The sequence below is a fragment of the Crinia signifera genome, chromosome 19 (genome assembly GCF_055691185.1).
Source record: "Crinia signifera chromosome 19, ASM5569118v1, whole genome shotgun sequence".
NCBI lineage: Eukaryota > Metazoa > Chordata > Amphibia > Anura > Myobatrachidae > Crinia > Crinia signifera.
In genome coordinates, this window is record NC_139226.1 from 17,405,931 (window position 1) to 17,466,878 (window position 60,948).

Below are 60,948 nucleotides of genomic sequence, written 5' to 3' on the forward strand. Positions count from 1 at the left end.
GTCACCAACATATTCAAACTCCCCTCCAAAATAACATTCCCCCCGCGGTTAGCTAACGCCAACGCGCGTTTCGCTGCCCGCTTTTTCAAGGCTGAACCAGACTGTCAGCCCAACCATCGTATTTATCCTCTGAAAATCATCCATTAGCATAATAGCGGGCGTGGACAGTTAATCATGCGGACCAATGTCGTCTGGTAACGTGTATATGGGCGGGTATACGGCATATTTAGCCAATCACTCGCCGCCACGTCACCGGGGGCGGACCGGAAGGAATGTGTCGTGGTAACGTATATGCGCGTGACAGTCTACCGTGTTTCCCCTCCAATCCTCTCACAACACGGATAGAGTGGGCGTGTACAAAGGCTGAGTTTGGCTGTGGGTACGTACTGGTACCGCCCATCTCCAGGTCAAATCTGTGTTGCCTGCGATCCCGTGGGCGTATACGTATACGGAGGCGGATCCTACTACGGAGGCTGTCAGCGCTGTCATAACAAACAGTGCTATGTAAACATCAGTGTGATGCCTGAGGCCATCAGTGCTTGTCATGACTGGTTTTACACTGCATTATTCAACTGATCGTCATAAGGGACGATGTTTTTACACGTTAGTGTCTACTTGCAACGGCATTGTATCGCAGATTTAAAATAAATGTAGGCATCAGTTCATGACAACGGAGATTGCATGGTATGAATATTTCGCCCTAGACTAGTAATGTCCACACATTGTATACTGACAATACAACTCTTAAGTGATGACGTTAATGGCGAAATTGAATGATATCACAGAATCTGACTTATATTCCTACACTAACGGGACAAAGGTTGAAATGATTACAATGAATCTATCTCTGCCATGACGCTGGAATTGCACAGGGGTCATGACTGTGGTTTGTTACGTCTCACTACCTGCTAGTGGGTACTGAAATGATATGGATATCTGTGGTGTTATATTATTATCTCAAAAAAGAAAAGTGTTAGTGTAAGGGGTAGGGAAAGAGAGAGAGTGTATTCCACTGTTGTTGAGAAGGATAAAATGGTCGTGACGTGCAATTCCATGGGAAACTTCATGTAAGTGTGTCTCTTAGATCGAGCTGAAAAAAGATGAGGCCGATTGGTGCTGATATAGTGATATGAACGTGCCACTGAAAAAGACAAAAATATTTCTGACAAAGGGAAAATTGAAAACTAGGTGAAGTGCTGTGAATAGGAGGGCCCCCCTCCTAGTATCATAGAATGTGAAGTGTGTATTGTGTCATCCAAGGATCTGTGGGCACCACTAGAGTGCCAATCGTTGTGATACAGTGGAAAAGATAAATTCTGACGTGTGGAGTGAGTAACATAGCTAACAGTTCAGTGAAACCACAGTACCTGATTATCTAGTGTAAATCATTAATGGACTAAATTGTCCCCATCATCGAAATGTCAGTTAGGCCATCTATATATGGCGACCCCTAATCAAGCAATGCTTTATAGATATACACTGTAATTATTTTCTTCGTTGAGTCCTGATGGTGTCATAGTGCCCATAAGGAAAATCAGTCGTGATTCTTGTTTGAGGAGTTCTCGGTCGAGATCCCCTTTTCTGTCATCAAGTACCACTTTGAGCATGCCGAAGGCCTGAAGTCCCTTGGGATTCCCCTGGTGGCACCTCAAAAAATGTCTAGCCACAGGGGTAAGGGTCTTCATACGTTCTTTATCCCTCTGTGCATTCAGAATGCTATACACATGTTCCGCTATCCTTTTCTTGAGGGGTCGTAAGGTCTTCCCTACGTACCCCTTTCCACATGGGCATATAAGATAGTAAACCACTGCCTCCGTACCACATGTGATGTAGTCAGGGATGTGCCATGTTTTGCCAAATTTGTCACAGTAGCTCAGAGTTTTGGCCATATATGTACAATTTCGGCAGGTGCCGCATTTATATGACCCCTTCTTGTGTGCCCTCGGTCTTTTACCACTACTTAGATTAGTATGGACTAGTAGGTCCTTCAAGTTTCTACTCCTCCTCCAGCTCATGTCAATACTGTCTCCCAGTATGCCGTTGAGATCTCTATCAGTTTTTAAGATACCCAGATGTCTATTGATAATGTCTTTGACCTCTCTCCATTGGTTACAGTAGGTACCTATGAATCGGACTTTTTCTTGCCCCGCTGAACGTTTATCCTTCGGTACCAATAGGGTTTCCCGTTCAGCCCTTTCCGCATGCTGTCTTGCTTTTTTGATGGCCCTATTGCTGTACCCTCTGTCTCTGAGTCTCTGACTTAGTTCATCTGCCCTCACTCTAAAGGTAACGGGTTCTGAGCAATTCCTTCGGGTACGAAGGAATTCTCCTTTAGGTAACCCCTTCTTAACCGGGGGAAAATGGGCACTCTCGTGATGTAAAAGGGCATTGGTGGCCGTTTTTTTCCGGAATAGGTCTGTGGAGACTCTACCATCCGGTTCCACATGCAGGCGGAGGTCTAGGTATTCCACCTCTGTCTTGCTCATCTGGTAAGTGAGCCTGAGGTTGTTCTTATTGGTGTTAAGGATGGAGATGAATTCCTTAAAGAGTTCCTCCTCCCCTTCCCAGATGATGAGGAGGTCGTCGATGTATCGTAACCACAAAATGACATGGTCAGTATATTTTTCCATGCCTTCAGTGAACACGACCTCCCGTTCCCACCACCCCAGGTACAGGTTGGCATATGTGGGGGCACAAGGGCTCCCCATTGCCGTCCCCCGTACCTGGAGGTAGTAGTGCCCATCCACCACAAAATAATTTTTGGTGAGAATAAACTCCAAAAGTCTAATGATGAAATCACCATTGGGTACAGGATGGTTCATGCGGAGGAAGTACTCTGTCGCCTGTATACCAGCCTGATGGATTATGCTGGTATACAGGCTCTCGACATCACATGTGACGAGCCACGTGCCATCTCCAATGTTAATCCCCTGGATTTTGTTGAGGACATCCATCGTATCTCTCACATACGATGGTAGTCCCTCAACATATCCTCTCAGACAGGTGTCTACATACTGGCTGGCTCTTTCTGTCAGGCCTCCAATGCCCGAGACAATTGGCCTCCCCGGAGGATTGGTCTCACATTTGTGTATCTTTGGGAGCAGATACAGAGTTGGTATCCTGACATTTTTGACCATCAAAAATTCATACTGAGTCTTTGTAATGGAGCCTTCCTGAAAGGCTTGAGAGATCAAATTGTTATATAACCTCAAGAAATTCTCAGTAGGATTGAATATGAGTTTTTGGTAACACGTCTTGTCTCTGAGCTGTTTGTGTAGTTCGGTCAAGTATTTTTCCTTAGACCATAAGACTATGTTACCCCCCTTATCTGAGGGTTTAATAATCGTGTCATTCCATTCCCTGAGTTCCTGGAGGGCCTTTCTTTCTTCCCTATTCAAGTTGTCATGTTTAGGTCGCCATTGTTTGGCTCTCTCTAATTGGTCAAGGTCCCGATTGACCATCTCCACAAAGACCCTGACCTGTGGGCAAATGTTGACCCATACTGGTCCTGTAGCGCTTAATATAGTTTTAAGGTGGTCTATTCAGTTCACTGGGAGATTGTGGATAAGTGGGAAATTCTATCCCTTAATTTGACCACAGTCCTCTGATATAGTGAATTTATACCGCCCAAGTAACTATTTCTGGGGAAGTGAATGCCTATACCCAGTGGAATTGAGTCTCAGTGTGCTGGGGCTGGACTGGTTGCCTTGATATAGCATAACGACTCATAAAGATAATACAGGTTTCACCTTTCACCTCAATACATGACCTATTTACACACCAGGTTGTGTGATTAAGTAGTACAGTGAAGCACATAGTTGACACAACACTGATACTGAATCTCCCCCCCCCCGTGGAGGAATTAGGATACTCTGTATCCTTGATAGGTGTGAAGGAAAAGACAACGTTATCCTCTACCTATTTTTGATTCCACATCTACATGTTTATGTATGTCTTCAAAATATTCGCTGCATCTATTTTAATAAAAATTGAATAAAAGTTATGTTTTAAATTAAATATATTTTTCCATCCTCACTGAGTGCACCGCCACCCCAGCAGTCTTTTCTGTTTTCTCCATGTTTAATCACTGCATGGGCGGTAGCACACCCCAATATTTATGAGCAATTAATTTACTAAATATTTAATAAAGGGGTTTTGGTAATAATTTACTATTATTGTCCTGTGCGGTAGCCCTATCCCTATCTCTGTATCCATTTGTATGTGAGTGTTACTCACGTTCTTAGGGGCAACCAGCACGGTATACCAATTTCTGATCCATCAGTGATATATAATCTTATCTGATACAATACCAGGAGTTCACCTCAACTATCGTTCACTATGAGTAATCCTGTATCTTTGTTTGCCAATTTAGGCCCAGATTCTCATCCTCCTCCCTCTCAGTCATTTGACCTCATCCAAGAGCTAAAAGACAGACAAGCTACCCTACAGAAGAGTCTTGATAGCATAATTACATCAGATCTGTCCAATCTGAGTATCACACAGGAAGATTGGCAAAGTGATCTTTACTCCCTCAAATCTTTACTGTTAAAACAGACCAAGACACAGTGGAACAAAACTGCATTCGAGGCATATATCAAACAACAGATCACCCCAAGGGGACTCAGACCACGAATATTCCCCTCGTTTGAACTTGCCAATCAGACCCTTAAGGTTGAATGGGAAAAAGTATTAACGGCATGTTCCCTCAACCTTATACAGATTCTCATTAAACATGACGAACTGGTATTACACCAACTCAACCAGGACGTCGCAAGACTGGGTGATAAACTAAAGCCATTTCAAACCCTAGAAAAGTTCCAGAAAGTCTTCAATAAGATTAAATCAGAAGTAGAGGAGGTTGAGAAAGACATTATCAATCGAAAGAAGCATAAACTCAGCAGAGACCTTCAAGATTTCCAGTCTAATAAGGCCTACAAGTGGAATGTCCGCAATAAGGAAAGGAATAGTGATAATAGAGGGTATACCACTTCTGAGGCTGAATCGACAGATAGCGAATCAGCGATCACGACCCCATACACTAATTCCTCCCAGCGCCATCATTTTTTAGGGACTGGTCCCAGGGACGCCAGAGACACCTGGCGAGACCCAGGAGAATCAGGAGGTCCAAGAAGAGGAAAGAGAGGCCCAAGAGAGTGGCGAGAGGAACGCAGAGATACCCGCAAATACAGGAAGTAATCAATGCGGACCAACTTAGAATTATTAACCTCACGGCTCATGTCCTTACCGATCCCCAGTTGTCACTGCTCAATAAGGGTCTATCATTTTCACCCTCTGCAGATTTAAATAGATTTGAATATGAGAAAGACACCCAGCTATTTGCTAGGAAACTACTGTTGAAGAAATTCTTTGCGAAGAGAGCAGGATCCGAGCCAACATCATTAGAAATGGAGGAGGGCTCTGGTCCTAATATCTTTGACACACAGGATAGGTCCATGTTGAGGATGTTAGCAGAACTGGAGGATGACACCGCAAATCAGCCCACCCCGGCTGTTCAACTACGAAAGAAATCTACTTTCTGCCCAGACTTCAACATTTGCCCACAGGTCAGGGTCTTTGTGGAGATGGTCAATCGGGACCTTGACCAATTAGAGAGAGCCAAACAATGGCGACCTAAACATGACAACTTGAATAGGGAAGAAAGAAAGGCCCTCCAGGAACTCAGGGAATGGAATGACACGATTATTAAACCCTCAGATAAGGGGGGTAACATAGTCTTATGGTCTAAGGAAAAATACTTGACCGAACTACACAAACAGCTCAGAGACAAGACGTGTTACCAAAAACTCATATTCAATCCTACTGAGAATTTCTTGAGGTTATATAACAATTTGATCTCTCAAGCCTTTCAGGAAGGCTCCATTACAAAGACTCAGTATGAATTTTTGATGGTCAAAAATGTCAGGATACCAACTCTGTATCTGCTCCCAAAGATACACAAATGTGAGACCAATCCTCCGGGGAGGCCAATTGTCTCGGGCATTGGAGGCCTGACAGAAAGAGCCAGCCAGTATGTAGACACCTGTCTGAGAGGATATGTTGAGGGACTACCATCGTATGTGAGAGATACGATGGATGTCCTCAACAAAATCCAGGGGGATTAACATTGGAGATGGCACGTGGCTCGTCACATGTGATGTCGAGAGCCTGTATACCAGCATAATCCATCAGGCTGGTATACAGGCGACAGAGTACTTCCTCCGCATGAACCATCCTGTACCCAATGGTGATTTCATCATTAGACTTTTGGAGTTTATTCTCACCAAAAATTATTTTGTGGTGGATGGGCACTACTACCTCCAGGTACGGGGGACGGCAATGGGGAGCCCTTGTGCCCCCACATATGCCAACCTGTACCTGGGGTGGTGGGAACGGGAGGTCGTGTTCACTGAAGGCATGGAAAAATATACTGACCATGTCATTTTGTGGTTACGATACATCGACGACCTCCTCATCATCTGGGAAGGGGAGGAGGAACTCTTTAAGGAATTCATCTCCATCCTTAACACCAATAAGAACAACCTCAGGCTCACTTACCAGATGAGCAAGACAGAGGTGGAATACCTAGACCTCCGCCTGCATGTGGAACCGGATGGTAGAGTCTCCACAGACCTATTCCGGAAAAAAACGGCCACCAATGCCCTTTTACATCACGAGAGTGCCCATTTTCCCCCGGTTAAGAAGGGGTTACCTAAAGGAGAATTCCTTCGTACCCGAAGGAATTGCTCAGAACCCGTTACCTTTAGAGTGAGGGCAGATGAACTAAGTCAGAGACTCAGAGACAGAGGGTACAGCAATAGGGCCATCAAAAAAGCAAGACAGCATGCGGAAAGGGCTGAACGGGAAACCCTATTGGTACCGAAGGATAAACGTTCAGCGGGGCAAGAAAAAGTCCGATTCATAGGTACCTACTGTAACCAATGGAGAGAGGTCAAAGACATTATCAATAGACATCTGGGTATCTTAAAAACTGATAGAGATCTCAACGGCATACTGGGAGACAGTATTGACATGAGCTGGAGGAGGAGTAGAAACTTGAAGGACCTACTAGTCCATACTAATCTAAGTAGTGGTAAAAGACCGAGGGCACACAAGAAGGGGTCATATAAATGCGGCACCTGCCGAAATTGTACATATATGGCCAAAACTCTGAGCTACTGTGACAAATTTGGCAAAACATGGCACATCCCTGACTACATCACATGTGGTACGGAGGCAGTGGTTTACTATCTTATATGCCCATGTGGAAAGGGGTACGTAGGGAAGACCTTACGACCCCTCAAGAAAAGGATAGCGGAACATGTGTATAGCATTCTGAATGCACAGAGGGATAAAGAACGTATGAAGACCCTTACCCCTGTGGCTAGACATTTTTTGAGGTGCCACCAGGGGAATCCCAAGGGACTTCAGGCCTTCGGCATGCTCAAAGTGGTACTTGATGACAGAAAAGGGGATCTCGACCGAGAACTCCTCAAACAAGAATCACGACTGATTTTCCTTATGGGCACTATGACACCATCAGGACTCAACGAAGAAAATAATTACAGTGTATATCTATAAAGCATTGCTTGATTAGGGGTCGCCATATATAGATGGCCTAACTGACATTTCGATGATGGGGACAATTTAGTCCATTAATGATTTACACTAGATAATCAGGTACTGTGGTTTCACTGAACTGTTAGCTATGTTACTCACTCCACACGTCAGAATTTATCTTTTCCACTGTATCACAACGATTGGCACTCTAGTGGTGCCCACAGATCCTTGGATGACACAATACACACTTCACATTCTATGATACTAGGAGGGGGGCCCTCCTATTCACAGCACTTCACCTAGTTTTCAATTTTCCCTTTGTCAGAAATATTTTTGTCTTTTTCAGTGGCACGTTCATATCACTATATCAGCACCAATCGGCCTCATCTTTTTTCAGCTCGATCTAAGAGACACACTTACATGAAGTTTCCCATGGAATTGCACGTCACGACCATTTTATCCTTCTCAACAACAGTGGAATACACTCTCTCTCTTTCCCTACCCCTTACACTAACACTTTTCTTTTTTGAGATAATAATATAACACCACAGATATCCATATCATTTCAGTACCCACTAGCAGGTAGTGAGACGTAACAAACCACAGTCATGACCCCTGTGCAATTCCAGCGTCATGGCAGAGATAGATTCATTGTAATCATTTCAACCTTTGTCCCGTTAGTGTAGGAATATAAGTCAGATTCTGTGATATCATTCAATTTCGCCATTAACGTCATCACTTAAGAGTTGTATTGTCAGTATACAATGTGTGGACATTACTAGTCTAGGGCGAAATATTCATACCATGCAATCTCCGTTGTCATGAACTGATGCCTACATTTATTTTAAATCTGCGATACAATGCCGTTGCAAGTAGACACTAACGTGTAAAAACATCGTCCCTTATGACGATCAGTTGAATAATGCAGTGTAAAACCAGTCATGACAAGCACTGATGGCCTCAGGCATCACACTGATGTTTACATAGCACTGTTTGTTATGACAGCGCTGACAGCCTCCGTAGTAGGATCCGCCTCCGTATACGTATACGCCCACGGGATCGCAGGCAACACAGATTTGACCTGGAGATGGGCGGTACCAGTACGTACCCACAGCCAAACTCAGCCTTTGTACACGCCCACTCTATCCGTGTTGTGAGAGGATTGGAGGGGAAACACGGTAGACTGTCACGCGCATATACGTTACCACGACACATTCCTTCCGGTCCGCCCCCGGTGACGTGGCGGCGAGTGATTGGCTAAATATGCCGTATACCCGCCCATATACACGTTACCAGACGACATTGGTCCGCATGATTAACTGTCCACGCCCGCTATTATGCTAATGGATGATTTTCAGAGGATAAATACGATGGTTGGGCTGACAGTCTGGTTCAGCCTTGAAAAAGCGGGCAGCGAAACGCGCGTTGGCGTTAGCTAACCGCGGGGGAATGTTATTTTGGAGGGAGTTTGAATATGTTGGTGACCTGTTATTAACTATATGCGCTACAGGACAGGGAGAGCCAGTATATTGTGTATGATTGGACCCTATGCTGAGTGTGGAGTCATTACATATGGCAGTCAGTACTAGAACTATTGACTCAGTTATTACAGCTCTATTACGATGCTGGGATTAATCGACAGCTGTCATTGAAGATTATTTGTAAAATGTTATTCAAACACTAATCCTCAGCACGTAGTGACTCCCATGCACGAGATTAATCTCTCTTATACTGTCAGTAACCCATACTGGTCCTGTAGCGCTTAATATAGTTTTAAGGTGGTCTATTCAGTTCACTGGGAGATTGTGGATAAGTGGGAAATTCTATCCCTTAATTTGACCACAGTCCTCTGATATAGTGAATTTATACCGCCCAAGTAACTATTTCTGGGGAAGTGAATGCCTATACCCAGTGGAATTGAGTCTCAGTGTGCTGGGGCTGGACTGGTTGCCTTGATATAGCATAACGACTCATAAAGATAATACAGGTTTCACCTTTCACCTCAATACATGACCTATTTACACACCAGGTTGTGTGATTAAGTAGTACAGTGAAGCACATAGTTGACACAACACTGATACTGAATCTCCCCCCCCCCGTGGAGGAATTAGGATACTCTGTATCCTTGATAGGTGTGAAGGAAAAGACAACGTTATCCTCTACCTATTTTTGATTCCACATTCTACATGTTTATGTATGTCTTCAAAATATTCGCTGCATCTATTTTAATAAAAATTGAATAAAAGTTATGTTTTAAATTAAATATATTTTTCCATCCTCACTGAGTGCACCGCCACCCCAGCAGTCTTTTCTGTTTTCTCCATGTTTAATCACTGCATGGGCGGTAGCACACCCCAATATTTATGAGCAATTAATTTACTAAATATTTAATAAAGGGGTTTTGGTAATAATTTACTATTATTGTCCTGTGCGGTAGCCCTATCCCTATCTCTGTATGGCAGTATTAGGCAGTGAGCCCCAGACCACCCAGGTATGGCAGTATTAGGCAGTGAGCCCCAGACCAGACGGTATGTACGGCAGTATTAGGCAGTGAGCCCAGACCAAATGGTAGATACGGCAGTATTAGGCAGTGAGCCCCAAAACAGACAGTAGATACAGCAGTATTAGGCAGTACCTGAGCCCCAGACCACACAGGTACAGCAGTATTAGGCAGTGAGCCCCAGACCAGACAGGTAGATATGGCAGTATTAGGCAGTGAGCCCCAGACTACACAGGTATGGCAGTATTAGGCAGTGAGCCCCAGACCAGACGGTATATACGGCAGTATTAGGCAGTGAGCCCCAGACCAGACGGTAGATATGGCAGTATTAGGCAGTGAGCCCCAAAACAGACGGTAGATACGGCAGTACTAGGCACCAGACAGGTAGATAAGACAGTACTAGGCACAAGACAGGTAGATACGTCAGCAATACTAGTATGTGCACCAGCAGAATTTATAATAATTAATTTTATTATTAGGTACTGCTTGGCAGTGGCACTCAGTGGCACACGTCAGTGCACAAGCAGCATGGAATTATTTTTTACAGTCCCACACAGCACAAGTATTATATATATATATATATTTTTTTTTTTTATTAAGTTAGATATAGCAGCCTAGTATGTACTTGTACTACTAGGTAGGTACACTTAGGCAGTAACACTGCCAGTGGCAACAGTGGACTGAGTAAATAATACTGGCAACCTCTATTCACAGTATTCAGTGCAGGCAGGCAGCACCAGTGGACTATATATAATTCAATGAATTATTAATAATTTAGCAGCCTAGTAGGTAGAGAAAATAAACTACTAGGTACTAGGTAGGTGGGCAGGCAGGCAGTTGCACTGCCAGTGGTCACCACAAAAGGTAGTTATTATATTACACACCACCAGTAGCTTTATGCAGTGCACCAGCAGAATTTATATAATAATTAATTTTATTATTAGGTACTGCTTGGCAGTGGCACTCAGTGGCACACGTCAGTGCACCAGCAGCATGGAATTATTTTTTACAGTCCCACACAGCACAAGTATGATTTTTTAATTAAATTAGATATAGCAGCCTAGTATGTACTAGGTAGGTACACTAGGTAGGCAGTAGCACTGCCAGTGGCAACAGTGGACTGAGTAACTAAATAATACTGGCAGATTCAGTGCAGGCAGCACCAGTGGACTATATATATAATATAATTAATTATTAATATATAATATAATATTACAGGCACAGCACAGCACCAGAGGTAGGCCCCAGCACAGAGGAGATAGTAGTACTACAGGTACACAGTTAGACTGTTCTCCTAAGCAGAGAGGAGAACAGAGTACACAGCAGCACTGAGGGAGACAGCCCCAGCGAATAAAATAATTAATTACAGCACAGCACACCAGAGGTAGACCGCACAGAGGAGACAGTAGTACTACAAGTACACAGTTAGACTACACAGCAGCACTGAGAGACAGCCCCAGCGATTAAAAAATATTGCGTTAAAGCTCAAGGTCAAGCTCAAGTTTAAGCCCCAGCAGCAGCACCAACACACCCTCTCCCAACCCACTACTAGACTGGAGTGAAGATGGCGGGCGCAGCAACCGCTTTTAAAGCCTCGCGAAATCCGGCGCCGGGAGATGACGTTCTGACCACGCGGACGGACCCGAGTCAGGCGGGAATCTCTGAGCGCTGCTCGGAACCGGGCTCGGAATGATGACATCCGTGGGGGCTCGGATCCCTGGAATCCGAGTCTGCACATCTCTAATATATATATATATATATATATATATATATATATATATATCCGGCACTTCTGAAAAATGCCAAAAGGACTAATGGCCTGATAGATTGGTCCGGAATAACTGATTGGCTGAGCAGATCTGCTCCAATCCAAGCAGAAAGCCGGTGGTTAGTGAGCCTCTTTGCGCTCTGCTTGACTCTCAGAGACAAGGTCTGGCTGAGCAGCTCCGCCTCCTCTGTTTAACCGGCAAATATATACAAATATAGGGGCATGCCTCTGGGCTATGTGTCCACAAGCAATGGCCATGCCCCGTATCGTGCATGCACATTACAATTCTGGGACGTTTTCAAACACCCCATTCAAACCCTGGCTGGAATTGCTATGGTTGCTATGAACCACATCTCCACTTGGGGCCTGATTCAGGTGGAACCTTTTCACACCCTCCCTCTGCTTCTGTGGTATGAGAGTTGAGCACTTTATCAGAGTGAGTACGAGTTTGGGAACCACACTGTAATCTACTGACCCTGGAAAGTAATGGCCTAATTCTATAAATTCAACATTTTCCAACACTTTGAGCTCTCATCTACTATTTCCTATGTCATGGACGATGCAACAAGGACGTTTCTAGACAATATTGCTCCCAGTGCGAACAGCCAAAATGCAGTTCCTAAACCAGTTCTTTTTCATTCTTTCCCAGAACACAAAATATGTGTAATTTACTAAGATTTGCATTCTACGTCACATGTGATGTTGCTATGGGCAACCAATCAGATCCTGTATACTATCTTCTAGAGGGTGCTAAATAAATAAAAAGTAGATTCTGATTGGTTGCCCACAGCAACGTCACATGTAAAGTAGAATACACATCTTAGTAAATTTCTCCCTGGATGTGTAATTTAGACCAAATATAGATATTACTAGGTGATTCATCGCGCCCTACGGGCGCTCTTCACACTGTCGTAAGGGGCTGCGCCCCCTTAATTTGTGAACGTTTGTATATGAGAAATATGGTTAGAATTGTATGAAAGATGCCCTGTATTGCAACTTAGGTGTCCGCGAATCGCGGGAGGGGGGGTCGCGGAGGGTGCCGCGAATTGCAGGAGTGGGGGTCGCGGGGGGTGCCGCGAATTGCAGGAGGGGGGGTTGTGGGGGGGTGGATGCTGCGAATCGCGGGAGGGGAGGGATTGCAGAGAATCGCGGGAGGGGGGTTACGGGGGCGGGGGTTGCGGCGAATCATGGTAGGGGGGGTCGCGGGGGTGTGCCGTGAATCACGGGAGGGGGGGTCACGGGGTGGGGTGCCGAGAATCGCGGGGGGGTGTGTGTGTGCCGTGAATCGCGGGAGTGGGGGTTCCGGGGGTGTGTGACGTGAATCGCCACAAGAAAAAATCAACACAGAAAGGTCAACACATGTAAATGTTGACAAAGTGTGGCACTTCATTGGTATCCATGTCAACACATGAGAATGATTCTGAAAATATTCAAAAAATGAAAAAAAAAATTCAAAAACTCATGTCAACCTTTTTCATTGTCGACCATAGCCATGTCAGTGTTTTCCATGTGCAATTTAATTCTGGAGCTGCCGCGAATCGCGGGGGGGGGGGTGCCGCGAATTGCGGGAGGGGGGGTCGCGGGGGTGGGTGCCGCGAATCGCGGGAGGGGGGGTTACGGGGCGGGGGTTGCGGCGAATCATGGGAGGGGGGGTCGCGGGGGTGTGCCGTGAATCACGGGAGGGGGGGTCACGGGGTGGGGTGCCGAGAATCGCGGGGGAGGTGTGTGTGTGTGTGCCGTGAATCGCGGGAGTGGGGGTTGTGGGGGGGGGGGGGGGTGGGGGGGGTGTGACGCAAATCGCCACAAGAAAAAAATCAACATAGAAAGGTCAACACATGTAAATGTTGACATAAGTGTGGCACTTCATTGGTATCCATGTCGACACATGAGAATGAATATGAAAATATTCAAAAAATGAAAAAAAAACTTCAAAAACTCATGTCAACCTTTTTCATTGTTGACCATAGCCATGTCAGTGTTTTCCATGTGCAATTTAATTCTGGAGCTGCCGCGAATCACGGGGGGGTGCCGCGAATTGCGGGAGGGGGGGGTCGTGGGGGTGGGTGCCGCGAATCGCGGGAGGGCGGGGTTCACAGGGGTTCCGGTGGGGGGTTGCCGCGAATTGCGGGAGGTGTGTGGTCACGGGGGTTGCCGCGAATCGCGGGAGGGGGGGTTGCGGGGGGGTGTGACGCGAATCGCCACAAGAAAAAATCAACACAGAAAGGTCAACACATGTAAATGTTGACATAAGTGTGCCACTTCATTGGTGTCCATGTCGACACATGACAATGAATATGAAAAAATTTAAAAAATTAATAATAAATCTTCAAAAACTCATGTCAACCTTTTTCATTGTCGACCATAGCCATGTCAGTGTTTTGCATGTGCCATTTAATCCTGGGGCTGCTGCGAATTGCGGGGGGGGGGGGGGGTGCCGCGAATCGCGGGAGGGGGGTCGCAGGGGGGGTGCCGCCCCGAATTGCGGGAGGGGTCGTGGGGGATTCTTTTTGCAGGGAATCGCGGGAGGGGGGGGGGGCGCGCGGGGGGGGGAGGTTTTGCCGCAAATCGCAGGAGGGGGGCGCTCACCTGGTGGCTGTGGAGTAGCAGTGCTGGGCAACATGGGAAGGCAGTGGGTGTCTGGCACTGTCTGTGGGCTCACTGGGCTGGTTCTCTGTCACATACCTCCCAACATGACCCTCTCCAGGAGGGACACAATGCTCTGTTTCTAGACTTCCCCTTAATGTATGATTGCCATCACCTGTTTTAAACAGGTTAATTTCTCAGAAAGGTGTTCAGCACAGATGAAGGCAATCACACATTAAGAGGAAAGTCCAGGAACAGAGCGTTATAGACACAGACACCCACTTTGAGTGACAGATGTAGCCAAATATATAGGAGATTGATGTACTGCTTGCCTTTTACAATTGCCCTAAAAAACAGGAACTGTATAGACATTTTAAAGTCCAGCCATTGGACATTATTCAGGTCTATCCGCATGGTGCTTGCGTTCGCATGCTAATGGGCCGATGATGCGGTGGGGGAGCTGACATCGCCGGATGTCAGCTGCCCGCCCACTTCCCTCAGAATGTGCACGCAGATCTAAGGTTGAGCAACCTTAGATCTGAACAACCTTAGATCTGCGTGCACTTTTCACATGATTCGATGGTTGGTGACCACCCCGAGCAGGGGGGTGGAGAGGGGTGTGAAGGGCTGTTTGGGTTCATTACCATATGCATACGCTCAGCATTTCATGGGCGTTCCCATGAAAATGCTGGGCATACGTATGGTAATGCGGCCGTGACGCACGTGTGGGGGGGCGGACAGCTGACATAGCTGGATGTCAGCTGCCCGTCCATATTCCTGCTTTCACACAGAAAAATGTCCAAGTGGTCTCGAGTACTCAGAGCTGTCTGACCGCTCGGTCCATCATTCGATAGTCAGTGATCATCAGAGAATGGGGGAGGTTCCCAGAGATTGGGGAGGTATTCACATGAAGCATCCACTCGCGGTCTGTTCGGTCAGCGTCTTACCGCATTCGGATGGTGTGAACGATCCGTATGGTAGGCGGGGCTAAGAACACTCGGTGGCTGTCTGAAATATGCATCGTCCGAGTCAACTAGAATAAGGGCCTTTGTAGCCTTCAATAGACACATTAGCAAAATGCCAGAGTCTATTGTACATAGAGAAAAGGGTGCCCATGTGTAGTCTGCACATGGGCCCTCCCTTCTGTTACTTTACCCCGATGCCGGCTCTGCAGCGGCCTGACCAGTTTCTCTGCATTCCCAGAGTATGGGTTTGGGAACTGCATAGCCCACGGTCAATATAAATCTACTTCTGCATTTTTTCCATTCTTCTGAAAAAGGGTTAGGTTAAAACAATAAGCTTTAAGTAATCAGCAACCCTCATTCATGGGGGTTAATATATTAAGATATATTAATATATTAAGATGGGAGTTTTGTTGAAAATGGGATGTTGCTATAGGAAACCAATCAGAATCTATTTATTTTGTTCTAGAAGATGTAGAATCTGGATGCACATTGGGCAGAGGCTAAACAATGGTCCCCTGTGCGAATTCACAGGTGACCGAGCAGATAAGAATGACCCCCACAGTGTGATACTAAACTCATGATCAGTGGGGAAAATGCTCCAATGCATGCTAAATTACCATCGCGTCCATAGGAAATATAGGAGCAGGGATTGGATGAATCAGAGCAAATCAAAATATTAAAAAAAATACATGTTGCCAGCACTCAATCACACTGATCCAAAATATGGTCCAAATTGTGGTCTACAGAATCACAGCGGCTTCCTGCACCACTATGGGCGATATACAGTCACATCGAGGGACTTTGTAAACCAAAATTGTGGAAATCGTCAACAGTGGAATATGGCAAATAACGTACTGTAACTTATATTAGTATACAGTACAGGTACTTGTGTACTAGCACGGCGCCCACGATATTTGGTCGCACACCATATAATCGCAGCGCATGCCATACACCCGATGCACTGCGATGCGATTTAAAATTGTATAAGCCCCCTATACGATGTTTAATTGTATAAGCACCCTAATGGGGGCTTACAGTGTTAAATGCACCCCCATGCCACCCCCAGTATGAACGAGGGGCAACGGTACGCGTCCTCCGTCCTTTTCATACCCCCATTATCCACGTAGGCGTGGAGTTGATTTTATGTAGTGTGGCGAGCGCAGCGAGCCACCGAGCCCGAAGCGTGGCGAGCGGACGCGTATTACATGTATTCCGCGTCCCCTCGCGGGGCTCGCTGCGCTGACATCGGGGACATCTCATCGCATCGCATACCATCGCATGCCTTATGGTCTGCGATGCGATGGGCGCCGTGATAGTACACAAGTACATGTATGCAAAATGTGCAGATTAAAAGAATATATAAATATGCCGTTATCTATAAAACGTTAATAATCAATGCAACATTTAATTAATTAAATACAAAACAATAATAATAATAATAATATTTGCGGAGAATGTCTGTGAAACGCTTACCTGTCACTGATAGAGCAGAGAGAACGAGCAGGTGTAACAGCAGGGACGTCATTATTAGCTGTTGATGTGACTATTCTATAGAAAATAGAGGTAATGTCTAAAAGTCACCTCCTTATATACTGTATGGTATAATAATAAAACTGAGGCAGAGATCTGCTGATGGGAGGTCCCAGAACTGACTTTACAGGAAATCATTTGTATTTGGAAATATACAATACAGCAGCTTTCTTCAAAAATTATGTGAGCATTCCTTCTATGAATATTGTATAGCAAACAGGTTAGTCATACGGGTACGGGACATTGGGTACAACCAAATGTTGTCAACATGCAATGTGGGAAATTTACTAAAAAAAATACGTATAAAATATGACTGCTTTTTTTAAATTAATCTCTGGAATACAAATTCATAAATGAAATCGGAGGGTGATGCCAGTCGCATTCATTCTTATTTAGAATACAAATTTTTGTATTTGTATTCTTAGTAAATTGTCCCCAACGAGTCGACTACTGAAGGTTGACATGGATGAGATTGACACCTGAAATAGGTCGAGAGGATTGGAAGTTGACACAAGCATTAGGTCGACAATGGGGAGGTCAACAGTCAAATGTCGACATAATTTGTCCCGAATGTCGACATAGACACCGTCAAAGTTTACCGCCTCCACACCCTAGAGGATGGTAGGCAGAGCTGTTTCTAGACAATTTGTGTGATCAGTTAAAAATGTGCCGTCCCCCTCCTCCATTTATAATATGATACTGAAGAAATTGTGCGTGCCCTCAAAAGGTGTGTGGCCTAATCGTAATGGGTGTGGCCTAATTATAAGGGGTGTGGTCTAACAAGAAAATAATTAGCTTAAACCTCACTTTTGCAACCTGCATGACCAGACATTGGTTACCGCAGGAATGGTCGTTGTCCTCAATCGCTTAAGTTGACTGACTGAAGGCCACATAATGACATATAAACATGAAGGCCACACAGTGACCCAGTAGCCCACACAGATCACACTCCCAAGTCCAAACAGTGACAGGTTCTTATTAGCACCAGCTGTAGTGTCACGGAGGCTGGGTGCTTTAATGTAAGGGTGTTGCATCCACGACAGAAGAACTGAAGAAGAGGAGTTTGAATTGGGTAATTGAATAATTGGTTGAAGGATTGGAGGTTTGAATGAAGATTGAAGTAATAACTTAAAGATTGGATGGTTGGTTGGAAGATTGGATGATTGGTTGGAAGATTGAATGGTTGGTTGGAAGATTGGATGATTGGTTGAAGATTGGATGATTGGTTTGAAGATTTGAAGAATAAATAATGACAATGAAGAAGACTGTCCTTGCTGGATTGGATCGTGGCTGCAATCAGAGGTGACCTTAGATATAAACCGTCGGGAATGCTAAGTAAGATAATACCCCTTTGGGGGGCTAACCTTACTTGGTCCGCTTTGGCGGCCATGGAGTCCGTGGTACACGAGAGGAGCAGTGGACGATCAGCAGGAGAGTACTTCCCTAGGAGACAGGAAGGTTGTAGTGGGAACTACAGAGCCAGACCGGAGCAATGATGCTTAGGCAGAGACATCATTGTACTGACTGCCGGTCTAACCCAGCCAGTCAGCACTTAACAGCTGAACTGTGTGGCTATTGGTCAGCCTATTGACTGGGGAGGCGGAGCCGCCCAGGACAGGCTGAAGCAACCGAAAAGCTGGTGGCCGCCAGAGGGGCGACAGGTTTCAGCCGGCAGTGAGTGCACGCAGCTGCGCGATTGCCGGCATTCAGACAGAGGCCTAACCAGGCACAAACACACATGGCGGCTCAGGTCTCATGCCGCTCATGCCCCGCATGGCACCGGAGCACACAGCACCACTGTCACCACGCGGTGACAGTGCGGACACATGAACCCCACCAGGACCTGGGACACAAGCGGAGGTGAGCGCCATAGCATTAAACATGCGGTTAGAGAGCCTAGGGCTTGGCACAGCACAGGGGATTTGGGTGAGAGCCATGGTGGATGTGACAACAGGCTATTGAAATCAATGTATACCGTAATGCCTATTACACATTATGCCACACACCATAATGTCAATTACACATTATACCACACACTGTAATGCACATTACACATTATGCCACACACCGTAATATCAATTACACATTATGCCACACACCATAATGCTCATTGCACATTATGCCACACTCCGTGATGCTCATTGCACATTATGCCACACACCGTGATGCTCATTGCACATTATGCCACACTCCATGATGCCCATTAGGGGGCTATTCTGGTTGATACGTTCACATGGGAATTCGCAAGCAGCACATTTTTTTTTTGCATAGTGCGCAGAAGCCGCATTGTGCATGTGCAGCTTTGATCATCAGCTTTGATCATCTGTATACAGTGGCACCATTGCAAGCAGAAACACCCTTTGCAAGCGAGTCCCAAAATGAAGGCGTGTTGTTGGTGTATCTGTGGGTGCGGCCTTGCAAGAGGCCAAAAATTTATACAAGTGCTGGGTGTTGGCTTCGCAACACTGTGCAAACACTTGAAGTACTGGGAAAGAAAAATATTCACACAAAAAGTGACTCTCACAGGGGAGGAACTACTGGCAGTGCAGACGATGCAGTGCACCGGGGCCCAAGCCAATTTATGTGGCCCACTGTGGCACTGCCATGTGCACCAGAAGCCAATGTTTCCTTTATTTTACTAAAGTTTGGTGCCCCCCCAACCAGTGCCAGATTAAGCCTTCGGGGGGTCCGGGGCACTTTAGACAGGGGGGCCCCCTTGCACTTGTCATTACTGGCCGCAAACTGCATGGGAGAATATTACACTGTCAAAACACAGAGTAAAGGCAGTATAATCTTTGTTTATAACCATTTCTTTAAGTGCAGCACCCGGGCAATTGTCATATGAATCTTGGAGTGCCGGTAACCACGCATCTATATATATATATATATATATATATATATACAAACACATACATACCACATGAAAAGCCTGTATTTGTCCCTCTGCACCTTACTCTGTAGGATACCTCACAGTCCCAGTGCTGCCTCTGATTTAAAACCCTCCCATGACTAGGCTGCTGCTGCTGTTCTCCGTGGGCCTGAGAAGCATGTAATGAGCTCCACCAATCAGAGCTCAGCACAAACGTCTCAGCCTCTGCCCTCTGGTGCAAAGTGTCATGGGACTTAGTCAACTCCCAGTAATGCACTGCACACTTGTGCAGTCAGTGTGCCTTGGATCCCAATGCTCAGCACCATTAATCATTGTCACATTGGCAGATGCACAAACCCTTTTGCTAAAAAAATAAAAAAAATGTTTTTTTGAAAAATACATGCCAACCAAAGGGGGCCCCTAGCTAGAGGGGGGCCCAGGGGTACTGACCCCTTGTGCCCCCATTATAATCCGGCCCTGCCCCCAACCCCGCCCACCACAGATGTTGGGGATTTTGCTCGACGGGGATGCTGTGCGCCGATCAGATCTCTGTAGATCCTTGGCACAGCTTCCCCAGCCTTGGCACAGCTCCCACATCCGCCATTGCAGTGCGGGCTGTCTTTGTTTGTGCAGCCTGCGCAGGGCCTGCAAAAGCTGCAGGACAGAGGACATACAGAACCAGCAGCACACCACCCACTGCAGATAACCTCCTTCTGCCTGGCTCCCACAATGTGAGAAGAAGGGACCAGGACCAGCAAAGATAAAGGTGGCAATGTGGAATATGAAGAAAGGAGGCAAGGAGGGTGTTATGGGATGTGTGCAGGAATGTCAGGGACTATCAGTGGCTACCAGATGGTCATATGGGATGGGGAGGGGGGCTTATGGCATGTGGAAGTAGTGTGTGTAATAGGAGTAGAGGATTGTGGAGCATATGTGGGATGAACAGAAGAACTAGGGTGTATATGGAAGTATAGGATTATAGGGTGGAATAGGGTGTCTGTGACCAGGATAGAGGGTTATTATGGGGTGTATATTGGGGGACAGGACCTGAAGGATGTGTTGGGGGTAGCGGTATATAGAGTGTATGTAGGAGATTGGGGAGTACGGTATGTTGGGGGTATGGGGTGCATGTGGGAAGACTTGGGCAGTAGTAGTAGTACTGGTAGTATGTGGTGGGTGGACAGGGGTAGTAGTGTAAGGGTATAGGGGTATGAGAGCTGTTAGGGGGTGTATGTGGGCTGTGCAGCTGTGACAAAGGGGGCAGAGAAGTGCAGGGGTAACAGGTGTAGAGGTGCAGTTGGATGGAGAGGTTCAATGGTTACAGAGAGGTGATGGAGATGGAGAGGTGGAGGGAGTGAGAGATTCAGGTGAGGAGAGGTGGAGGGAGTCATAGGTCAGGGGTGATGGGGGTGGAGAAGTGGAGGGAGAAAGAGATGCAGGGGTGATGGGGGATGGAGAGATGGCCACTCACCTCCCACCACCATGGATCTGTGTGGTGTGCGCTCAGCTCCTTGGCTGCTTAGTGGCTTAAACCAGTTCTGACAGACATTTTAAATATGGTTCCTGCCCACCAGCCTATCAGAGCTCATGATCCAGCAGCCACAGTCAGCGATTGGCTGACGAACCACAAGCTCTAAGTGGCTCACTAGCCGGTACCATATTTAAAATGTCTGCCAGCGATGGTATGAGCCTCTCAGCAGCAAAGGAGTGAGCGCACACCACACAGGGACGTGATGATGAGTTCTCTCCTCACCTCTTATATGGCACTAATATGGGAAGTCTGTAAGGGGCACTAATGTGTACATTGTTTAAAGGTCACTACTGGGGAAATTATGTGTAAGGGACATTACTGGGGGGGGGGGGATAATATGTAATAGACTTTATGGCGGTGGCATAATGCGTAATGGGCATTATGGTGTGTGTGTGTGTCTTAATGTGTAATGGGCAATATGGTGTGTGGCAATGTATAAGGGGCACTGCGGTGTACGGCAATGTGTAATTGGCATTACAGTGTGTGGTAATGGCCATTACAGTGTGAAACAATATGTAATAGGCATTATGGTGATTATGGTGTGTGGCATTATGTGTAATAAGCACTACAATGTGTGGCATAATGTGTAATGGGTACTGCAGTGTGACAATGTGCAATTGGCATTACAGTGTATGACAATGTGTAATGGGCATAAGGGTGTACTTAATCCTGGCGCAGTGTGTCTAAGGGGATCTTTCAGATTGCTATCCCCTGTCTTACCCAGTATTTTGATCCGGGGTCCGGCCCTTTCACAATAAATCTGCGTAGTCCATTATACACAGTTGGTCCTTTTTTGCTCCTTTTGGTCCTTTCACATCGCACATCGAACGGCAATAACCCTGTTATGAAAGGGGTATGAGGGGCTCTACCTGGTGCAAAGAGTACAAGTGACACTACTACGTGGTGTAATGTGAGTGAGAGCACCAATCAGCACGCACAATAGCTAAAATACATGCACCTGCACACAATACATACCCATGCACCATACAAGTATTTCTCATTAACCAATTAACTCACCACATCTGCTCAATGCAGGGCCACGGTAAGCAATTTGTTAGCTTACACATATATCTCTTTCATGCTTCTTATGTAATATATGTGTAGGTATATGATACACCAGGGGTAGCCAACTCCAGTCCTTGAGAGCTACCAACAGTTACAGTTTTCCAGGTCTCCTCACAGAATCACAAGTGAAGTGATTAGCTCCACCTGTGGACCTTTTAAAATGTGTCAGTCAGTAATGAGTGCACCTGTGTACCTGTGAGAAAACATGGAAAGCATGAACTGTTGGTAGATCTCGAGGACTGGAGTTGGCTACCTCTGTGTTACACCTTAAGATTGGTAATGGTAGGTTGAACAAATGTCTCCCAGCGCACAGGGCCGGCGCCACCACTAGGCAGATATAGGCATTTGCCTAGGGCGCCGGCACCTGGAGGGCAGCAGTTCGCCCCTCACCCCCAGCATGTGCATATAGCTGGCGGCGTCCCTGCAGTGCTGGAGTGGGCAGGGGTGTCCGTGCCGTGGGGGTACCTGCGGCGCTGTCACTGTGTATAAAGCTGCTGCTGGCGGCGGCGGCGGGGTCCCTGCAGTGAATAGAGAATATCTAGCGCTATGCGGCGGCACGGGAAGCGCTTCTGGGTTTGAAAACACTTGCCGCAGGCTGATTGGCTGAGATTCAGCCAATCAGCCTGCGGCAAGTGTTTTCAAAATCAGAAGCGCTGTGTGACTGTGTCCTGGTGTCCAGCACACGGGCGGGGGGGCAGTGGATTGCCGCCAGGCTGACTAGCTGGCGGGGGCTGGGGTGGCCGCCACCCGCCTGCCGCCGAAGATTTTGCCACTGGCTGATGATGACCGGGCGGCAGCCAGGGATTGGAACGACTGACTGCTGTCAGGCAGCAAGTTACACGTGCGGGCTCCGGCAGGGGGGGAGGGGGGGAAATAACTCACCTAATAGCTGCTGGCTGTAAGTGCTTGTTGCTGTTGGCAGATGATGATTGCTGCAGCTTCCAGTTCCAAGCTTTCCTCTGCGGTAGCTTCCTGCTGCTGCTGCTGCAGTACTTCTTGTGCTACATCGCATCTCTTTTATAGTACATGGCGATGCAATGCGATGTACCTAGTGACCATTAGGTGACTCTATACTTTAAAAAAAAAGGCTAAAATCGCATCGCACAATACAGTACAGTACATTGCATCGCATCAAATAAAAGTGGCCAAATTGCACAGCATCAATAAAGTACAAAACGCATAGCACACCCTTATTGCAATGTGTACGGGCACCTTTAGATCGGTAGGTAAGTAATGCCCTGGGCGCACTGGGTGAAACTCACACAAAATTTACACCCTTTACACCTTGAGATTATTTGTGTAACAAATGTACGCATTGTTCATGTGGACACTTTCATGTTGAAACAGGACTGAATCACTGTAATGACTGACAAGCATTGTTGTAAATAATATAAACCTATCCACTGGGCAAACATATTTTTTTTCTATTTGTTTAGCAAAAAAAAATCACTGACATCAGCGTTTCAAATGGATGTTGTTTACCTTCGCACAATCTGCTCCACCTATGTCAACACACAATGTTAATTTGAAGAAAATGACAACTATCCAGAAGAACAAGTCAATATTTGTTTACAATCACACTCCTCAAACAAATCATGCACAATGGTGTGCTGACATTACACACATCTGTGCTCATATGCCTGTTTACATCAGTTGTAAACCGCTAATGTATTCTCACAGTAATGTATTTTACACATTGTACCCATAAACTCACCATCGGGTATCCCCCTGGTCCACACTTTGTCTGTTGACATACCTAAATACAACCTTAACTTTAATCTTAAATAACTTAACCTAAAATAAAGACACGGACACAGAGTGCTGGCGTTTCAAAAGAATGTCAAATTTATTTTGACAACTAAACTATGACTATAAATGGTGGCGGCACTAAAGAACGGTCACTATAGGAAAGGTGGAGTTAAAGATCACTATGCATACATACATCGCTGGTGATCACTCTCCCTAGTTAGCCACCCGGCCTGGTGGTGACGGCCATCCCCTGGACAGAAGCATGGCCCATGACAATCGATGTCGAGGGAGAGTGCACCCCACTACCTACACACACACAGAGTTCTTAAAGAATGACCGTTCTTTACCGCCGCCGGAGAAGAAGAGAAATAGGGAAGGGTGGGTGGGGCTTCTTCGGACAGAGGGTGATCACTCTAAACTCGTGATCATTCCTACCCTGTCTAAACCCTCCCCCTGCTCTGATAGGCTCTGATAGACCCATCACATTAACATAACACGTGACCAACAGCAAAGTGTCACCTGTGAGAACCCTCACTGGTTTATGTTCGCCTCAGGCTTAATCAGCCTTCTGTGTTTCTAACTGTAATAAAGGCTGCAGTTTGCATTATAAGCTAACATTAGCATACATAAATATGATCCACACATTCATGAACACTAACCCATACTTACCACATTGCACTTGTTCTATAGTGCACACTATGGTCCTCATTAATTGCTATGCTGACTCAATGTCGACATTGGACAATGTTAATCCTTTTCACCATGCCCATTGGCTAAGCTCATCAAAACATAAATGTATATGAAATTAGTGCTATAAAATAGGATATGTATAGCTGATCGTTTTAATCATGTACTGCCCGTTCTGATTCATGTCGACCAAGTAGGCATTGTCCCAGAAAAACAGGCCAGGGACAATACCAGAAGGGCGATCAGCTTAATACAATTACTTAATAGTACACAAACCACGGCCATAGTACTATCGGTAGATGCGGAGAAAGCATTTGACCGGATTAGCTAGCCTTTTATGCTTCAAACTTTGCGTACAATCGGCTTAGAAGGAGACTTTCTATGCGCAGTGGCGTAGCTTGCTTTGTGGCGCCCCCCCGCCGTTAATGGGGGGGGGCGCCTCCCCGTCGGCCTCCCTCCCCCGGCCGCCCGTGCCCCCCCATCGCCGCAGGCTTACCTGTCTGCACTGCAGCGCGTCCCGGCTCCCCGCCCTCCTGGCTTCAATTAATTCTATGCAGACGGACCACGATAAAATGGCCGCCGCCATACCGCAGACAGTTTCAGAGAACTGTCTGCTTTATGGGGCGGCCATTTTATCGTGGTCCGTCTCCATAGAATTGTTTGAAGCCAGGAGGGAAGCCGGGACGTGCAGACAGGTAAGCCTGCAGGGGATGGGGGGCGGGGGCATTACTATAGCACCGCAGCCCCCCCGGCGCCCCCACATGCACAGCGCCCCCCCGCGGCCGCAGGGGCTGCGGTGCTATAGTTACGCCACTGTCTATGCGGTGTTCAGGATTTATATTCTTCCCCATCGGCTAAAATATCTATAAATGGGATGGCATCTACTTAATTATCTATAACAAATGGTACTAGGTAGGGGTGCCCATTGTCACCCCTGATCTTTGCAATGGTCAGCAAACCACTGGCATTATGTATACTCTTCAATAAAGATATAGGAGGAGTATGTCTGGACACTGAGGCATATAAGGGTCTCCTTGGTTGCGGATGATGTCTTGCTCACCCTGACATCCCTACATATTTTCCTTCCTAATCTATTCCAGACACTGGATAACTATAGTTTGTACGGGCAGCACGGATGGTGTAATGGTAGCATTACTGCCTCACAGGTCTGAGGTCCTGGGTTCTATTCCCACCATGTTTTATATATACAGGGCAGTACGGATGGTGTAATGGTAGCATTACTGCCTCACAGAGCTGAGGTCCTGGGTTCTATTCCCACCATGTGTTATATATACAGGGCAGTACGGACAGTGTAATGGTTAGCATTACTGCCTCACAGAGCTGAAAAAAATTAAAAAAATATACAGGTATCACCGCGCCAAACCTGGCTGCTGCAACTTGTACACCCCTGGGATACTGGGTGTAATGGTTAGCATTACTGCCTCACAGAGCTGAGGTCATGGGTTCTATCCCCACCATGTGTTATATATACGGGGCAGTACGGATGGTGTAATTATTACATATCTGCCTCACAGCGCTGAGGTCATGTGCTCTATCCCCACCATGTGTTATATATACGGCCAGTATGGATGGTGTAATGGTTAGCATTACTGCCTCACATCGCTGAGGTCATGGGTTCTATCCCCACCATGTGTTATATATACGGCCAGTACGGATGGTGTAATGGTTAGCATTACTGCCTCACAGAGCTGAGGTCATGGGTTCTATTCCCACCATGTGTTATATATACGGGGCAGTACGGATGGTGTAATGGTTAGCATTACTGCCTCACATCGCTGAGGTCATGGGTTCTATCCCCACCATATGTTATATATACGGGGCAGTACGGACGGTGTAATGGTTAGCATTACTGCCTCACATCGCTGAGGTATATGTTATATATACGGGGCAGTACGGACGGTGTAATGGTTAGCATTACTGCCTCACAGTACTGAGGTCCTGGGTTCTATCTCCACCAAGTGTTATATATACAGGGCAGTATGGATGGAGTAATGGTTAGCATTACTGCCTCACAGTACTGAGGTCCTGGGTTCTATCTTCACCAAGTGTTATATATACAGGGCAGTAAGGATGGTGTAATGGTTAGCATTACTGCCTCACAGCGCTGAGGTCATGTGCTCTATCCCCACCATGTGTTATATATACGGGGCAGTATGGACAGTGTAATGGTTAGTATTACTGCCTCACAGCACTGAGGTCATGGGTTCTATTCCCACCATGTGTTATATATACGGGGCAGTACGGACGGTGTAATGGTTACATTACTGCCTCACAGCGCTGATGTCATGTGCTCTATCCCCACCATGTGTTATTTATACAGGGCAGTACGGACGGTGTAATGGGTAGCATTACTGCCTCACAGTACTGAGGTCATGGGTTCTATCTCCACCAAGTGTTTTATATATACAGGGCAGTACGGATGGTGTAATGGTTACATTTCTGCCTCACAGCGCTGAGGTCATGGGTTCTATTCCCACCATGTGTTATATATACGGGGCAGTATGGATGGTGTAATGGTTAGCATTACTGCCTCACAGTGCTGAGGTCATGGGTTCTATCCCCACCATGTGTTATATATACGGGGCAGTATGGACGGTTTAATGGTTAGTATTACTGCCTCACAGCACTGAGGTCATGGGTTCTATCCCCACCATGTGTTATATATACGGGGCAGTAAGGTTGGTGTAATGGTTACATTACTGCCTCACAGCGCTAAGGTCATGTGCTCTATTCCCACCATGTGTTATATATACAGGGCAGTACGGACGGTGTAATGGTTAGCATTACTGCCTCACAGCACTGAGGTCATGGGTTCTATCCCCACCATATGTTATATATACGGGGCAGTACGGACGGTGTAATGGTTAGCATTACTGCCTCACATTGCTGAGGTCATGGGTTCTATCCCTTCCATATGTTATATATACGGGGCAGTACAGACGGTGTAATGGTTAGCATTACTGCCTCCAAGTAATGAGGTCCTGGGTTCTATCTCCACCAAGTGTTATATATACAGGGCAGTACGGATGGTGTAATGGTTACATTACTGCCTCACAGCGCTGAGGTCATGGGTTCTATCCCCACCATGCGTTATAAATACGGGTTAGTACGGATGGTGTAATGGTTACATTACTGCCTCACAGCGCTGAGGTCATGTGCTCTATCCCCACCATGTGTTATATATACGGCCAGTATGGACGGTGTAATGGTTAGCATTACTGCCTCACATCGCTGAGGTCATGGGTTCTATCCCCACCATGTGTTATATATACGGCCAGTACGGATAGTGTAATGGTAGCATTACTGCCTCACAGCGCTGAGGTCATGGGTTCGATCTCCACCATGGCTATAACTGTGCAGAGTTTGTATATTCTCCCCATGCTTGCGTGGGTTTACTCTGGGTAATCCGGTTTCCTCCCACAATCCAAAAATATACAGATAGGTTAATTGGCTTCCAACAAAAATGAACCCTAGAATGTCTGTGTGTGCGTGTACATGTGGTAGGGAATATAGATTGTACGCTCCACTGGGGCAGGGACTGAATGTTCAAATATTCTCTGTACAGCGCTGCGGAATATGTGTGCGCTATATAAGAAACTGTTAATAAATAATAAATACATATAAGATAAATATTACTAAAACCGAGGCATTAGCAATCAATATTTCACCAACAACATTAGATCTTTTTCATCGCAACTACAAATTTTCATGGCGTTTTTCTAAAATTAAATATTTAGGGGTGTATATTACAAAACAATATGAAAAACTGTATGCAGCAAACTATATCCCATTGTGGTACTTATGTAGTATCTGGGCTGCCGATTTCTAAATCGGGTCGGATCGGGAGATCGCATCGCATCGCATGCGACCATGCGATTCGATGCGATGCGATGCGATGCGATGACCCGATTTTTCTATAGGAATCAATGGTAAAATGGACTGAGTCCATTTTAACATGGAATTCAATGGGAAAAATGGGTCCTTTTCATACCCCTACTATCCAAGTGGGCATGGAGTTGGATATAAACCTGTGGCGAGCGTAGCGAGCCACCGAGCCCGAAGCGTGGCGAGCGAAGCGAGCCCCGCGAGGGGACGAATACCGTCCCCTCGCGGGGCTCGCTTCGCTCGCCACGCTTCGGGCTCGGTGGCTCGCTACGCTCGCCACAGGTTTATATCCAACTCCATGCCCACTTGGATAGTAGGGGTATGAAAAGGACCCATTTTTCCATAGGAATCATTTTAACATTGATTCCTATGGAAAAATCGGGTCATCGCATCCGATATCGGATGCGATGCGATGCGATGCGATGCGATATCGCATCGCATCGCATCTGATTGTATGCCTTAACTTAAGGCATACAATCAAAAAATCGGCAGCCCAGATACTACATAAGTACCCCCATTGTTTAAAGATATTAAAAGTAGAGATGTGCGGGCTCGGATTCCCCAGATCCGAGCCAGCACGGACGTCATCAATCCGGGCCCGGATATGAGCAGTGCTCGGCGCTTCCCGTCTGACTGGAATCCGGGCACACGGGCAAAACGTCATCGCCCGGCATCGGATTCTCGCGAGATCACGGAACCCTTAAATTCTGCAACCTCGCGCCGCCATCTTCACTCCAATCTTGGAGAAGGGTAGGGAAGGGTGTGCTGCTGCTGTGTGTGGTCTCTGCTGGGGCCTGTGCTGCTGTGTACTGCTCAGTGATCAAGACATCACCATTGCAAGGATGACTGGTGCTGTGTTCTGTCTCTCCTTTGTGCTGGGGCCTGCCTCTGCTGAGTCTGCTCCTGTATAGTCAGTCACAGTGTGATAGTCCACTGGTGCTGCTAGTGCCACTGCCTGCCCTGCACTTCCTAGTGTCTGCTGCAGTCTGCTCTCTGCTGTTGCCACTGGCTAGTGCCTACCAGTACCTATTGCAGTATATAATTCCAGTGTGCTGTTGCCCTTGGCTACCAGTACCTATCACAGTATATAATTCCAGTTTGCTGTTGCCACTGGCAGTGGCTACCAGTATTTTATTTATTGCAGTATATAATTCTAGTCTGCTGTTGCCACTGGCTACCAGTATTTATCGCAGTATATAATTCCAGTCTGCTGTTGCCGCTGGCTACCAGTATTATTTATCACAGTATATAAAAATCCATTCTGCTGTTTCCACTGGCTACCAGTATATTTCGCAGTATATAATTCCAGTCTGTTGCCACTGGCTACCAGTATTTATTGCAGTATATAATTCAAATCTGCTGTTTCCACTGGCTACCAGTACTATCAGTCCAGGGGTGCCCACATGTGTGCTGTATCCATCCAGGGGTGCCCACATGTGTGCTGTATTTGTCCAGGGGTGCCCCCATGTGTCCTGTATCAGTCCTGGGGTGCCCGCATGTGTGCAGTATAATTCCAGGGGTGCCCCATGTGTCCCATATCAGACCAGGGGAGCTGCCCTTTTTTTTAATGAAAATAAATTTAAGGTGTTTTTTTTTTTTTTACTGCAAGGGCTGTTAAATGCGCTGTAGTCCAGGGGTGAGCCAAGAGTTCTGTATAATTCATGGGGTGTTGCTAAGTAAAGTGTGCTGCTCTTTTTTATAATTAAAAGAATACACATTTTTATTTTTACTGCAGGAATTTGTCTGCCGTATAATTCCATGCCTGCCGCCATGTGGGCCGTAACAGTCCAGGGGTGCCGCCATCTGTGCCGTATAATTCCATGTGTGCTGTATCAGGTCAGGGGTGCCACCATCTGTGCCGTATAATTCCTGGGGTAAGCCAAGTCTGCCGTATAATTCATGGGGTGCTGCCAAGTGTGCTGTATTAGTCCAGGGGTGATGCTTAGTGCCATATCAGTCCAGGGGTGATGCTAAATGTGCTGTATCAGTCCAGGGGTGATGCTACCTGTGCCATATCAGTCCAGGGGTAATTCTAGGTGTGCAGTATCAGCCTAGAGTGTATGCTAAGTGTGCCATATCAGTCTAGTGTTTGTGCTGCACACTTGTGTGGCTTATCATAGTTATCCAGCTACCTCGGTGCAACCTTTTGCCCTAAAAACAATATTGTAAGGTGTGAGCTGTTCAGAATAGACTGTAAATGAGTGGAAATGAATGTTATTGAGGTTAATATAGCGTAGGAGCAAAACAAATAAAAAATTCTGCGATTTTAGCAGTTTTTATGCTTTTTTAACAAAAAAAACAGAACCCAAAACCCAAGAAATCCAAACACAAAACACTTAGGAGGTGTTTTGGCAAAACCCATTAGAACCCAAAACCTCAAGGTAATCAGAACCCAAAACCCAAAACCCAAAACCCGAAAAGTGGCCGGTGCACATCTCTAATTAAAAGAGACCTATTTCGTTGGTGAGGCCTTATTATATCATGGTTGGGGAGAATAGAGGCTTTAAAAATGAATATCTCTCCGCGTCTGTTTAATCTCTTCCAAACCCTTCCCGTACAGGTACCAAAAATGGCCCTTTCTCAATTGCAAAAATGGTTTGTCCAATTTGTATGGAGACTTAAACCTCCCCGCATTGGCTTTGCGACCTTGCAACGACCAACCAGCAATGGAGGAAACGGGTTCCCAGATATTAACCTATATTACTACGCTACCCACCTCAGCCAAGCGATTGCATGGTTTGCAACATCTTATGCTCCTAGGTGGGTTTCAATAGAGGCTAAAAATTTTCATGTCTCTTCAATGTCCTCTATATTAGGGTTAGCTCCTTTGGATAGACCAGCATCTATTAGATCCCACCCTATAATTGCTTTTACATGCTCTATAGAGGATTTCTGTACATCCCAACTTCATATCCCTCCCCATTACTCCCCTATGGGATAATTCAGCTTTTTTCCCCAGGATATAACATTAAATGTTTCACAATCGGGGCATTAGAGTGATCGCCGACCTTCTGCATGCTAATAAGTGCGCATCCTTAGTAGAGATGAGCGGGTCCGGATCTCCGGGATCCGACAGATCCGAACAATGCGATCCGAGTCCGGATCCGAGTCGGCTCGGGAGTTCCCGCCTTAATTCCAGACCAAGAAAACGAGGCAAAACGTCATCATCGCGCTGTCTGATTCTCGTGGGATCGGGATGTCATATAAGACACACGCTCGCCCCACCATCTTCACTCCATTATAGGAGAGGGAAGAGGGTGGTTGATAGATCTGTGCTCTGTGCTCCGTGCCCTGTGCCCTGTGCCCTGTGTCGAATTTGATTGATTTTTTTGTTGTAACTAGGTGCTGCAGTGCTCACACTCAATTAGGGTCTGCAGTACACGCAGTGGCTGCAGTGCTGCTGACTGTACACTCAGTGTACAGGAGCTGCAGCCTGCAGTGTCCATTATACAAGGGGCTCTGTCCAGTGTGTCAGGGGCTGTGTCCAGTGTACAGTGGTTGTGTACAGTGTACAGGGGCTGTGTCCAGTATACAGGGGCTGTGTAGAGGGGCTGTGTCCAGTGTACAGGGGCTGTGTCCATTGTCCAGGGGCTGTGTCCAGGGGTTGTGTCCAGTGTACAGGGGCTGTGTCCAGTGTACAGGGGCTGTGCACCGGGGCTGTGTACAGGGGTTGTGTACAGGGGCTGTGTCCAGTGTACAGGGGCTGCGTCCATTGTCCAGGGGCTGCGTCCATTGTCCAGGGGCTGTGTCCATTGTCCAGGGGCAGTGTCCAGTGTGACAGCTGTGTCCAGGCGCGGTGTCCAGAGGCTGTGTCCATTGTCCAGGGGCTGTGTCCATGGTGACAGGCAGTGTCCAGAGTCCAGGGGCTGTGTCCAGTGTGACAGGCTGTGTCCAGTGTAAAGTAAGAGAAATAAATAAAAGTAATAAATAAAATAAAAACACATTTTTGGAGGATGATGGAGGAGAAAATAGTGGGAGATCAGCAACCTGATAGAAGTGCTGAAGCTGCTACCACCAGTCATGACAAGGCCGATTGTCAAAGGCAGTCCCTGCCGCTGCCGCTGAAGTCCCTGTCTGTAAAATGATTGGTTTGTTAAACTGTGCATGTCCTGTATACAACATAAGGGTGGGTGGGAGGGCCCAAGGCCAATTTCATCTTCCACCTCTTTGTATTTTTTTCTCTTTGGAGCATTTCTCTTTTTTTGGGGCAGTTTATTAAACTGCCACACTGTCTGCCCCTGCAGTGCCGCTCTGCTTCCAAGATGTGCCAGGTTGGAAGTGTAAGGTCCACATGTATGTGATGCCCACTGCTGTCACTTAGCTTATTCATCCAGCTACCTCGGTATAACCTTTTGGCTCAACTACAGTCAATGAAAACAATTTTGTGAGCTGTGAAGTGATCAAAATTGACTAGAAATTAGTGGAAACTAATATTGTTGAGGTCAATAATACTTTAGGGGCAAAAACAGGCCCACATTCTATTATTTTAGCCATTTTTAGCATTTTTTTTTTAAAAAAATCCAGATCCAAAACCAAAACCCGCAAGAGTGGTTTTGGCAAAACCAATCCAGATCCAAAACACGAAGGGAGATCCAGATCCAAAACCAAAACCCAAAAAAGTATAGCCTGCCATCTGTAAGCAGCTTTACATAGAGTATATCCAACTACGACATTTTTTTTAATTCCTTACCCATTGCAGCAATAACCGGACCTCTTACTCGGGTTGAATCCCTTAGCCTTCATTGTCCCGTGCGAAAAGGGATCATTTCAGATTTATAAAACCCGAAATCCAATGCACTAGAGACTTGGGAGACCCACCAGATGAGAACTCTTGGTTGACTATACGCGAGAGGGTCTCCAAAGCTTCTATCTTATCAGTAATCAAGGAAAACGCCTATAAAATCTATTATACAGTAGGTGGTATTTGGTTTCATCTCGGCTATGCAAAATATACGGCTCAGCCTCAGATCGATGCTGGAGAGGATGCGGAGAGGAAGGTACTTTTATCCATATTTGGTGGACATGTCCCAAGATTGCCTGGTTTTGGGACAAAGTAGCACAACTACTATCCCAGGTTTTTTTGATGGAGGTTATAAAATCACCTTGGTCCTTGCTCCTTGGCTGCCAAATAGATGGATTAGATAAAATCTCAGACAAATTGGCGATCCACATTCTGAATGCGGCAAGATGCTTAATCGCCAAACAATGGAAAGGTTAAGATGCGCCGCCAACTCAACAATTACTGAATAAAGTTTGGTATGTGGCAGCCATGGAGAGAATATCAGCATATCTTCACGATACACCCTATAAATTCCTATCTATATTGGGACCCTGGTTTACATTTAACAACTTGACTTCTGATAGACCCATACCAAACGGCTTTTCAGACCTTTAAATTAGCTAATCTAGGTATTATAACCAGGGCTATTTTTGTGCAGGCTCCAGCAGGAACTGAGGCCCTTATTCTAGTTCACTCTTTCTGACAAAATATTTCTTAGATGGACAAAACCATGTGCACTGCAGGTGAGGCAGGTGTAAAACCCCACCCAAATCCAATTATCTCTGCACAAGTAACACCTGCCTCACCTGCAGTGCACATGGTTTTGTCCATCTAAGAAATATTTTGTCAGAAAGAGTGAACTAGAATAAGGGCCTCAGTTCCTGCTGGAGCCTGCACAAAAATAGCCCTGATTATAACCATCTGAAAAGAGCCATTGTTTGGCTTCCATTCACATATAAGTGAATGGAAGCCAAACAATGGCTCTTTTCAGATGGTGATAATACCTAGATGTCTGAAAAGCCGTTTGGTATGGGTCTATCAGAAGTCAAGTTGATAAATGTAAACCAGGGTCCCCATATAGATAGGAATTTACAGGGTGTATCATTCTTACCCGTTCGTTCTTACCCGTACCAGGTCTCTCTTATAGTATTATTATTTTTTTCCTTTCTCTCTTTCCCTTTTTTTCTTTTCCTTCTTTCTTATCTGTCTTTCTTTAATAAATGTTGATGTATTCTCATATGGTCTAGTGCACATATAAATGTATTTTTTTGTTGTTGTTGTTTGGTTTTGTTTTGCTTTCCCTACAAGAGTCCCTGATCAGATATCTGTATATCATACTTCAGTTATTGGCACCTCTGATTTCAGTGACATTACAGGCTTGGTTCCCCAGATATGACACTGATTAATCTTCTTTTACTTTCAGAGCTAGATATCTGGCACCGATAAATGCAAATACCTGTGTAAACCATAGCTTAGATACAGCTACTTGTTTGGGCTCACTTTCGTTTAACAACAATTATTATATCTGGATATGTGTGTACTGTGTGTACTGTGTATTTTAGAAATTCATGTGAAAATTATTAATAAAATAAGTAAAAAAAGAAAATAGGATATATAAATATATTTGCATAAAATCAAAAGTCTTTATTGTGTGGTGTTCAAGCACACCACCTTATTGAATCAAATAAATAATACATAAAAGTAATGAAAATGTTTGGATACAACCAAACTACCTCACAGGCAACACAAAGTAATCAGCCATCCGCAACATCTGGCACATAACAGATGGGTATTGAAGTGCCAGGCCATGTCATTACTGAATGTCCTGCTACAAGTAATGATGGCAGGCAGGGACCACAAAGCAAAAGCAGGAGTCCTCCATGTACACAATGTGACAATGTGACAATGTGAATCCTGGTTCCTTCAGCACTGAACAAGACTGAGTTCAGGGCACAAAAAATGGGTACAGCAAACAAATATGTAATTTGGAAACATATAACTGAAGAAGTGAATAAAGTGCATCTACCACATGGCCACCTCACTTTTGGCAGCCTCTTTTTGCCTTCACCCCTTTCATTGGCCTTGAAGACCATCGGTTGGCTGGTCTGGGTGTAGGGCTTGTAGGAGGGCCTGAAGGTCTGGTACATAGCTGGGGATGGTGTTGGTGGTGCTGCAGTATGGAGAATATGAGGGCAGCAGGTGATGTGTGCACACCTGGCATGGTGGGCATTTAGCTGAAGAAGTTCCTCCTGTATCTTCTCCATTGAAACTGCAATTCTGAGTATGGCCGACAACACCTGCTGCTGCATTTGGTGTAATTCCACACCCTGCTGCTGAATATCACCAAGGAGCTGCAGTATGGCCTCAGGCGACCTTTCAAATATGGGTGGATCTGGAGGATGAGCACTTCTCACATGCTCCTCGGATGGGGCTGGTGGGGCAACTGGCTCCCGTTCCTCCACAACTAAATATAAAGTATGTGTTAGAATCAGACACATGCCAATTGTGAACTGAAACAATTATTAAAGTTACTCCTGTACCAAGCATTTCGATGGCAAATACCTCTGCTGGAAGCTCACTGTCCATGTTGGGAACCCCCTGTGTTTCTTCCCGTGAAACATGCCTCCACAATTTCTTCAAGGGCAGACAGCTCCAGATTCACTGGAAACTCGTGAACTCCATGCTTTGGCTGTGTAGCCACCTTTCAGATAAAGTTTACTTGTAGTCTTGCCATCTGTAAATTATGATATAAAAAAGTGTTTTGTGTACAAAAAATAGAGCGAGAGAGAGATTGCCATACACACATAGAATTTTCGGATTGTAAGTGTTAACAGTTGCTGCATCAAAAATCACAAAATCTTTTACTAAAACAAATCATTTTAAGGCCCATAGACAATATAAGATTATTTCTTCAATCTGCCTTTGTTCATTGAAAATGTACAATGTCGATGGCAAAAATGACAATTGTCTTTTAGGACCCAAGAATGGGAAAATGGTCAAAAGCAATCATCTACAGAAATTGCTTAACCAAATTTTAGTTTAAACAATGTAAGAGTTTTACATATGATTTTACAGAAAATTGAAGCTTCACATTTATACTATGGGTTGCAGCCAGGACTCATAGGTCTCTGATAGAATGGGGGTTCTGCCTGCACTGTGTGTGGAGAGCGTCAGCTGACAGTTAGGGCTGTTTCACACAGTACGGTTCCTGCCGCACGGTGAAATCCCGTACGGTCAGGGAGCTGCGCCGCACTCAGAATTTTATAATGGCAGGGATGGCCACAGCCCGGCAGCCGTCCCTTCCAGTGGGGGGATCCGGCTGCAGCCGTGCGGCCGGGCCGTGGCCGTCCCGTGTGAATGGACACAATAGTGTCCATTCACAACTGCTGAGTGCGGCACGGCTCCCTGGCCGTACCGGATTTCACCGTGCGGCAGGAACCGTACTGTGTGAAACAGCCCTAACAGAAGCGCATGCAGTCAGTGGGTCATGTGATTGCAGTCTATAAATAGAAGCCCCACACTGACGGTTGGACTCGGAGGGGACTGTTGGATCAGTGCTGAGGTGGCCATTTTGAAGAGACTTAGCCACACTGTGCTGGTACCAGAAGACCCAGGGATGCCCTTGGTTCTGAGAGGTGACATCCAGGAGCATCGGCAGTGACTGAGGAATCCCCTTCCTGAAAGGTTGGAGCAAGCGGGACTGAGCAGTGAGATCCGTCCTTCCCCCAGTGACCAGGCAGAGTCACTCTTATTTTTATATAGCAGATTGTGCCCAATGGCGATATGAGGGGGGGAGCAGGTACTTTTTACCCACCATCCACCTCACCCATTGCAGGGAGCAGGGAAGTAGGAGAGAGAGAGTACAGTATGCCGCTGCAGCACAGCCTCCCTCCCCAGCCCAGCACATGCTGCTCAGTGCTGTGTGCAGAGGTGGGGAGAGAGGCAGCAGCAGCCTGTCCTGTCTCTCCCTGCGTACGGGTGTGTAATTCCGCATGCTGCCAAATCTATCATTTTTTCCCCACAGGGATGTGGCCCCACCCCTCCCATTAACCACACCTCCTCATTTTATTGGGGACCGGCAGAGCTGTTGGCACTGATCATGCCTTCAGTGTACCAGGGTGTATTTTCCTGTCGTATTTTGGTGCCTGTTTTACACCAATTAGCAGCCGTATTATCAATATGGCTGCTTAGTAAATCAGGAACCACCATTCTTTTGAATGGTGATTTCTGTCGTATTCTATCGATGGTGTAGACATTCGTATTTGTAAATACAAATACAAATGTCCCATCATTAGGAATACGAATTGTTGTATTTTCGGGATTGTAAATCCCGAAAATACAAATGTGTAAAAAATAGGTGTATTTCTGCCTACGAATACACCTATTTTTTACGAATCCATTTTGGTAAATTTCCCCCTTCATTTCTGATTTGGACCTCATGAGAACTATATTTTTAAGAAATAATTAAATAAATAAGTTGTGGCACATATTTTTATTAAATGAACACTACGGTATTCAATATTTGCTCTCAACATCTAATGTTCATTGTTTGCAGTAAAAGCCCAAAAAATATTCTAGTTTTAACTTCCAGAAAATGTTCATCAGTTGGAACTAGTGTGTGAATTGGTTAAAACATTATAAAAACAGGCTCAAAAAATGGTTGAAACAAAACATTTTTACTTATACCCCTTTCACACCAGGCTAAATTCCCGGGTCGGGCCCAAAATACTGGCTACATTTGTCGGGATTTCAATTCTGCTACTGAGCAGGGTTGTTCCTGGCTGGTGTGAAAGGGGTAGGGTTACTCACCCGGGTTGCCGGTCCTCTGTGCGGGCTGGGGATCCACAAAGGCGGTGAGCGCAGATGACTGGACAGGTGGCGGATAAAGATGACGCAGCTCTCCGGGCCCTCATTTCAGCTGGCGCGCTGCATCACCTGCGCCTGCCATCTGACTTGTCATCTGCACCCGCCACCTGTGTGGATCCCCGGCCTGCACCGAGGACCAGTAATCCAAAGTGAGTACTCTCCACCGCCTCCTTGGCCACCCCACCTCCTGCCCACCTCTGCCGCAATTCCTCCGCCATCCTGCCACCTGCCTGCCTCCTCTCTGCCTCCTTCCCACACCAGAAAATGCAGGGATGGTGTGAAAGGGGCCAACATGGGAATGCCCTGGCATGATCCCTGGGCCGTATTCCCGGGTGAGTCCCTGCATTCTCTGGTGGGAAAGTAGTATTATTTCAAGAAAGTATTTTTTCAATGAAGTTACCTCAAAGGCACATGCAAAAAAAATGCAAAACTAGGAATTTATTTTATTTTATTATTATTATGCTTTTTTTTTTTTTTAAATATCCTCCTTGGTGGAGAAAACTAAGATTGTGCATCATTTTCAGGAGCATTATTGGGTCCCATATTTTTTTAAATATGATTGATTAATTGGAATAAAACTTCTTTTGTTTAAGGCCATTGATACGTTCAAAGGAATTGAGAAACAAATACTGTAGTTTGTATACATAGCAAAAAAAAAAAAATCAGATGAGTTATGTTACAGTCATTTATTTTGTGTGCAGATTTCCTCATATATCATATATTATAGAAAATAACAGTTAAGAAATATTTTAAAAACAAATCATAACATCTCATTAGCGTTATCTCTGTATATTTATTCATTATCATTCTTTATTGTTTATTAATTTTATTATTTAGAAAAATATCCGAATTTTGTCATATTCATTTGATTAAATTTTATATGTAAATCACATAATGATTACTTTGTCTTAATATGTAGCAAAATACAATTTTTAAAGCGCTCCCTCCACAACGATTACTCATTGCTCTAGTAACTCCCTTACTTGGCGTAATTATTGCTGAACCAAACTGTGAACAGGAAAAAAAGGATTTGGGGGTGAATTGATGCAAAAATATGAGAAAAGGAGACACCCACTTTCTAACAAGCTGTATTTGTGGATAAACCAGGTCAGGAAGGTCCTGTGATTACTTTGTGATTTATGTTTTTTATTCTACAATATTAAGGTGTACAAGGGCTTGAATTAGCAGGATGGTAAATAAACTGGGTATTACTGTGTGCGGCTTATAATAAGGTATGAGGGGTCGGATTTCACTGGATAAATATTACTGGGGAGGAGAATGTCTTGCATCTAGTTCTTTGGAGAGATAAAGTGCTCTTGCTTGGGGGAGACCAAGTGCTCTTGCTCAAGGAGACCACGTTCTCTTGTCGGGGGAGACAAAGATCTCTTGCTGGGGGGTGACCAAGTTCTCTTGCTTTGGGGAAGATCAAGTGCTCTTACTTGAGGGAGACCAAGTGCTCCTGTTCTGGGGAGACCAAGTGCTCCTGCTCAAAGAGACCAAGTTCTCTTGTCGAGTAGGGGGGCGACCAAGTGCTAATGCTGGGGAGGGTGACCAAGTGCTCCTGCATGGGGTCGACCAAGTGTTACTGCTAGAAAGACCAAGTGCTCCTTCTACGGGAAGACCACGTGCTCCTTCTACGGGAAGACCACGTGCTCCTTCTACGGGAAGACCACGTGCTCTTGCTGGGGGGAGAACAAGTGCTCTGCTCGGGAACACCAAGTGCTCCTTCTACGGGAAGACCAAGTGCTCCTGCTTGGGGACATCCAAGTCCTCCTGCTCGGGGGAAGAACAAGTGCTTCTGTTAAGGGCAGACCAAGTGCTTCTGATTGGGGCTCCAATATTTTTTTAATGCCCTATTTCCCTTGGAAAAGCCTTCCAGTGCTGAACAGGCTGGGGCTGGTGGATACATTGCTGCAGTATTGCCCATCCAGCCTGTTATATTTTAAGTGCAGTTAATAAATGTTTTGGAGGTGACCGGTACAATTTGTTCCCAAAATTGGGCATACGTTTATGAGCGCTGGTGCTGGGTCTACATTATTAGGAAATTAGGAGACATAATTTTTCTTTTGTTTACTTTATAATGGTAATAAAAATACTACTAATAAAAAACACACTTATACACCATTTTTTTACCCCAAGATGATGATGATGATGGTTATGGAGGACTCTCCTGAACATTTTGTTGTAAACACTCAGATGTAATTACATGTACATACATGACATAGGCCCTTATTCTGGTTGGTGCGGTCAGAGCCGCACACGGGGCTCCGACCGCACAAACCAAGGGCCGCCCACCGGACGGATCGCCACGGCCGTCCATACACGGACGGCTGGCGATCCGCACAAAAATGGTGGAGGCTACGCCTCCACCATGGTGGGAGCTGCCCCCTGCCTTCGATGGTCGACGACCATCGAAGGCAGGCCCGCACGCCGCGGCAGCTCCCGCAAGCTCAGACCACACGGACAATCGTCCGTGTGGGAGCTTGTAAGAGGGCTGAAAGCTGACATCCGGCGACGTCAGCTTTCCGCCCCCATGTCATGGTAATGAGGGCGTCATGCCCTCATTACCATGCATACGCCCCGCGTTTTCATGGGAACGCCCATGAAACGCGGGGCGTACACATAGGGAAATGAGGGGCTGAAGCCCCTCACGCCCCTATACGCCCCCTTTGCGGCGGACGAAATCCGTCTGCGGCGAAGGGGGCTGCACATGCGCAGAATGACCTCTGCGCATGTGCAGACAAAAAACATCGGCGGTACGGCCGCACGCGGGCCGTACCGTGCCGATCAAAATAAGGGCCCTAGTGATGAGGATTGCGTGTTTTTTGTATGATGACATTTTGTGTTAGGGTCTTCTTTTTGCCGTTCATCTAAAATAGTAATTTGATCAACAGGAAAGCCAGTGTGGGGCAGAAGAACCCGGCATATAGTCCGACAGCTCCGTTGCTGGGGTCTATGGTCATATCTGGTCCACTTGTAAAAGGAACTCCGGCCCCGCTGCAGTATGTGGTCATAAAAGTATTCAGTCCATTTAAATAAGAATAAATGTTACCAAGAGAGTTGCAGAAGCTTGGCGTGGTGCAGCCACGGGTGGCAGTAGTTTGTGTCACTGCTCCTGTGAGGAAGAGAGAGCGCTGTTATTTCCACAGCTCCTGTCATTTGCTTTCAGTGAAGACACAACTCTGAATGAGGCCATTACTCTATATTTTATTTTATACATTGTCTCTTCCATTAAATCAGAGAAAAATTTTAAACAAAATTAAAACGTTTCAGGTTTTACGATTCTACACGGTTGCTAAAGTAATGAGACCAGGGGTGGGATGTAATGGTGCTCGAATTCAGAGGACGCACAAGATGCTGGCAGAACTTGGACTTTAAAAAAAAAAAAAATTGCAATAACTTACAGATGGAGCGCCTGGTTCCCTTAGCTGGCTATCACTGGCAGAGAGGTTTTACATCTGACAGGGACGCACGAGTCTCTTACATACACGTTCGTCCCCGTCAATAAGGTGGCGGTGAGCGCTTTCCCTGCATGTCTCTGCTTCAGGGAGATGGGAAGGGATTGGGGGGAGTTGTGGGCAGCTGCTAGGGGCATCAGAGCAGCTGCAGCGGGTGGCAAAGGCCTCTGTCAGAATGTCGTGCGCATGTGCCACCTGGCGGCTTCTTGCGCCAAATGGTGGTTGGCGATTCGATTCTTCCATGTTTACTGCTAAACAAGGAGTCAGAATTAAAACCCCATAGTCCCTGAGAAATCAGTTCTACCAGAACCTGTCACAGTCCAATGACTGACACAGGAAATGTGACAAAAGACCACTCGGTTGTGTCTCGATAAAGCTGATTGGATGGCTGTTGTGTGTGGAATTGACCAATAGTAGAGTAGGAATGAGGGCCTCTGGAGCCAAGATACTGCTGATGATAGTGGTCTTCCAGGTTCTCAACTTAATATGCAGCAAAATACTCATGATAGTACTGGCAATCTTACCTGTTATTTCTTGTGTCAAAATGCCGCACCGAGTTTCTGCTCCGGTACATGCAATAGTTTGTGTGGAGTAGCAAGAGCTAGTGTTCGATGTACAAGTGCTGCATATCACTTTATTTGGTTGTGAGCTCTGAGTTGGCACTTTAAAAAAAATATTATAAATTGTGATGAATGAATGTACATCATTATAATAAAAAATATTTCCTAACAATAAGCATTGTTACAGTATATCGTTTCCAAACTTTTTCAACTCGCGGCACACCAAACAAAAGTTTTCAATTGCAGAGGCCCATCATCAGTCCCCCACATGGAAAAACACATTAACCCCCACAGGAAAAACAAACAAACACATTGGCCCTCATATGAAAAAAAAAAAAATCACACTGGTCCCCACAGGTAACAAAAATAAAATATATTGGTCCTCACAAAAGACAAGTAAGTAACAGGTGAACTGGTGGTGTTGGCTGTATACTGGTGTGCCACGGTAAAGTGGTTGAAAAGCACTGCAACAGAGCATACATACATTATAGTATATACATGGTGTCACTTTCTATTATAGCTATAACAGATCATAGCGTGTTCACTAATACCAGTTGCACAGATCACTGGGACAATGGCCAGTCCCTGGAAACTGGCACATGCACACTAGATGCTGGTACAGCGATAGAGTCTCCTAGTGCCCCTAGTGCTCAGAGTCAACTGAGCTCGTGGATTTTAAGGAGGGGGCCCAAAGTCCTCTATTAATGTGCCCCTCCCCAGTCTGTCTACTATATGTGACTGCTGTAAGGAACTAGCTTGTAAGCGTACCATATGCCTCACACATGTGCGGGCTGAAATAGCGAATGACAATGCAAATGGTTCCAAATCCAGTCACAGTTTCACTGACAGGAATATGGTGTTTGGGAATGGAAATGAGACATTTTAGGGTGGGTCTGTGACATCAGCACTGACCACTTCCAGCCTGTTTAAGTCATAGATTAGAGGAAGCCTCAGACCTAATCACATTTGCATAGATGACAAAGATCCTACGATGTTCCAGGAATTGCAAAGTGGGTCTGCGAGTGTCTGCACATCTGTCCCAATGTTGCGCCTACAGACCTGTGGTGCAGATTAAGAAACTGGACAGTAGCCGTGCATTAGAAATGTATTGGTCTCTCCTTGGTGGTGACCTGGAGGAAGCTAACCAGACCCACGGAGGGTATCAGGGGTGTGCTGCTTCTATTGTGTGCATGTGTGTACACTTGAAGGCAGGGACATCTTCAGCTTGGGTTTGCACCAGTCCCTGGGAGATTGTAATAAGCATCAGATCCTTGAATTTTCAGTCTACAATGAAATAAATTATTTCAATGGTAGATCCTGGGGGACACAGTATTCCGGAGCTGGCATCTGCTGTCAAAACACCAGAATCAGAGCTACGAAAGAATCAGACAGCCGACATACTCGATCGGTAAGTATGCAGGTCGGGTTAGGGTCATTCTATGAAGGAGGGTTATTTTCTCCGTGGGCCAATGTGTTTGGCTCTCTCAGGAAATAAAACACACTGGCCTACATACAAAGAAAATGAAAACACATAGGCCCCCATAGGAGAAGAGACACATTGGGGAAAATTTGCAAAGATGGGTGTTCTATTTCACATAGGGCAACTAGTCAGAATCTACTTTTTATTTATTTATTTAGCACCTTCTTGAAGATAATAGATAGTATCTGATTGGTTGCCCATAGCATCCCATGTGACATAGAACTCCAAACAGGAAGAACGTTTTTTTTTTTTTTTGTCACTGCAAAGAGGTTTTTACTGTGGGGGCCAATGTGTGGGATTTTTAGGCCACTGGGTCCATTGTGTTTAATTTTTTTACATGGGGACCAATGTGTGTTGTTATCTTCCTGTGAAGATTAATGTGCTTGTTTGTTTTTCTGTGGGGGCCAATGTGTTATTTTTCTGATATGACTCATATGTTTTTTTTTTTATTACAGTGGTGCCAATATGTGTGGGGTTTTTGTAGGGACACGTGTGTGTAATTTTCTCTGTGGGAGCCATAGTCGTGTTAGTACACCATGGGACCAGGAAATTACTGTGAGGTGGAGAGTGAGGGAAATGTAACGGGCTCAGTGTGGACTGCTAAGGGGCCCGGTGTTATATATGCATGGGTGACTTGAAACAGCGATGTAGGGTGCTTTCAGAGAGATATGGAGGGAGAGCTTGACATGGCAGATATACAAGGGCAAGCAGAGAGCTATGCAGGAGGAAATAGAGAGGGCAATGAGAACGTTATGAGATGAAATGGGGCAGTAATTCGGTTCTGAAATTTTTTTTTTTTTTGCTACTTCCACTTTGCCGTTGACCTTATGCTGGTAGAAAAAGCTTAGCCAATTTATTGCATTTGCCCCCCAGACTAAAAGTTGCCAGACTAAAAGTTGGAGAGGATGGGTGTGGATCATTGAGTGGACAGTCAACAACCAATAGGTCAACCACTATTATTTGACAGGCATGTGTGGGGAGGGTTAGGGTCAGGCTGCAGCATGGGTAAGGGGGTTGATTTATGAGGCGGGTACGGGGTTAGGTTTAGACACTAGTGGGGAGGGTAAAGGTCAGGCTGCGGGACAGTTGGTTAGGTTTAGGTGGTAAGTATGGAGTTTAGAGTGAGGCATTAGTGGGGAGGGTTAGGGTCAGGCTGCTGCGGAGGTGCAGAGTTAGGTTTAGGTGGTAAGTATGGGGGTTAGAGTGAGGCATTAGTGGGGAGGGTTAGGGTCAGGCTGCTGCAGGGGGTGCGGAGTTAGGTTTAGGTGGTAAGTATGGGGGTTAGAGTGAGGCATTAGTGGGGAGGGTTAGGGTCAGGCTGCTGCGGAGGTGCAGAGTTAGGTTTAGGTGGTAAGTATGGGGGTTAGAGTGAGGCATTAGTGGGGAGGGTAAGGGTCAGGCTGCTGCAGGGGGTGCAGAGTTAGGTTTTGGTGGTGGGTACGGGGTTAGAATTAAGCATTAGTGGGGAGAGTTAGGGTAAGGCTGCTGTGGGGGAGTTTATGGTTAGACTGCTAGAAAGGAGAGTTGGGGGACAAAGGGAGGTTAAGTAGACTTATCTGACTCCTGTCGGGTTTCCCTCCATCGGGATGCCAACTTCAATATTCTGACCGCCGGCATCCTGGCTGCCGGTGATTTGTGTCCCATGCTGCTCATATATTCCAATACATTAAGGTGTGGGTTTAGAATTCCGTCCCTGTCCCCAGTGGTGGGGGTCTGCGCATGCGCATGTTAAAACCCCTGCAGTGAGTGCATTTGGATATTTTTTTTATTCGCTGAGGTGCTCGCTCCCTGGTTCTGGGGTGGGCGCCTGGTGTTTCATGGGCGTTCCCACAAAAATGTTGCGTGGGCCCATTGGAACATAGAGGTGTCCATGCCTGCTTGGAGAGGGCGGCTAACATCACATGACATCAGCGCCCACCTTCAAGGCCTCCATCGTCAATCGAACAGAGGAAATATTATTCTATGGTAAGTAACCATCAAATGATTTTTCCTCTGTCCGGACGCATACAAGAGGATGTGTAATTATACACATCCGCTGGTATCATACAGAGGGGATCCGATGGGGGGGGGGGGGTGAATTCGGCGGTTCAGCGCTCAGCTGCTCAGTGAATATATGCAGTCATTGAATATATGCAATAGGGCAGGGGTTCCCAAAGTTTTTGACTCACGGCACCCCAAACCATCAGAAATGTTTTTGCGGCACGCTTAGGCTAAGAGTTTCTCATTGAGAAAGTCAGCAACAAATATTAAGTCAAATCTAAAAACAAATTGTGTTTATATCTCAATCTTAGGGTCAGTTATGTGGTAATGGACAGGATTACATTCTGTTTTTCCAAAATTTTACTATTATAATGGATGTGAGGGTACGAGTTCCTCAATCACTCAGACACCGAGCAGATGAAACCAAAATATGGTTTATTTTCCACAGCACGCACAAATAGACAATAAACAGTGGCAAAGGTAAATTGCAGAGTAGAAAGATATTCAGGTAGCAGGCCCAAACAGACAGTCCTTGTATAGTCACAGTCCCAGATCAGTTCCACAGGGCAAACTATCACTTAGCCCACACAGCAGTGATAGCATATAAGTCCACACGATACCTAGACAGAGCATAACCTCTTAGTCCAGGACAGTCCATCAATTCTCTTCCTGGCTTGTGTGCCAGTCATTTTAAAAACTTCCAATTTCCCACGCTTCTCCATACCATCAGTGGGCTTGCACTCAATCCCTATTGGTGGATTCAAGTCAGGTTTATCCCCCCTCCCAGGTACTGCTGCTGCCCATCTGCTTCTGCCCCCTGCTGGGGTCGGTTCCAGAAAGTCTGGAAGTGGCCAAGATATGCATAGCAGAGTCAACACAAGATACAAAACACAGTCTGATTACATTATGTGGTGGTCACCCCCTGTGGACAACCCTCCTGTTGATAGTAGGGGAATTTGATCACCCCCTGTGGTGATTGTCCTTCAGCTATCCCCCTCATGTAAACAGCAGGAACAATAATCGGCTGATTACATTATGGGCTGATCACCCCCTGTGGTGGCCGGTTCCACAAAGTCTGCTAGAGCCCAGAGGTTTACAAAGAATTGTCAACCCCCCTGGGGAGATGGTTCCTCTGCTATCTCTTTCCTGTAAATAGCAGCACAATAGCCGGGTAATTGGATCACCCCCTGTGGACATTTCCTGTTGATAGCAGGAGAATATAGACATACATAGAGAACAATAGGGCTAAAATGTACATTAATTACTGTGGAGTTCTACAGCCTAATACTATATGATCTGAAATACACACAGATTTGGGGGATAGAAACATCTATGGAGAATAAGAGGGTACCGACGGACTAAAATAGTACATTAATTACTACACCTAATAAAATATAGTAATTACAGATTTACAGTGAATCTGATAACCTCACATTCCTTCCCCTACTATTGTAGTCCCGGTACCCAGCTGTTCAGGAACCAATAACAACCTGGAATAGCGGGATGCAGAGCCGAGAATCTGGGGTTTGGATATACCACCTGAGTCCCACAGGGTGACATCATACCAAACCCATCTTGTAAAAGGCGGCTGGTTTGCAGAACCAGCAAGGGCATGATTACAGTCTAAGTCATACATTGGAACTAACAAGGGCTGTAGCAATTCCTCTTCTTCGGATTCTGGGTACCCCCCCTCTGCAACATTGTAACCTACTAATACTTTTGCCTCGGGCACAATGGGGCAGGGACCACTTTCCACCTCCCCCTCTTGCCCAAGGAACAGGGGCCAAACAGCAGGCCAATATAGGGGCTCTGGCCCTGGCACTTCCACCACCCCGTCATGTCCTTCCTCCCCCAAACCCAAACTAGGGGCATGGCACATTTCAGTCCAGCATTTGGTCTCAATGTCCAGGGCTGAGGAGGGACCCTCCATCACAAACAATTCCGCTGGTGGCTGCAGGACAGGCTGTGTCAGCTCTGTCCCCTTAAAAGCCAGATGCTCACCTGCAGCTACTTCTGCGCACACCTCCTTCTCCGCGATAGCCTCCTTCCCCAGCTGAGTATGCTGGGCAGCCCGAAACACGACGTCATCTGTGACTGGTGGGCTGGTGGCCTGGATGTTGTCGGATACTCCTCTAACCACGGCGATCTCTTCTTGGACGCAGTCCTCATAGATCCCCTGGCAGCAGGATAATAGCTCTGCATCTCCCACCTCAGCAAAAGGGAAGCAGTAGTGCAGCTCCTCCCTAGGATGGGGGAGAAGCAATTGCAAACGGTGCCTTTCATCACGCCCCCTGCGACACTGATCTTGCCATGCTGGGGTATCCAGGAGCCCCCGATCAATCGCCTCTTCCTCTGCCACCACGAAGCACTCCTCCAGACACTGCAATTGTTCCCACACACTCAACTGGGCACCGAAATGGAGGATCCAGGCTCGATAATCAGCAAATGCATTTGTAGGATCTCCCTGATCGTGAAGGATCTGCTGAAGGATTTCCCAGCGAGTGCAGGATTGGATGGGTATACCTCGCAGCTGACCTTCTGCTATCAGCTCCTCCATACTCATTTCTTCAAGGGCAGTTAGGGGCCCCCCTGACAACGACCCTTCTCTTGCGGTAACAATTAATTCTGTGGCAGACCCCTCGGTTGTCTGCCCAGATTGCAGTAGCCCCCTTCTAGACCTTTCCTCTGGTTCTATCTGGGGCATCAATTTATTCTGGACTTGTCCTTCAGCCTCAGAATATTGTCCTCTTTGTAGCATCTGGGTAACTGTAGCAATCACTTCCTCTGTAAATTCTACAAACTCTGGCTCTCCTAGCAGATTCCAAGAAGTGGCCTCACCTTTACAGTGCAGGAATGCATCCCCCAGGTAACACACTTTGTCCTGTATGCTGGATACTCTCCACCCGCTGACCATCTGCTGAGCGTCTTCCCAGTACTTCCAGATATACTGCATTTTCCTGACAATAAATAACAGATCCGGCTTCCCAGCCTGCCGATACACTGAAGAACCTCCATCCCTGAGCTCCTCTGCTACAGGGGTCTTGAGGCATCGATTTTCTTTCCTTGGAAACATTTTCCCTTTCACAGGAATGACACCTGCTCACTTGCTGAACATCACCTTATTGCATTTTCCGTTTCCTTACATATGGTCTGATCCTCTGTTCTCTGTGCTTTCTGTGCTCGATGGTTGGTGTCTGAATGATCCCACTGCTGCCGCCAAATGTGAGGGTACGAGTTCCTCAATCACTCAGACACCGAGCAGATGAAACCAAAATATGGTTTATTTTCCACAGCACGCACAAATAGACAATAAACAGTGGCAAAGGTAAATTGCAGAGTAGAAAGATATTCAGGTAGCAGGCCCAAACAGACAGTCCTTGTATAGTCACAGTCCCAGATCAGTTCCACAGGGCAAACTATCACTTAGCCCACACAGCAGTGATAGCATATAAGTCCACACGATACCTAGACAGAGCATAACCTCTTAGTCCAGGACAGTCCATCAATTCTCTTCCTGGCTTGTGTGCCAGTCATTTTAAAAACTTCCAATTTCCCACGCTTCTCCATACCATCAGTGGGCTTGCACTCAATCCCTATTGGTGGATTCAAGTCAGGTTTATCCCCCCTCCCAGGTACTGCTGCTGCCCATCTGCTTCTGCCCCCTGCTGGGGTCGGTTCCAGAAAGTCTGGAAGTGGCCAAGATATGCATAGCAGAGTCAACACAAGATACAAAACACAGTCTGATTACATTATGTGGTGGTCACCCCCTGTGGACAACCCTCCTGTTGATAGTAGGGGAATTTGATCACCCCCTGTGGTGGCCGGTTCCACAAAGTCTGCTAGAGCCCAGAGGTTTACAAAGAATTGTCAACCCCCCTGGGGAGATGGTTCCTCTGCTATCTCTTTCCTGTAAATAGCAGCACAATAGCCGGGTAATTGGATCACCCCCTGTGGACATTTCCTGTTGATAGCAGGAGAATATAGACATACATAGAGAACAATAGGGCTAAAATGTACATTAATTACTGTGGAGTTCTACAGCCTAATACTATATGATCTGAAATACACACAGATTTGGGGGATAGAAACATCTATGGAGAATAAGAGGGTACCGACGGACTAAAATAGTACATTAATTACTACACCTAATAAAATATAGTAATTACAGATTTACAGTGAATCTGATAACCTCACATTGGACACAAAAAAACTTGAATTGATCCTGGACTACCAACCCAGGGCACCCCTGCAAGTCCTCCAAGGCACCCCAGGGTGCCATGGCACACAGTTTGGGAACCACTGCAATAGGGGGTTTGTTTGCGAAGAAGCAAACCAAAGACAGAAAAATGCTTTGTGGGTGCACTCTTAAGACGGAATATATGTATCTGTGCAGATTCCCCCCCCCCTACACCCGTAAAGTTAGTATACGTAGCCTAGTGACAAGTCTTCATGCCACAGTCCGACATCGGCTAATATAAATATCGGACAGATGTCCTGGTAACACGTCACTGCCCTCAGGTTACATGTACCACAGAATACCCTGTAGACACTTACATGTAGGAAAATTTGGGAAGCAGTAACTGGTGTTACAACAAGATGTCCCCGTTTGGATTGTGCCACCGTTAAAGGTCCAACTTCCAGTTACATTACACAGATTTGCTGGTTTGCAGGTTATAAAGTACTGTGTCTGGGGTACAGCAGATCCTGTATACAGCATACGAGAGAAGACATAATGTAATACATGACATATAGAAGGCATATAATGTACGGTTATACTACACGGCATGCAGAGTGTTATATACATTTATAGTACTGTGTCTGGGGTGTAGCAGATCCTGTATACAGCATACGAGAGAAGACATAATGTAATACATGACATATAGAAGGCATATAATGTACGGTTATACTACACGGCATGCAGAGTGTTATATACATTTATAGTACTGTGTCTGGGGTGCAGCAGCTCCTGTATACAGCATACGGGAGAAGACATAATGTAATACATGACATATAGAAGGTATATAATGTACAGTTATACTACACAGCATGCAGATTGTTATATACATTTATAGTACTGTGTCTGGGGTGCAGGTCCTGTATACAGCATACGGGAGAAGACATAATGTAATACATGACATATAGAAGGTATATAATGTACAGTTATACTACACGGCATGCAGATTGTTATATACATTTATAGTACTGTGTCTGGGGTGCAGCAGCTCCTGTATACAGCACACGGGAGAAGACATAATGTAATACATGACATATAGAAGGTATATAATGTACAGTTATACTACACGGCATGCAGAGTGTTATATACATTTATAGTACTGTGTCTGGGGTGCAGATCCTGTATACAGCATACGGGAGAAGACATAATGTAATACATGACATATAGAAGGTATATAATGTACGGTTATACTACACGGCATGCAGATTGTTATATACATTTATAGTACTGTGTCTGGGGTGCAGCAGATCCTGTATACAGCATACGGGAGAAGACATAATGTAATACATGACATATAGAAGGTATATAATGTACGGTTATACTACACGGCATGCAGAGTGTTATATACATTTATAGTACTGTGACTGGGATGCAGCAGATCCTGTATACAGCATACGAGAGAAGACATAATGTAATACATGACATACAGTATAGAAGGCATATAATGTACGGTTATACTACACGGCATGCAGAGTGTTATATACATTTATAGTACTGTGTCTGTGGTGCAGCAGATCCTGTATACAGCATACGAGAGAAGACATAATGTAATACATGGCATATAGAAGGTATATTAATGTACGGTTATACTACACGGCATCAGGGCCGGCGCCACCACTAGGCAAATCTAGGCATTTGCCTAGGGCGCCGGCCACTGGAGGGCGGCATTTCGCCCCCCACCCCCCCCGTGCCCCAGGGGTACCTGTCCTGCGGCTGTGTATATAAAGCTTGTGGCGGCAGCGGGGGTCCCTGCAGTCAAGAAATAACGAGCGCTATCCACCTGGCTACGCGGAAGCGCTTCTGTTGTGGAAACACTGGCCGCACGCTGATTGGCTGAGATTCAGCCAATCAGCGTGCGCCGTACGGCCAGTGTTTTCACAACAGAAGCGCTTCCGCGTAGCCAGGTGGATAGCGCTCGTTATTTCTTGACTGCAGGGACCCCCGCTGCCACCGCAAGCTTTATATACACAGCCGCAGGACAGGTACCCCCCCCCCCCGGCACCGGGGCGCCCCCACCCCGACTCGCCTGGGGCGCTCCGGTGCCTTGCACGGCATGCAGAGTGTTATATACATTTATAGTACTGTGTCTGGGGTGCAGCAGATTCTGTATACAGCATACGGGAGAAGACATAATGTAATACATGACATATAGAAGGTATATAATGTACGGTTATACTACACGGCATGCAGATTGTTATATACATTTATAGTACTGTGTCTGGGGTGCAGCAGCTCCTGTATACAGCATACGGGAGAAGACATAATGGGGGAAATTTACCAATATGAAAAACCTAGTTTTTCGTATTGGTATTTTCCCTACGACTGCATACGACTGTTTAAGTCGTATGCAAAGTCGTGTTCCGGAGGATCAGTTACAAAGCAGTCATATACGACTGCTTTGTAACCCTCCGATGGTGTAATGATTCGTATTAGCGGCCGTATATACGGCTGCTAATACGAATTATTTCTAGCAGTCTGCACGGATCAGTCAGATCCGTGCAGGCTGCATGGTGTAAAAAAAATAGAAAAAAAAATAAATTAAAAAAAAAAACGGCGTGGGGTCCCCCCCACAGCCGAAACCAGCACCAGGCTGACAGAGCCTGGAGCCGGTAATTAAAAATCAGGGAACCCGACAAATAGGGGTTCCCCGATTTTTAACAACCAGCCCCAGGCTCCTGCTCTGGGGCTGGTTCCCAAAATACGGGGGACAAAATGACTAGGGGTCCCCCGTATTTCAAGAACCAGCCCCAGGCAAAACCAGCCAGCGGGTAATGCCACAGCCGGGGGGAGACTTTTTATGCAAGTCCCCCCGGCCAAAGCATTAACCCTACCGACCAGTCAGCCTGGCCAGGGGCCCTGGGGGAGTGGGGACCCCCCCAATAAAGGGGTCCCCCCCCTCCAGGACTTACCTGACCAGGCTGAAGCCTGGTGCTGTCCTCGATGCCCCTGGGCGGTGGGCATCGAGCTGATGGTTTTGTGTAAAAAATAGAATAAAAACCATTGTTTTTTACTGTGGCACTACAAGTGCCAGCAAGCCTCCCCAGCAAGCTGGGACTTGGATAACCACAAGTCCCAGCCTGCTGGGCATTAAAGGGCCCGCTGGGTCTTGTAGTGCCACCGTAAAAAAAATAGTTAAATAAAACACACTGACACCCGTTTTAAATAAAAGTTTAATACACACATTACATACATACTGATACTTACCTTTCTTGATCCCGTAGGTAGCCCTGGTCCTGATGTCCTGTGTCGTCCTCCAGGTCCATGTCGGCTGTCTGCGTCATCCTCCAGGTCCATGTCGACGGTCCGTGTCGTCCTCCAGGTCCATGGCGGTGTCCGGGTCTGAAGAAATCCATGTTGGAGCTGTGGAAGGAAATCCTACTCACCTGTTCCTGCGCTGAAGAAGTCTTGTCTTGATCCGACGTAGTCCAGGTAATCTTCCTGCTGTCGCCGGTCCCCGCTGTCTGCGCTGTCCGTGCATCGCGCTGAGGAGAGATGCTGAAGTTTCATATTCGGCGCCTCTCCTCAGACTGAATTCTATTGGCCGCCTAGCAGGCCAATCAGGAGCCGACTTTCTCGACTCCTGATTGGCCTGCTAGGCGGCCAATAGAATTCAGTCTGAGGAGAGGCGCCGAATATGAAACTTCAGCATCTCTCCTCAGCGCGATGCAGAGACAGCGCAGACAGCGGGGACCGGCGACAGCAGGAAGATTACCTGGACTACGTCGGATCAAGACAAGACTTCTTCAGCGCAGGAACAGGTGAGTAGGATTTCCTTCCACAGCTCCAACATGGATTTCTTCGGACCCGGACACCGCCATGGACCTGGAGGACGACACGGACCGTCGACATGGACCTGGAGGACGACGCAGACAGCCGACATGGACCTGGAGGACGACACAGGACATCAGGACCAGGGCTACCTACGGGATCAAGAAAGGTAAGTATCAGTATGTATGTAATGTGTGTATTAAACTTTTATTTAAAACGGGTGTCAGTGTGTTTTATTTAACTATTTTTTTTACGGTGGCACTACAAGACCCAGCGGGCCCTTTAATGCCCAGCAGGCTGGGACTTGTGGTTATCCAAGTCCCAGCTTGCTGGGGAGGCTTGCTGGCACTTGTAGTGCCACAGTAAAAAACAATGGTTTTTATTCTATTTTTTACACAAAACCATCAGCTCGATGCCCACCGCCCAGGGGCATCGAGGACAGCACCAGGCTTCAGCCTGGTCAGGTAAGTCCTGGAGGGGGGGGACCCCTTTATTGGGGGGGTCCCCACTCCCCCAGGGCCCCTGGCCAGGCTGACTGGTCGGTAGGGTTAATGCTTTGGCCGGGGGGACTTGCATAAAAAGTCTCCCCCCGGCTGTGGCATTACCCGCTGGCTGGTTTTGCCTGGGGCTGGTTCTTGAAATACGGGGGACCCCTAGTCATTTTGTCCCCCGTATTTTGGGAACCAGCCCCAGAGCAGGAGCCTGGGGCTGGTTGTTAAAAATCGGGGAACCCCTATTTGTCGGGTTCCCTGATTTTTAATTACCGGCTCCAGGCTCTGTCAGCCTGGTGCTGGTTTCGGCTGTGGGGGGGACCCCACGCCGTTTTTTTTTTTAATTTATTTTTTTTTCTATTTTTTTACACCGAAGCCTGCACGGATCTGACTGATCCGTGCAGGCAAAAACGCAAATACGACATGAAAATGGTGTTCTATTTTCCTGTCGTATTTGCGTGGGTGTTTTACACCACTAAGCAGCCGTATTATCCATACGGCTGCTTAGTAAATCAGAAACCACCATTCTTTTGAATGGTGATTTCTGTCGTATTCTATCGATGGTGTAGACATTCGTATTTGTAACTACAAATACGAATGTTCCATCTTTAGGACTACGAATTGTTGTATTTTTGGGATTGTAAATCCCGAAAATACAAATTCGTAAAAAAAAAGGTGTATTTCTCCCTACGAATACACCTTTTTTCTACGAATCCATTTTGGTAAATGTCCCCCAATGTAACACATGACATATAGAAGGTATATAATGTACGGTTATACTACACAGCATGCAGATTGTTATATACATTTATAGTACTGTGTCTTGGGTGCAGCAGATCCTGTATACAGCATACGGGAGGAGACATAATGTAACACATGACATATAGAAGGTATATAATGTACGGTTATACTACACGGCATGCAGATTGTTATATACATTTATCGTACTGTATCTGGGGTGCAGCAGCTCCTGTATACAGTATACGGGAGAAGACATAATGTAATACATGACATATAGAAGGTATATAATGTACGGTTATACTACACGGCATGCAGAGTGTTATATACATTTATAGTTCTGTGTCTGTGGTGCAGATCCTGTATACAGCATACGGGAGAAGACATAATGTAATACATGACATATAGAATGTATATAATGTACGGTTATACTACACGGCATGCAGAGTGTTATATACATTTATAGTACTGTGTCTGGGTGCAGCAGCTCCTGTATACAGCATACGGGAGAAGACATAATGTAATACATGACATATAGAAGGTATATAATGTACGGTTATACTACACGGCATGCAGAGTGTTATATACATTTATAGTTCTGTGTCTGTGGTGCAGATCCTGTATACAGCATACGGGAGAAGACATAATGTAATACATGACATATAGAAGGTATATAATGTACAGTTATACTATACGGCATGCAGATTGTTATATACATTTATAGTACTGTGTATGAGGTGCCCGAAGCGTGGAACACATGTAAAGTAATCCGCGTCCGCTCGCCAAGCTTCGGTATCGGTGGCTCGCTGCGCTCACCACACTTTATAGAATCAACTCCACGCCAATGTGAATAGTGGGTGTATGAAAAGGTCGGGGGGACGCATAACGCGTCCACTCGTGGGGCGCGCTGTGCTCGACACGTTACGGGCTGGCGTGGATAGTGGGGGTGTTTCAGGAACACATTCACACCTGTCATGTCAGCCAGGTTTAAATGGTCAATGGTGCCCACACAATGTAATAAGCACTGACTGACTACGCTAACTACGTAACGGTGACTGACTACAATAACTACATAAGCTCCGGCTAGCCGCGAACGGGCGGTAACACTACTCTGATACAGACAGGGACGCCTGACTGACTACACTAACTACGTAACGGTGAATGACCACACTAACTACATAAGCTCCGGATGGCCGCGAACGGGCGGTAACACTACACTGTTACTGACAGGGACGCCTGACTAACTACGTAACGGTGACTGACTACGCTAACTACGTAACGCTGACTGAATACACTAACTACATAAGCTCTGGCTGGCCGCGAACGGGCGGTAACACTACTCTGATACAGACAGGGACGCCTGACTGACTACGCCAACTACGTAAGCTCCGGCTGGCCGCGAACGGGTGGGAACACAACGCTGATACTAATAGGGATGCCTGACTGACTGCGCTAACTACATAAGCTCTGGCTATCCATGAACAAGCGGGAAAACTACACTACGCTGCCTGTGCTGGGCGCGCAAACACTACACTGATTCTGACAACTTCGTAAAGGGCGCCGTGCTAATACACAAGTACCAAATAGTATTCCAAAACAAAATTATTTTCCCACCAGCCAAGTGTAGTTACTGTGAGGTTAGCAGACTGACAGTAAGACTGTAATTATGATATTTTATTATTTGTAGTGATGAATGTACACTTTAGTCAGTCTGTACCCTCTCGTACTCTATAGATATGTCTGTTCCCCATATATGTGTGTGTATTTCCAGATCATATAGTATTAGGCTATAGAATTCCACCAAAAGACAATCTCCACAGGGGGGTGACCAAGACATAATGCAATAAGACTGTGATTGTGTCTCTATCTTCATTTCCTTTGTGTAACGCTGGTCAAGACCAGACTTAGTGGAACCGGGCACCACAGGGGGTGATTCAACTCCCCTGCTATTTACAGGAAGGTTATGTCCACAGGGGGTAATCAGGACATAAACCAAATTACCTTGTGGTTGTTCCGCCTTATTGACACGCCTTTGCATATCTCTGGACTCTAGTAGACTCTTTGGAGCCTGACCCAGCAGGGGGGGGGGGCAGCAGCAGTAGCTGGGAGGGGGATATACCTGACTCTTGAATCCACCAATCGAGACCCACTGCAAGCCCACTTTTGGTTTGTGCACCGTGGGAATTTAGAAGGTTTTAAAATGACTTGTACACATGCCAGCTCCTGATGTTAGTCGCAATCCTGGCTCAGGGATCATACCCTCCACTGGATCTTGTGGAACACATCGTTTGCCCGTGGGGGGGGGGGCATCCTACTAAGCTCTGGTGTGGAGCGTCCGTGCTGTGTGGATTTACACAGGTTTCAGCTATCACTGCTGTGTGGAATAAGTGATGGTTTTGTGATTTGGAACTGCTGCTACAAGGACTGCCATTTTGGACTGCTACCCGATAACGTTTATATGCTACCTTTGCCTCGTGTTCCTGTGTTTGTCTACTTGTGTGTGCTGTGATAAAAATAAACCATATTTTGGTTTCATCTGCTCGGTGTCTGAGTGATTGAAGAACTCGTATCCTCACAGTTACCGTACCCTATTGGTAGGGTCAGGCCTAGACATCTCAAACCGTGGACACACTTGGACTCAGTTTGGGAGTTTGTCATATCTGAATGCACAGTTAGTTCACTTTGGATCATTTTTTGGTACAGCTTTTAAAACTAAACTGCCATCCTGTCTGCAGTGCCACTCCTAGATGAGCCACGTGTTTGTGCCGCCCACTTGTGTGGCTTATCATAGTAATCCAGCTACCTCAGTGCAAACTTTTGGCCTAAAAACAACATTGTGACTCATTCAGAATAGACTGGAAATGAGTGGAAATGAATGTTATTTAGGTTAATAATAGCGTAGGAGCAAAAATAAAAATAAATAAAAAAATTCTGCAATTTTAGCGTTTTTTTTTCTTTTTTTCAAAATCCAGATCCAAAACACGAAACACGGAAAGTGTGGTATTTTGGAACAGATACATGACCAAAGATACAGACCCAAAACATGGAAAGTGGCCAGTGCACACCCCTAGTTACTGTATAATAGTCGGTGCTGGACAAATAATTTTATGTAACGTTCAACCACTACAATCAGCACCCATCATCATCACTCTAGTGTCTCCCATATTTCTGCTCAATTCTGGTCCAAAAAGGGTCTGGAGCCATGGGAGACATGGGCATGGCCTATGGTGAAGGGGACGTGGACGGGCACAGAAAACCCTCGCTGATATTCAGTGATCATCGCCTCTCTAAAAGGCCCCCCTTCCCGCGGAACACTGCAATGTATTCAGGACAGTTGGGAGGAATGCAGTCCAGTTAGTGACATACCTGTGTATAATATTCTAGTATATGAAGACAGACAGACATCACCAGAGGAGCAGGTCACTGGAGCTAGGTTGTTAGAAGTACCATAAAACTCATAGTAATTGTAACATGAGAGAGAAGATCCTGTAATAGAAAATAAATTATAGGTATTATTAGTACATAGTGAGGTAAAAAGAAAAACTTCAGATTTTATCAACTAACAAGAAAGGCCTGGTAAATACTAACCAAAATATTAGTACAAAAGGTATAAGTACAATAAAGCATATTTCCAGCTGAATATGATATGGTCATTTATTGGCGTATAGCAGCCTTCAGTGCATTAATGGTTCCTGGTGGAAGTTGCCAGGAAGGGTTATGTACTTAGTCCCAGGGGGGTTACATGCCCATTGCCGGGGGTAATTGTGGGCTGATTGCCAGGATTGGTTTACTTGATTGTTGCTATTGACATGACATGTTTATTGCTAGGGAGGGTTACATGCTCATTGCCAGGGAGGGTTACATGCTCATGACCATGAATTGCAGGGACACCGTGCACCAGCGCTCCCGGAGTACTCACTGCCGGGTAGCAGTGGGTGCTCTGAGCTCCCCTGGCAGACACTAGAGGTGCAGCAGAACCTTTAGTATCTTTCTCTTTTAAGGTGGGGCCATTTTTGGAGGGTCGCAGGGTCTCCATCTGTGGACAGGGACTATGCACCCCTGCAGCCCAGCTTTCCTCGCCAGTGGCACCTGTCTCCCAGGGCAGCGGAGGAAGGAGGAGAGGGGGCCGGCGGTCCACCCTCTCTCCTCCTTGGCTCCTGCAGCTTGAGATCCATCGGAGCCACTCACCCTACACCTCGGGGGGGGGGGGGGGGAGACCAAGTGCTTTTTCTCAGGTGAGACCAAGTGCTACCATTATAATAATGAATAAACTACATTTAAACATAATTTTATTAAACTCAAAATGATGATGATGATGATGATGATGAATTGTGTAGGAGGACGTACCTGTATTTTGACCGACCGATCCACTACAGTTTGTGGACATAACAGTATTCAATCCATTTACAGAAGTAGTTATGTTACCAAGAGAGTTGCAGAAGCTTGGGGTGGTGCAGCCACGGGTGGCAGTAGTTTGTGTTACTGCTCCTGTGGGGAAGAGAGAGCGCTGTTATTTCCACAGCTCCTGTCTGAATGAGGCTGTTACCATATAACTTATTTAATACATTGTCTCTTCCATGCATCACACAAAATATTTAAACAAATGAAGACTTTCAGCTTTTACACTTTTCACTATTGCAAAATGAATGAGACCAGGGGGGCCTGATGTTATTATGTCCGAGCAGAGGCAGATTTTCAAACGTAGGGACCAGGAGGGTCCAAGGGGCTCCATAAAGATATCCTGGCCGTCCGACACATACAGTGGAGCATTGGGTGAATAGGTAAATAATGTATGTACACACATCCACTGTATGTGGGCAGATTACAGTAAATATGATACAGGTATTACACTACTTCCACAAGTCCTACAGCCTGATACAGATTTGTACACAATGCAGCTGATCATTTATTGGTAGACTGCGGACTCGCCAAGGTTCTCTATTGATGCGGGCTGCAATGAGCAGCAATAATATAGTGTTGTGGATTTTGGGAGGAGGGCCCCAAACCTGTATCTTGCCCTAGTTCAGCAGTCATGAAGGATGCTTGTTTTAAATGGGCAATTACTTACAAGGCAAAACCGTGCTTTGCAAATGAGTACCCCTTTTAAAAACTTTTGAGTTTTGCCGACATCCCGCACGGCTGGTACACTTGGGAGTCATTACATCCCACCCACGTTCTTCCATTTTTACTGCTGACCAAGGTGTCAGCATAAATACTCCTTAGTCCCAGAGATATCAGTTCTACCATAACCTGTCATCGTCCCATGGGTGACCCTAGAAAAGTGACTCAAGAGCACCCGTTTAAGTGTCTCAATAAAGATGATTGGATGGCTGTTGTTTGTGGAATTGACCAATAGTGGAGTAGGAATGAGGGCCTCCGGAGCCAAGATACTGCTGATGATAGTGGTCTTCCAGGTTATCAAGTTAATATGCAGCAAACATACTTGAGATAGTACTTGCAATCTTACCTGTTATTACTTGTGTCAAAATACCGCACCGAGTCTCTGCTCCTGTACAGGCAATAGTTTGTCCGGAGGAGCAATAGGCCGTGTTCGATGTACATGTGTTACATACCACGTTATTCGGCTGTGAGCTCTGGGTTGGCACTTTAAAAACAATATTATAAGTTGTGATGAATGAATGAACATTGTTACAATACAATTATCTGATGCATTGTTACATTGTATCCACCAGACCATACATATACCATACGTGTATTATATACATTGTCTCACCTTGTTTTATAGCTATAATAGATCATTGTGTGTTCACTAAATTAAATCCAGTTGCACAGATCACTGGGACCATGGTCAGTCCCCAGACCGGCGCATGCACACTAGACTCCAGTACAGCGATAGTGTCTCCTAGTGTCCATCATTCTCAG

General features: G+C 46.1%; 1 protein-coding gene across 1 annotated transcript; it reads right to left on the minus strand.

Moving 5' to 3' along the window:
• Positions 1-41,164: 41,164 nt before the first annotated feature.
• On the minus strand, positions 41,165-60,669 carry LOC146041712 (uncharacterized). Its single transcript, XM_083161624.1, has 6 exons — positions 60,533-60,669; positions 59,413-59,553; positions 58,432-58,551; positions 50,389-50,538; positions 42,339-42,476; positions 41,165-41,471 (listed from the first exon to the last, which is right to left on the minus strand). The coding sequence occupies exons 2-6, from the start codon at positions 59,450-59,452 to the stop codon at positions 41,227-41,229; spliced, it is 693 nt and encodes a 230-aa protein (XP_083017750.1). The 5' UTR covers positions 59,453-59,553; positions 60,533-60,669; the 3' UTR covers positions 41,165-41,226.
• Positions 60,670-60,948: the final 279 nt, after the last annotated feature.

Bases quoted from the DNA above. Each gene is read 5' to 3' on its own strand.
- LOC146041712 (XM_083161624.1), bottom strand. From the start codon at position 59,452: ATGTCCACAAACTGTAGTGGATCGGTCGGTCAAAATACAG. The intron at 50,539-58,431 runs GTATGTCACTAA...TGCTGTATACAG, and splicing joins TACTAGAATATTATACACAG to GATCTGCTGTACCCCAGACA. The intron at 42,477-50,388 runs GTAAGTGTCTAC...TTTTTTTTAAAG, and splicing joins CTTCCCAAATTTTCCTACAT to TGCCAACTCAGAGCTCACAA.